General features: G+C 36.6%; 1 protein-coding gene and 1 pseudogene across 1 annotated transcript; both read left to right on the forward strand.

The window, feature by feature from the left end:
* Window positions 1-49,650: 49,650 nt before the first annotated feature.
* Window positions 49,651-50,466, forward strand: LOC149247506 (protein NRT1/ PTR FAMILY 5.6 pseudogene; annotated as a pseudogene).
* Window positions 50,425-52,048, forward strand: LOC149247507 (protein NRT1/ PTR FAMILY 5.7-like). The gene is made up of 2 exons (XM_089455889.1): window positions 50,425-50,819; window positions 51,033-52,048. The coding sequence occupies exons 1-2, from the start codon at window positions 50,602-50,604 to the stop codon at window positions 51,910-51,912; spliced, it is 1,098 nt and encodes a 365-aa protein (XP_089312015.1). The 5' UTR covers window positions 50,425-50,601; the 3' UTR covers window positions 51,913-52,048.
* Window positions 52,049-72,089: the final 20,041 nt, after the last annotated feature.

Raw genomic sequence — 72,089 nt, forward strand, 5'->3', positions numbered from 1 at the left:
GCCAGTCCATGTCAACAGTGTCATGTCAAGTTGTGTCATGAGTTCTCATATGCTACATCACTATTGTGGGCCATGTATATTGTAAAGCATATGTATTGTAAAGTGGAAATTCAATGGACACACATGAATTTGAAGAGTCATGTAAGATGAAAATTCATAGGAGTTTGAACAGTCATGAAGGGAGTCAAAGAGTCATAAGGGGAAAGAATCACCCCTTGGTTATGTATAACCCCCTCATTATATGAGCAAAGGAATTTTCACCTTGGCTCCTCCCACAAGGCATTAGATAGATCAGCTAGTTCTTTGGGGAGAAATGAGTGGCTCCATTATCCCACTACTGGGGCTAGTGATGTATAATGTAAATATGTGCCTTGGAACTTTTTTTTAATAACAAAAGCCTTTTAAGGCCAACACATTCTTCATGCGTGACTTATGAATGCTTGTAAGACTATTACGTGGACATTTCTATTTCATGTTTTCTTTCACATGTATTGTTATTTTTGTCTCATCCTTGTGGACTATTCTGTGGGATGCTATACATACATTTCCTTTTTTATCGATTATAACAACCATCACATCCGTTGTGGACCATTCCATTGGATGTTCAATAGATCTTCCGTTGTTCATTGGTTGTAACAACTCTGACATCCGATGTGGACTATTCCACTAGATGTTAGATATGTCAATCCGGTTCATGTGTGCCTCTTCCTAGGTGGTACTATTACCTCTCACTTAGAGGCTCACTTTTCTCCCCCGTTTTGTAGTAAGAGAACCTAGACACAGTTGTGTTGCACACTCACCTTTCTTTTCAAAGATACCATTGCATCACTCTCATGTGCTAATAGCTAGAGCCATGGAAGATCTTTGAGGATTTGGCAATCAAGCCTTTATACATGATGAGACTCCTACACCAAATGGGGTGGGATCTAATTGGGACTTCATATCAGGGAGATCCCATTGGTTGATGGATTTCTAGCACCGTCAAAAAACTCACTTTACTTTAGAAAATTTTGATCTGTCTACTGCTATGTTATGTAAGCTATGCTGGTAATTTTCTAGTGGAATCAATTAGCCACTAGGATATCTTAGAGGTGGAACTTCCTTCTATTGTAGGATGGTAAATTTACTATGAAATTTCTTTACTTGCACTTCTAAGTTTTGACATTTATTTTTTAATTGTAACATCAAATTTATTTTAATCAAAACTTTTCTGACTTCTAGGATTGTGTCATTCCTATTTTCAATTCCCAGTTCTTCCAATCCTTCCTTGGTTTTTGAATTCAACACTCTAATTATCCTCGTTGCCTCCCTAGTTTATCATCCAAGTCTTCATTAATATATGATATGATTGTGTTTTCTCTTCTTACTAGTTCTTCTCATTCAAAAATAATCTTGGTAGATGTCTAGAGCTATGTTATGGTTGAATTGATGTCAACCCATATCTTTTCCTTTGCTTCAGATAATGTCTATGTTGAGAATGATTCATCTTCATACTTCTCAAGTTGTTTGGTTAGCTTGAAATTTTTATGTATTTAAGAGATATATGCATTATCTTCTTTTATTTTATTCTCTTCCATCTTTTTCATTGATGTTTTCATCTTTTCTATTTACACATTTTTGAGAGATAAATCTCCCATGGCCTTTGATGACTTTTTTATTTCTTCCTTACTCACTGTCTATGTTTTTTTCCTTTTTCCTTTAACACGCTTTCCATTTTGAGTTAGGTTTCGAAGAACCCATAGTAATAACCATATTCTTTCAATGTTTCAAATCCCAACAATGATCCATCATTAGGAAAATTTCTTAAAGATTATAGTAGAAGAGCTAAATGAGAGGATAAATAGTTATGAGATGATTTGATTTAAGGATGAGATGAAGGTCAGCTAAAAATAAGAACTTAGGATTTTTATTTAAAATAATAATTATAATTATCCACAATATTTAAAGTTTTTTTTAACAATTAAGAAATTAATTAATTAATTAAAAATACTATAATAATTAAAAACTATTGATTATTAAATCTTATCCTTCAAGAAATAATTAGGTGATTAATAGATCTTCATAATGAAATACTAATTCTTAATATAAATAATTAATAATTATAATACTTAATAATAATAAGTAATAGTAATAATTAATAATAATAATCATCATTATAAATAATTATTATAATCATTATAATTAAATATTAATTATTATAATGAATATCTAAGAGTATTAATATTGTTATAACTAAATAGATTAATACTGCTTGATATTATTAGAAAAATTAATGTTCTTATTAAAAGAAATTAATTAATTAATTAGTTGAAAAATATATTATAATAATTAAAAAAAAATTGTTATTAAACCTAATTTCTAATTACTAGTTAGTTAAATGATTTATTAATATATCTTAATTACACTAATTATTATTATAAATAATTAATAATAATAATAATTCTTATTATTATTATAAATAATTATTATAATTAAATACTTATTATTGTTATAAATACTTAATAATAATGATAATTATTATTAAGAATAATAATAATAATACTAATTTTTATGTTTATTTATAAAATAAGATTAGAAGGATAGGAGAGGAAGACAGTTACCTAAGGTGTTATACCTAGGATGTATTGGTGGTCTTAATTTCTCTGATTAAGGGAAGCCAGCTTCCACTGATCTCGATACCATTGTCCCTGTTGAGATTTTGTGGATGTTTTATAATCTCAAGAGCCTCCCTAATCTTTCGCCTATGATGTTGTTCTTCCCTTGTGACAATTGAGGCGCTTTCCAAACAAACATGGTGCTTAGTTTTTGAGGAATGCTCTGCTAGGGCCGAAGTACGAGACCTTCCATTCTTAATATCAACTCCATGTTCTTTTAGTCTTTTCTGCAAAGAATGACCTATTTCACCAATGTAACTTCTTCCACAAGAACAACTAATTTTATAAACTCCCTTGAGTTGATGTCTATCAATATTATCTTTGACAAACCTCATACCTTGTTTAATTGTTCCAGGTGCTGAGAATTGTGTGACTATGTCTTTCCTTCTCAGGATTTTAGCAATCTTATCTGTCACCCCTTGAATATAAGGTAGAAACACCCTACTACACTGAGGTTGGTCTTGAGCCTTAGGCTCCTGAGATAACACCCTTCTTTCAACCCTCTCTATAGCTTTTTTAATTTCTTTTTCTTTATAGCCTATACCCTTAAATACTGAAACTAAATGCTTCTTCTCTTCATCCAGATGCTTAGAGTCATAAATTCAAAGGGCTCTAATAGCCAGAGTGTTAAGAACACCAAACTTCTAGGACAGTTGATGGTGGGAATCAGCGTGGAAGTAGCTTTTTGTGTGAGTCGAATTCCTGAATACTTTATGCCCTAAAGAGCCATCGTCTTTTCTGATGATAAGTATGTCTAAAAATGGGATGCTCTTGTTTTCCTCTTGCTCCATAGTAAATTTAATTTTGGGAGAGACGGAGTTAAGGTGCATAAAAAATTTGCCAAGCTTTGTCCTACCATGAGTCCATTTTATGTTGGTATCATCAACGAATCGCTTCCACCAGACTCGCCTCAAAGGATATGATTCAAGGGCTTTATTTTCAAGGTATTCCATGTATAAGTTGGCCATAATTGGCGAGAGGGGTGATCCCATGTCCACCCCATATATCTTCTTATAATATCCTCCTTGGAAGGTGAAAACAGTTGACCGCAATCAATTCTCAGCCAATCTTGTAGTTTCTATATCAGTAACATCCTTTATAACCTAAATAGCCTCATCAAGGGGAATCTTGGTGAATAAGGATACTACGTCAAAACTTACCAGGATGTCATCCTGGTCCACCCTCTCATTTTTAATAAGATTCACAAAGTCATGGGAGTCCTTGATGAAAGACTCAATATTTCCAACAAGAGGCCTAAGGATCTTAGCAACATACTTAGCAAGTTCATAGGTTGGGGAACCAATGGTATTAACTATTGTTCTAAGAGGAACCCATTATTTGTGGATCTTGGGCAACCCATAAATTCTTTCGATAGTTTCACAAGAAGGAGTTAGTATTTTCTTTAATTTTTCATCAAGCTCGGAATCTGAAATTGTCTTCTTGACCTCTCTCATAATCTTGGGAATGGGATTAGTGCTAAGCTTCTTATAACTACCACAACTGAGGTGTTCATTCATTTTACGAATATAGTCTTCTTTTTCCAAAATCACCGTTGCCCCTCCCTTATCTGCCTTAAGAACCACAATTTTATCGTTATTCTACAGGGACCTTTAAATATTTTAAATAAAATCCTAAGTTGTTATTTTCAGCCGACCTTCATCTCATACTTAAATCAAATCATCTCATAACTATTTATCCTCTCATTTATCTCTTCTACTACCATCATTAAGAAATTGTCCTGATGATGGATCCCAGTTAGGATTTGAAACGTTGACAGAATATAGTTATTACTCTGGGTTTTCCAAAACCTAACTCAAAGGAAATGAACCAAAGATTTCTAAAATCCAAGCTTTCCATTATCATCCTCCATTTTTTCTATTTGGATGTTCTTCTCCACAGTAATATTTAATACGTTTTCTCTCTCTTTCTCAAGATCTCCTACTTTTTTAGTCTGTGCATGCTTTTTTGTAGGAAACTTCAATTTCTTTCTAAGTGCTTGCATATCTGAATTTCTCCTTTTAATTATCTCTCTAGCAACATTGAAATCATTAACATCCCATCCTTGCTTTATCACCACATCTTCCAGCCCTTTTATTATATTATCTGATGAGCACCAGGATTGCAGCAAGAATGTTGCAACTCTTGGGGCTACCAACTTTACTTCATAAACCCAGGGTTCGTACAGACTTGGAGGTGAGAGTGTTGTATACACAGATAGATGCAATGGGTCCACTCTTTCTCACTACTGAGCTGGCGATAAACCACTAGGGTTTCTCAAACCAACATTCTATTGATTTAGAAGAAGTTTGATTACCAATGGAGAAAGTGAAATTTTACCCTAATTGAGAGAATTGAAATATTATCTACTACAGTAATGAAAGACTGAAATAAATGCTTAAAGAACACCACTCATCTAGCTACTTGTTAAGATATCTTTCTTCAAAATAATTCTAAGCTAACACATGTGGAGCCCTAACTAACCTAAGCAGGCAATCTAATCTAATCAAACACTTTACTACTGTGCATATGAATCAACATAACAACCATTTTCTTTTTGTCCCTTTTGTGAAAACATGAATGCTAATTCTTATTGATTGTATGGAAGGTGGGTTAGGTGTGAATAGAGATGGTTGTGAAGGGTTAGATGACTTGAGAGGAAAGAAGGGGTCTTCTCCTATATTTCATGATGCATTTCTCACAAATCGGCCTCAAAACTGGCCACTGCACGTTGTCCTACAGGATGTCCTAATTCACCTACATAATCCCATGCTTGTATTCCTATATGAACAGGAAGAAAGAATAAGGAGTGATTTGGACAGTCGTATAGGGCTTAGGAAAGGTGAGTGATGGAAGGAATAATGCAAGGAAGTGTCTAGGACTTCCTCAGAACTCAAACCCAAGTTTGTATGATGGTTAGATTTGCTCAACAAGCATGGCAAGTTGTTCTTGTGAAATGATAACTTGTCTTTGGACTTAGTGGATTTTGGCGATCAAGAATTGGTGAGGTTAGGCTAGGGATTCTATTATGAGATCTTCCTGCACTATTGAAACTCCTGCAATGCACACATCACTGACATTTACCCATAAATTGTGTCAAAACAAGAAAGATTTCCAGCAACATAAGAAAACAAAATTTCATCATTCATTTTCCTAGTTCTTGTCTTGCATGGAAATGCTTCCAGCCTATTATGAAACACCATGAAATACAATACAAAGTTGGAGATATTATAAATAACAACTGCAATCTATCCTTGAAAACTGAAAGATGCTAGCCTAATTAGCAGAAAACCCTAAATTTCATAAGAAATCATAATTTTGTCTTTTGAGGGATGAATGGGAGTTTTCCCTCAAACCATGGTCCCTAAAGAGAGGAGTGCATCAAGATCCACCTGTTATCATCCTTTTTGGTATTCATTTATCTCTCTAAATCTACTGCTAAAGTTATGCATAAATAGAAGCAAACTAATCAAATTCACCAATACTTGCAATGAAACAAGGCCAAAATCAATTCAACAAGTAATCTATGAAATAACTTAAGCATACAAGTACAGTAAGAGGATCCTATGCTTATAGTGTTGGGCCCTAACCTAAGATCTTCATCCCTTTGAGTCAACTTTGTGCTGTATCAAGGAAATGCTCTTTTTCATTAACATATCAAAAAAACACATAACAGTGTTTTAATACAATCCTTCAACTCAAAAGTTCTTAGTTATCTTGCATAAAAAATAAAAATCCTAATGAGTCTCTAGGCCTCTTTATTTATACAACTGAAGTTTCCAACAACTTCTTTAAATCTAGGGAGTCTTGGCTCCCAATCTCAAGATAAACTGGTTGTTAACTGTCACTGGTTCGACTACCAATGATCCTAATGACTCGATTGCCTGTAACTCCGAGCTGGTGTGATTTGATTGAGGGGCCTTCGAATGAGTGAGGACTTAATGAGGAAGATCCATCTCGTATAATCTCTCCTTCTCCTCTTCATTCAGGTTCTTGCACCTTAATTGGCCATAGTTTTCCATAATTTTCTCCCAAAAAGCTGCAACCAATGCACATTAGAGAACTAGACATACCATCTTACTTTTACTCATCTCATTAAGAAAAATATAATTAAAATATGAAAGGAATCATGAGAAGATTTTATTTTAGTACGCTTTGGAGGTGTATTAAGGTCCATATTTTTATCCAATGATGAGTCTCATCATCACCCTCTGCTGAAAATGTTTCTCATCCTTTGAGAAACTCAATCTATGTCCATGTCCTCCATTGCTCTACTTGCTTCCCTGACATCCCATGCTTCTGCTATAGTCTCTTCCTCCTGTGAATAAAATCCTGTCCTCCTCTCTATCTCTTCCCACCACTTTCTTTCTTCTTCTTGTTCCCTTCCTTCCAACAGTCCCAAAAGCAATGGTGGACTTAGCCTCAAGCCAATCCAATTGACTTTGAGTCTTTTTAGAGCTTGCTTATACATGGGGGTTCTATTTAGTGCCTCTCTCATTCTATCAAGAGAATGATATTCTCTGATTTTTAGGCTATAAGGAAAGGTGTCCCATATCCTTTGGCAAGATTGCATGTTCTTATCTCCTAGCAATTTGGACATGTATTCAAAGTATTTGACTGCCTGTTCCTGTAGAGTAAGGTACCTAGGTGCGAGCTTGGGATAATTTTCAATGAGGTTATGGGTGTTGATGACAGCCATTGGGTTAGATTGTTCAACTCTAATCATAAGGGGTTATGTCTCTTCTTTTTCCATTACCTTTTTCAACTCTGTGGCTCTTTCCTCCTCATGATGCTAAGGCCATCAATTAGAAGTCCCCTAACTTGGGATTTGGGTCCCACACATTTAAATCTATCAAGGCCATATTGTGTAGGTAAGACTTAGATATTTTTACTTTATATTCGAAGTTACTTTCATCACAAAGATCAATGAAATGTCTATAGTCTCAGAAGGGCATAGTTCCTCTTTGTGTTAGGGTCCTTATTTTGAATTGTAGCCATTGTTCCTTGAGGTACAAGGCATAAGACTTTGTTGGAATCCTGCACTGGATTGCCTCTAAGGATAACCTAGCCATAATTTCCAACTGGATTTCCCTTTCTTGTACCTATCAACTTAGCCATGTGTTCTCCACTTCTAAGTGAGATTTCACCATTGCTTCTCTATCCCTGATGCTGCTCAGTTCTCTGCCCATCTCCTACAATTTCTCCTCCATGTGGCCTACATCCTCCACCCCTTTTGACTTGGTAATTTGCATCCACCTATGTGTCCTTGCCCTCTCTTTTTCAAGTTCAAATAATATGGGAATGGGAAAATTACGTGGTATTACCCTACCTCCTTCAATGAACCTGTAGTAGGAGCTGAGGTTTGGCTGTGGACTAGGTTCTCTTAGTCCTTGGTCTTGTTTCTTTGCTTCTTGTTGAGTGATACCTTCCTGGTCCCTTTTCTATGTTTCCTTTTGGTTTGGAAAAGTTTCCTGTAGGATGGCCTTTGCTTCCTGCAATTCTATCTCTATCTCCTATAGGAGACCTTTTCCTTTTGATGAGGCTGACCTTGTGACAGGCCTCCTAACATAAGTGATTGGAGACTTGGGAGAGGCTTGTTCTGATGATCCTTCTGCTTGATTTTTCTATATAGGGGCTACCTCTTCTTGCTGCTTTGGTGAATCTTCAATGACAATTGGAGTTTTAGTGGGGGTTTGAGGTCTCCCTTATCTAATCATAGTGCTCTTTCCTATCCTAAAGTACAATGGGGTTTTCTTTGCCTCTTCCCCTTTGATTTGATAAGTGTACCTATGGAAGTAAGCGCAACTACTGCCTTTTTCTATGTGGCCTATGGAGATACCCTTGGTGATTCTTCTCTTTCGTTGTCTTCAGCTATAGACCTTTGTTCATCCTTCTATCATGTTTCCTCTTTTCCATTCACTTTCTCTCCTATTCTTTGTCTCGACCTTCCTCTTATTCTTCCTTCTCTATTTCTTCATTGTGCCCATGTGTCTCTTCTTTTGTTTCTTCCTCTGTCTCTTCCTCATTCTCCTCCTCTATTTCTTCTTCACTCTCCTCCCCTATTTCTTCTTCATTCTCACTAGCAGTGGGGATTTTGTCATATTCAATAGCTTGAATTTCTCCTTCTACCTGTATGTCTTTAAAGGTTTTCCATGTAATAGGTAGTCTTAGGTTTTGTAGAGCATCTTCAAGGATGAGCTTTATCAACCCGTGATGGGCTAGTTGTTGATGCTTTCCCACCTGCACTTTGATTCTCATGTCTATCATTAATTGTAGAAGAAAATAAGGTATACTCAATCTGTTTTTAGGAGGTGTGTTCTCTCCAAATCTCAGTTCTTGGAGGAGTCTGAAGTGGTATCCATACACCACACTGTATCTCCATTCACATGATATGTACTTAATGAGGTGGTAACTGACTTCATTCCAAGGGTATTAAATTATTTCCCTCCTAGCCCCATTTTTTTCCTCCATTGGCTTCTCTTCTTAAAAAAAAATCTTTTCTTTGCAAGGGTGTTGTTACCCTTGTCTTCTTTCCTCCATGGTAACCCTAAAGGGAGTGTGGTGATTCTGCCTATTACTTCAAGGGTAATTATTACTAATAATCCCTTTATGATAGTAGTGGCATTGGTCCTAGTGAAGGGTATGACTGAGAAGAAAAAAATTTTGGCCACATCATCATAGTATCCTCTCATCCTCTCAAAGAACCTCATCCATTGGTGCCTTGTGAAAATTTCCACTCTAGTAGGATGTTGGTGGATTCTTGTTGTGTTTGTGGGCTCTCTCTTGTTGAAACCTCTTGCCATCTTTCCTTGGTAATTGTGGATGCTTGTGTGGATACAACTCAAGAATTCTGGTGGGTCGGGGAGGTTCGAATGTTAACTTTTAGTGACATGCAATACAAGTCTCCTATAATGCAATTTCCTTAATCAAATTGAGGAATTTTTTCTTATTTTCAATGGAAAATATGGAATGTATAGCTCCTACCTCACTTTGCTACGTTCTAGTGAGGATAACCATTGATTTCACCTCCCCTAGTGCCCACCGACAGTCCTGTAGGTTGATTCATCAGTATCCTATACACTTCCTGTAGGTTTCTGGTGTTGTAGATGTTGATTGTTTCATGTAGGTGATGCATCAGGAAAGCTAAGAGAAAACTATTTGTTCGATGAATCCTCGAAGTTTCTTATGCTCTCTCTGTATGGGAATTAATGTTTTATTACCATATATGGATGATCGTATGGTGTGGTGTGTTGGCTATGTAAGTATGAGCAACTCCTTTTGGATCGCTGGTCCCACTATTAGCCCATCATTACACCTTACCTCGTAATCATATTCCACTCCATTCCTCCATAACTTAGCCATTTTGGGTTTATTACCTTTTTCTCTTGATTTGAATTTTCCCACGTGTGGATTGGTCTAACTATTTTCTTCTTGTTGACTGGCCGAAGGTGGCCAAGTTAACTGGCCACCTTTACTTATAAAATCAACTCTCACATAATCCTACAATTTTCATCATATTGTAATAACGAGAGAGCATGATTAAGATGACATACCTGTGGGTAAGATGCTTTGATATGATTCCAGCTAGAGAGTGATGCCTCTTTGATGTGTTTTTGCTGCTTATTTTTCTGAGTATTTGCCCCTTCTGATGCTTGCTTTTTTTGATGTATAGGTGCTTTTGAGTGATGTTGGTGATATTTTTGTTACTGTTGAGCTCTAGAGGAGCTTCTTCATCCTTGGAGTCCTTGTTCTAAAGATGGCTACAAACTATGTGGTTTCCTTTGTGCGATAAGCTGCTACAGGATTTCCTATAGGATACCTAGAGGATGTCCTGTAGCTCCCTCTCCCTTAAACTTTCATGATTTTTATCAACTCTAAAGCATAAGGGATGTTGAAATGAGTGGAGAATGGTGATAGGGAATGTTAGGTGAGAGATGTTGTCTCCCCTATTGTTCCTCTTCCCCTTCTCTCTCTCTTCTATTTTTTTTCTTTTTTCTTCTTGTAATTTGTAAATATATATTTTTTGAATTGATTTCTTTGATGGATGCAAGGGTGACATGGTGATGAAAAGAATGGCTATGATGTGGTGGAGTAAATGGTTTTTCATCCAGACATAGGCTTGTGTCATCCCCTTGCTCTCAGACTACCTTTCTTGGGATTTTCAAGGTCACTGTAATTCCTACAGGAAACTCCTGTAGGTTTACAGGGAATCCTGTAGAAAACACAGAGTTTGTGTAAGATGAGCTGGAGGGGTTTATAAGTGGAAGAATAGGTGAATAGTGGAAGATATGAGATGGGTGGATTAAACATGGCTCTTGTAGGTCCTTCTACCCCTCTAGTGTTGTGCTTATCATCCTCTTCCTTACCTGCAAAACAAAATTTCCATTTTTTTGTATCCTTTCTCTTTTTCTTTTCTCTCTCTATTTTTTTTTTACAACAATTAGTCTCCCTACGAGGAGTTTTCATCCTAATTGCATGCCCTAGGTGCCTCAAAAGAGGTTTTCACTCAGAGACCTTTTTATTTGTTCTCTTTAAAAAAAAAACACTCTTGGGCCTCCATAAGAGGTTTTCAACACAACATTGGCACTCAGGTGCCTCATGGAGGTTTTCACCTGAGTCTCTTTATTATATATATATATATATATATTTGTTTTTTAATTTTTTTCTCTTCACAGACTTGGTGGGGTGGAAGTTGAGACTTGCTCTACCAGCATCACTCTCTTGCTGATGCTATTGATGAATTCTTACTTTGACAAGGGCTTCTTATAGATATTTAATCTATACTCATTGACAAGCAAAGGGATAGCATCTGCATCAATGGTTCTTATCTGTACAACACCAATATCATGACACTTTTCTATTACATAAGGCCCTAACTATCTAGTCCTTAACTTATCTTTAAAATCCTTGTACTGGGAATCATACAACAAAGTCCAATCACCTTCTTAAAATTGTTTGCCGTTTATATTCTTGTGATGCCAGATTTTTCTCTAAACTTGAGTCACCTCTGTGTGCATAAGGGCTTGCATCCTAAATCCATCTAACCCATTCGACGGGAAAAATATTTCCTGTTGTGCCCTAGTGAGATCTAGATCCAATTTTGTTGCCATTCTTAGGGTGTTGTATTCAAACTCCATGGATAACATGGATTTCTTCCCATAGACTAGCTCATAAGGAGTGAATTTAGTGGTTGTATTCGAGGTGGTATTGTAGGCCCATGTGGCCTCAAATAATCTGTCTTTTTAATCCTTTCTATTGCTACTTATAATCACTTTGGTCATAATGCCTTCCAATGCTATGTTGGTCACCTCCACTTGCCCATTAGCCTGTGGGTGGTAAGGAGTGGATGTTTTGTGCTTGATCTTTTGCTAGCTTAACAAATTTTCAATCATGTGAGATCTAAATTGGCTGTCTTGATCGGTGACAAATTCTCTAGGGTGCCTAAACTTATAAAACACATTTTCCCTTAAGAATTTAGCCACCTTCTCTTCTGTTTCTTCTTTGATGGATTTGTCTTTAGCACACTTGGTTAAATAGCCAATGCACATAATGATGTATTGCTTCAGTTTGGATGGAGGGTCAATGGGCTAGATGAAATCCACACCCCACTTGTGAAATGGCTCAAAAGTCACTTGAAGTTGTAAAGGAATTTCATCCCTTGGGGTAGGTTTCCCCATCCTTCAGCCCCTATCACTGACTGGTATATCTCCTCACATATTGGTGAAGAGTCGGCTAGTAATAACCAACTTGTAGTACCTTCAATGATATTATTTTTTCTACAAAGTGACCTCCACAAGGCCCATCATGAGAGGTCAGAAGGATGTTGAAGACTTCCTGACCCCGGACACATCTTCTTAGAATTTGATATGTGCCTAGCTTGAAGATATTGCCCCCAATCCAAGTGAATGGGGTGCTCTTCCTTACGATCTTGATCTTTTCCTTGGAGGACAAGTTTGGTGGAAACTGTGCAGACACCAAATAATTTTCTATATCAACAAACCATGGAGAGAGAACTGAAATGGAGAATAAGTTTTGATCTGGTAACTGATCATTAACCATTCCTTCTTCCCTTGCAAGCAAAGTGAATATGAATAAAATATCTGTAGCAACATTCTCCTTTCCAGGCTTATCAATAATAGTTAAATCAAATTGTTGCAATAAAAGTGACCATCTAATAATTCTAACATTTACATAAGGTTTATTCATCAAGTATTTAATTACAGCATGGTCAGTATGTACAAATGTTTGGTAACCAGTAATGTAATGCCTAAATTTATTCAATGAATGCACAACAACTAGGACCTCTTTTTAAGTCATTGTGTAGTTGAGCTCTACTTTCGACAGATTCTTACTGATGAAGTAAATGGCATAAGGTAGCTTGTCATCTATCTGGCATAGAGATGCTCCTATGGCTTTGTGAGATGCATTGACATGTATATGGAAAGGAAGAGCCCAATTTGGGCCTCAGAGAATAGGTGCAGTAGTCAACTTGTCCTTTAGGGTGTCCAAGGCTTCTTTACAACTTTTTGACCATAAAAATTGGAGTCTTTGGCCAATAACCCAAATAAAGGAGAAGCTAACTTGCTAAAATCCTTTATAAATCTCCTATAGTATCCATCTAAACCTAGAAAGCTCCTGACATCCCTCTGTTTTTATGGAGTTGGGACCCTTTTGATGATGGATATCTTATTTGGGTCTACCTACAATCCTTCCTGGGATATTAAGTGACCTAGAACAATCCTTGTAGTCACCAAGAACTCACATTTTTTGGGACTAAGGGATAATTTCATTTCAATGCATTTGTTCAACACCTTGCCCATCTTAGAGAAAGCTTCCTGGAAATCACACCCATAAGGTGTAAATTCATCCATATAAATTTCTACTGCATCATGGAATAGCTCAGCAAAGATATTGAGGAATTCCCTCTAGAAAGTGGCAAGGGCATTACATAGACCAAAAGGAAGGACCCTATCAGAAAAAGTACCCGAAGGATAGGTGAAGGTGGTTTTATCCTGGTCCTATGGGCTAATATAGATCTGATTGTACTCGCTGAAACCATCTAAGAAAGAGAAAACATTTTTTGCTGTTAGGCCATCTAACACATGGTCAATAAAAGGTAGAGGGAAATGGTCCTTCTTTGTTACCTTGTTTAACTCTCTGTAATCAACAAAAATCCGCCACTTTCCATTTTTCTTTGGAAATGACACCAAAGGAAACATCCACTCACTGTCTGAGATAGGGTAGATGAATCCTGCATCCAGTAGCTTTTACAATTCTTCTTTGACTATATCTTTGAGAGTTGGATTCATTCTCTTTTGGGGTTGTCAGACTGGTTTTCAACCTTCTTTGATATAAATGTGGTGAGTACACACTGAGGGGTGCACTTCCTTCATCTCTTTATAATTCAAAGAAAAGGCATCCAAATGATTCCTTAGCATGTTACATAACTCTTCTTCTTGGTGTACAGAAAGAGAGGGGTTCATTTTTAGAGTTCTTTTAGGCCGAATTCTATTTTCTTGACAAGAGTAGGATTTTAATCAGCTTAGCATAGATCAATATGATGGTTTTTCTTGGTTTCCTTTACTATTTCCTCTAGACACAAGGTGTTGGGAATTGAATGTTGGATGATGTGTTTAATCAAATCATTTTCATCAAGATCTCCTCCTCCCATGGTAGTTTCTAGGGTATAGAGTTGGGTGGAGTAGACTTCATCTTCTTCCTCCTCTTCTAGCCATTAAGGTAAAACATGTTCTAAAGATGGCTGAGTAGAAGCATACAAGACCAACTACTTGGCTAAATTCCCATTTTTTATAGTGTTTCCATCCATGCAACTGATGTAGGCATCAACAGTGGCTAACCAAGGCCTCCTGAGTATGAGAGGATAACCATTAAACTTGGTCTTAGGTTGGAGAACTAGGAAGTTTACAAGGTCCTCCCAGGAGTAAATGGAGACCATCACATCCTCATCAATCCCCTGAGGGGCTACTGTGGATTGGTCTACAAGCTGTAAGATTTTCATGGTCTTTCTTAATGAACCCTAGAGATTCAGCTTGAGGATGGTGTCTTTAGTCATTACATTAATGGTGGCCCCAAGATCAATCTAGGTATTTGGGACAATGGTGTCATTGATGTGCACATCTACTACAGGGCTTCTAGGGTCTAAACACTTTGGGCAAATTTCCTGCCCCAGCATTAAGTCAGACACTTGTCCAATGAAATTAATGGTAGGGGTGTCCCTTTTTTTCCTCCCTAGATGTTTGAAACACTTCTCTTTAATGAGTTCGTTGTAAATAGGTACATCCTTAATGGCTTTGAGAAGTGGAATTTTGACACATAGATTTCTCAATTCACCCAAAAGTTCATTCTCTTCTGGGGTAGGCTGGACTGGATGAGTCAATCTTTCAGGATAGGGTGGAGGATTAACTCTAGGCATACATTTTTCTCTTTCCTCCTCATTCTCCCTGGGTGGAGATGGAGGTTGGTTATTCGGGAGTACTCTCCTAGACCTCATGTTGATTTCCTGACTTTCCACAGCATAAGCAGGGTAGGATGTCTCTGCACTATAGACCTAATGTGTATGTCTATTGTCTGGGTTCGGATTTGGTTGGACAGGCATATGAGGTTGTTTAGGTGGAGCAAGGTGTAAAAGTTGTGGTTGAGTAGGAGGTGAATGCAATAAAGCTAGAGCATTGTTGTATTGGGGCCTCTGCCCCTCGGGTGGTGCATTCCACTAAGGCTATGGAGGAGTATATGGCTGAAATGGTTGGTGTGTTGGTTGGGAATGGAACTAAGGTGCAAAAGACCAGGGAGAAGGTTTGGACCAAGAGGGATGAGCAGGGGGGCCCATGAGGGAATGGATGTGTTTTGTTTAGGGTTCTAATATGCATAGGATTACCCTTTCATGCCCTGCTGGTATGGTCAATGCCCATGAGGCCTCCACTGATTTATGCAGCAGAGCTATTTAGTCACCCCTTAAGTTCCCTGATACACAAATTTTAGTCCAGGTAGAGAAGGGCACTTGTCTGTGGAGCATTTTTCTTCACAAACCGAGTAGATTTATATCAAGTTTAATGGGCATTCATTCCCAGGGCACCTCCTTATGCATCTAGGGCAAAAGATAACTAATGATATCTCTGCTTCCTCCTGGTTCCTCTTGATTTGCATAGTGTCCATCTGTAGGGCAAGGGTTTACAGCATTTCACTCTTAAAATATTCCAGCATGTTTCAAATTTCACCTTTTATAGATGTTTTGGAAGAGGATGAGTTGGACACTATTTGACTAACCCTACCCTTTTTCCTAGCTGCCCTAGCATGGTTCTTAAATATAGTCTTGATACATTCATAAGGTAGTTGGTAGATGTCCCCTCCTAATGAAAGGCTTAGGATATCCAGAAGATCTTCCCTAACCCCCCTCAGAAGGACTAGCTTAAGTGACTCAGGATCAAGTGTGCACCTAGCCCTTTTGTAGGAATATTTCCTCATAATCCTCTAAGGACTCATCATGCCCCAATGTCATTGTTAAAGTTTCCTCTTTAGTGCCTTTGGACCTACAGTAGTCCCTATACTTTTTTTTGAAATATTGTTGCATATGAGCCCAGGTGATGATACTATCCCCAGGTAAACCCATGAACCAGTGCAGCACTGCATCCTTGAGAGTGGATGGGAATAATTTTAACTTCTGATCATCAATGGTGTAATCATAATTTCTGCATATGGCAATGAATTCAAACAAGAAAGTATCTAGATCTTCTGAGGTTAGGCCATGGAAGTGACGAAGAGTAGAGGGGCTTATGTTTTTCATATTAGCATCCCCATTGGTTTTTCTGATGGGAAAAACACCCTCAATTATTTCTCTATCTCCCCTTTCATTTCTACTTTCCATCATTATGTTAGTTTTTATGGGTTATTCTTCTCCTTCCCCTATAGGATCTTCAAAAATATATGGTTTTTCACCTAAGGGGTCCTCTAATTCACAACAACTGAAGAAGAGGGAAGGTTGGCTGTTTGAAGTGGTGGGGGTATTTTGTAGAAATTTTCCTAAGTTATCCCTATTCCTTCAAGGCATGAAAGGAGTGTTTTTGTTTTGTCTTGTTTTTCAAGCTTTAAGACTAATTGCATAAGTAAAAAAACAAACTGAATTGAAGCTAACTGCTGAATGAACTCACTTGCAGAATGGAAAGGAAAGCAAACCAACATACAAATAATTTTGCAAAAATGAAGCTAATAGCAGAATGAAAGAGATAAGAAATGAAAGAAATAAAGTAGAAATCACATCTACTCAGACACCTCCCCAGCAACGATGCTAAAAAGTGATGAGCACCAGTATTGTAGCAATAATGGTGCAGCTCATGATGCTACCAACTTTACTTCATCAACCCGGGGTTCGTATAAACTTGGAGGTGATAGTGTTGTATACACAAATAGATAAAATGGGTCCATTTTTCATCACTATTGAGCTTGTGATAGACCACTAGGGTTTTCTCAAACCAACCTTCTATTGATTTAGAAGAAGTTTGATTACCAATGGATAACATGGAATTTTACCCTAATTGAGAGAATTGAAATATTATCTACTACAGTAATGAAAGACTGAAATAAATGCTTAAAACACACCAATCATCTAAATATTTGTTAAGGTATCTTGCTTCAAAATAATTCTAAGCTAACACATGCGGAATCCTAACTAACCTATGCAGGCAATCTAATATAATCAAATACTTTACTGTTGTGCATATGAATGAACATAACAACCTTTTTCTTGTTGTCCTTTTTGTGAAAACATGAATGCTAATTCTTCTTTACTGTATGGTAGGTGGGTTAGGTGTGGAAAGAGATGGTTTTGAAGGGTCATATGGCTTGAGAGGCAAGTGAGTTCCTTCTCCTATCTTTCTTGATGCATTTATCTCAAATCAGCCTCAAAACAGGCCACTACAAGTTGTCCTACAGGATGTCTACGGGATGTCCTAATTCACTTACAGGATTCCTTGTATTCCTACAGGAATAGAATGAAAGCATAAGGAGTGATTTGGATGATGGTATAGGGCTTAGGGAAGGTGAGCAATGGAAGGAATAAGGCAAGGAAGTGGCTACGACTTCCTAAGAACTAAAACCCAAGTTTGTATGATGGTTGGATTTGCTCAACAAGAATGGTAAGTTGTTCTTATGAAATGATAACTCCGTTTTTGGACTTAGTGGTTTTGGAAATCATGGATGGGTGACGTTAGGCTGGGGCTGCTGATATTAGGTCTTCTTGCACTATTGAAACTCCTGCAATAACATCATTGACATTTACCCATAAATCGTGTCAAAACGAGAAATATTTTCAACAACATAAGAAAACTTAATTTCATTATTCATTTGCCTACTTCATGCATGGAAATTCTTGCAACCTACTGTGAAACACCATGAAATCTAATACAAATATGGATATATCATAAATAACACCTGCAACCTATCCTTAAAAAATTAAAGATGTTGGCTTAATTAGCAGAAAACCCCAAATTTCATAAGAAATCAGAATTCTACCTTTTTGGGGCTGAATGGGAGTTTTCCCTCAAACCATGGTCCCTAAAGGGAGGAGTGATGCAAGATCCACTTGTTATCAGCCTTTTTTGTATTCTTCTATCTCTCTAAAGCTACTGCTAAAGCTATGCACAAATAGAAGCAAACTAATCAAATTCACCAATACTTGCAATGAAACAATGCCAAAATCAATTCAATAAGTAATCTATAAAATAACCAAAGCGTACAAGTACAGTAAGAGGAACCTGTGCTTCAAGGGTTGGGCACTAACCCAAGAGCTTCAACCCTCTAATTCAACTCATTTTTGGATCAACGAAATGCTCATTTTCATTAACGCATAAAAAAAATGCATAACATTGTTTTGCAAGAATCCTTAAACTTGAAAGTGCTTAGTTATATTTCATAAAAAATCTAAATCCTAATGAGGCTCTAGGCCTCTTTATTTATACAACTGAATTTTCCAACAATTTCCTTAAATATAGGGATGCTTGGCTCCCAATCTCAAGATAAACTGGCTCTTAACTATCACTAGCTCAGCTGCCAATGAACCTCATGACTCGGTTGCCTGCAACTCTGAGCTGGTGTGATTTGATTGATGGATATTCAAATGAGTGGGGACCTAATGAGGAAGATCCATCTCCTATTATCTCTCCTTCTTATCTCATTTTAGTTCTTGCACCTTAATTAGCCATCATTTTCCATCATTTTCTCCCATAAACCTACAATCAATGCATATTAGACCACTAGACATAACATCTTACTTTTACTCATCCCATTAAGAAATATATAATTAAAACATGTAAGGAATCATGAGAAGAGTTTATTTTAGTAATATTTTTAGCTGTATTAAGGTCCATATTTTTACGCAATGATGAATCTCATCATCAACCCCTACTGAAAATGTTTCTCATCCTTTGAGAAACTCAATCTATGTCCATGTCCTTCATTTCTCTCCTGGCTTCCCTGACATCCTATACCTCTGTTGTAGTCTCTTCTTCCTATGAATAAAATCATGCCTTGCTCTCTATCTCTTCCCACTACTTTATTTCTTCTTATTCTTTCATCCCTTCAAACATTCCAAAAAGAAATGGTGGATTGAGCCTCAAGACAGTTCAATTGACTTTGAGTCTTTGTAGAGCATGCTTATACATGGGGTTTCTATTTAGTGCCTCTATCATTTTGTCAGGAGAATGAAATTCTCTTATTTTTAGGTTGTAAGGCAAGGTGTTCCATCTCCTTTGGCAAGTTTGCATGTTGTCATCTCCTAGGAATTTGAACATGTCTTCAAAGTGTGTGACTTCTTGTTCTTGTACAACAAGGTACCTAGGTGCAATCTTGGGATCATTTGCAATGAGGTTGTGGGTGCTGATGACAGCCATTGGGTTAAATTGTTCAGCTCTAATCATAAGGGGTTTTGTATTGTCTTTTTCCATTACCCTTTTCAACTTTGTAGCTCTTGCCTCCTCATGGTTCAACCATGATGCTAAGGCCGTCAATTCCAAGTCCCATAGCTTGGGATTTGAGTCCCACACATTTAAATCTGTCATGGCCAAATTGTGTAGGCAAAACTCATATATTTTTTCTGTATCTTCCAATGTACTTTGATCATAGAGATCAATGAATTTTCTATAGTATTGGAAGGGCATAGTTCCTCTTTGTGCTATGGTCTTTATTTGAAATTGTAGCCATTGTTCCTTGAGGTAAAAGGCATAATACTTTGCTGGCATCATGCATTGGATTGCCTCCAAGGATAAACTGGCCATAGTTGCCAACTGGCTTTCTATATGTTGTAGTTGTCCCCTTAGCCACATATTCTCTGCTTCTAACTAATATTTCATCATTTCTTCTCTATCCTTGATGCTTCTCAGTTCTATTCCCATCTCCTACAATTTCTCCTCCATGTGGCCTACATCCTCCATCTCTTTTGATTTGGAAATTTTCATCCACCTGTGTGTCCTTGCCCTCTCTTTTTAATTTCAAAGAAAATGGGAATGGAAAACTTATGTGGTATTACCATACCTCCTTCAATCAACCCATAGTAGGAGCAGAGGTTTTGCTCTGGACTAGGTTCTCTCAGTTCTTGGTCTTCTTTCTTTTCTTCTTATTGAGTGATACCTTGTTGGTCCCTTTTCGATGTTTCCTATAGGTTTGATAGAGTTTCCTGTAGGATGGTCTCTGCTTCCTGTAGGTCTATCTGTGTCTCCTATAGGAGACCTTTTCCCTTTGATGAGGCTGACCTTGTGGCAGGCCTCCTAACGTAAGTGATTGGAGACTTGGGAGGGGCTTGTTCTGATCATCGTTCTCCTTGATTTTTTTCTAGAGGGGCTGCCTTTTCTTTCTCCTTTATTGAATCCTCAATGAAAATTAGAGTTTGGGTGAGGGTTAGAGGTCTCCCTTGTGTAATCTTAGAGCCCTTTCTTGCCCTAAAGTACATTGGGGTTTGTCTTTGCCTCTTCCCCTTTGATTTGATAGGTGTACATAGCGCAGTAAGAGGAGTTGCTACCTCTTTTTCTATGGGCTCTGGAGATACTCTTGATGATTCTTCTCCTTCTCTGTCTTGAGCTATAGACCTCTATTCATCCTTCTGTCATGTTTCCTATTTTCCATTCTCTTTCTCATCCTCTTGTTTGTCTCCACCTTACTCTTCTTCTTCTTCCTCTATTTCTTCATTCTGCCCATTTGTCTCTTCTTTTGTTTCTTCCTCTGTCTCTTCTTCATCCTCCTCATCTATTTATTCTTAATTATCCTCTATTTCTTCTTTATTTTCCTCTATTTCTTCTTGATTTTCCTCCTCTGTTTCTTCTTCATTTTCCTCCTCTGTTGCTTCTTCATTCTCGCTAGCAATGGGGCTTTTGTCATATTCAATAGCTTGAATTTCTCCTTCTGCCTGCATGTCTTTAAAGGTTGTCCATGCAATAGGGAGTCTTAGGTTTTGTAGAGCATCTTAAAGGATGAGTTTGATCAACCCATGATGGGCTAGTTGTTGATGCTTCCCCTCCTGCACTTTGATTCTCATGTCTATCATTGATTGTAGAAGAAAATACGGTATACTCAATCTGTTTTGAGGAGGTGTGTTCTCTCCAAATCTTAGTTCTTGGAGGAGTCTGAGTTGGTATCCATACACCACACTATATCTCACTTCACATGATATGTATTTAATGATGTGGTAAGTGGCTTCATTCCAAAGGTATGGAATTCTTTCCCTCCTAACCCCATTTTTGTCCTCCATTTCCTCTTCTCCTTCCAAAAAGAATATTTTGTTTGCAAGGGTGTTGTTACCCTTGTCTTATTTACTCCATGGTAACCCTAAAGGGAGTGTAGTGATTCTTCTTATAACTTCAAGGTTAATTACTACTGATAAGCCCTTTACCATAGCAGTGGCATTGGTCGTAGTGAGGGGTATGAGTGAGAGGGAAAATTCTCTAGCCACATCATCATCGTATCCTCTCATCCTCTCAAAGAACCCCATCCATTGGTGCCTTGTGAAAAATTCCACTATAGCAGGATGCTGGTGGATTCTTGTTGTGTTTTTGGGTTCTCTCTTGTTGAAACCTCATGTCATCTTTCCCCGATAATTGTGGAGGCTTTTCTAGATACAACTCAAGAATTCTGGTAGGTGAGGGAGGCTTGAATGTTAAATTTTAGTGACATGCAATACAACTCTCCTATAATGCAATTTCCTTAATCAAATTGAGGATTTTTTTTCTTCTTTTAAATGGTAATTATGGAAGGTCTAGCTCCTACATCACTTTTCTACGTTCTAGTGAGGATAACCCATGATTTCACCTCCCTTAGTGCCCACTGATAGTCTTGTAGGTTGATTCCTCTGTATCTTGTAGGCTTCTTGTAGGTTTCCTACACTGTGGATGCTAATTGTTTCCTGTTGGTGCTGCTTCAAGAAGGCCGAGAGAAAATTCTTCGTTCGATGAATCCTCGAAGTTGCTTATGCTCTCTTTGTATGGGAATCAATATTTTATTTCCATATATGGATGATCATGTGCAATGATGTGCTAGCTGTGGAAGCATGAGCGCCTCCTTTTGGACCATTGGTCCCACTATCAGTCCATCATTCCACCTTACCTCATAATCATCTCCCACTCCTTTCCTCTGTAACTTAACCATTTTTTTCTTTATTCCCTTTTTCTCTTGATTTGACTTTTTGCACATGTGGAGTGGTCTAATTGTTTTCTTCTCATGGACTGGTTGAAGGGTTCCAAGTTAACTGGCCACCTTTACTTATAAAATCAACTCTCACACAATGCTACAATTTTGATCATATTGTACTAATGAGAGAGCATGAGTAAGACGACATAACTATTTGAAGAAGGTTGATCTATCAAATACTGATTGCTACAATTGTGATAAGATGGGACATTACAAGAGTCAATGTCCTGAAAATCCATGGAATAAAAAGAGAGAAAGAGCATGAAAATGTTGCTAATGAAGCTCCACGAATGTCTTGGGCATGGAATCCCCCCAAGGCATGTTTTGGGGTTCAAATCCCAAGTTTTGACCAAATCTTGTTGTAAAGCTCCACGAATTGTGGGTGTGGGGCACGAAAGTATGATAGAGTCATAGCGTTGTCTGCCCTAGTTTTGTAATGTAATGTCGGCTGGATAGACCTACCCATGGTCCGCAGACCATGAGATTGTATAAATAGAGCGAGGCTCTAAGTGTAAAAGAAGAAATAAGGAAGGAAAAAAGTCTAAGTGATTAAGTTGAAGTGTAAAGTGTGTCTTTGGGTCGTAGAGTAGGAGAAGGCTCTACAACTGAGTGCGCAAAGGCCTAGTAGTCCGCAGCTGAGTGCGCGGACCCTGCAGCTGAGTGTGCAAGGAGAAGGCAAGTCTATAGCCAAGGAAGGAATTAACAAAGAGAAGTTTTGTTATAAGTCTATATATCTGTTCTTGGGTTACTGCTTGTTTGATATAATTTGGAAATATATTGTTTATTTACTGCGCACACCTATATGAATGGTTTATGTTGTTAAGTATAACTTAAAGCACACAATTAGGCTAAGATAATCAACTAACATTGGAATACCAGTAAGGTCATGGGTAATAATGCAAAGTGCGGCATTCAACCCCTGGGAAGGGTTGTGCAAGGCAGTATATCAGGCTGCGAGGTACGGGAAAGTGCGTGGAGCAACCTGTGCGTAGGGTCAAACCTCAGACCACTTGAACTCATCAGACATCTCTATGGTGCAGAAACCTGGTTCTAGCACCCATCCATACTACTTCGGGTGAGACCTCAGTCTGCGCTCTGTGGACTATTGCCGAAAGGGCCAGTAGTACCGGATTTGTTTGGCTAACTTAACTCTGAACCTGGGTCAGGCCCCAATAATACAACAGAAAGAAGAATGAGACTGAAGAATCTAAAGTCAAAAGATTTATCCTATTAAGTATTTACATGCATATCCTTCTAGTTCACTATTTTAATTTTTGTCAAGTTTGGCTTTTATATTTTCATCTAATATATTTTTTAAAATTTCTTGAATTGTTTTGATCAGTTATAAGTGTACCTAAGAAAGATTGGATTAAGAGGGAGCCTTCACCATTTTACCAAAAGATAAGTATATTGTTCTTCGTTTCATTTTTCATGATTTATTTGTAATGTATACTCATAACCCTTTCTTTGAATGGTCCTTGGTAGAAACAGTTGTAGTAATACACAAATATTACGGAGGAAACTACAGGAATGGACTTCTATCATGAAAGTAGGATTGTTGCTAAAGAAACTCTTAAAGATTTGTTAAAGAACAACTCAAGGTATGTTTGATTTGATTTTGTTGCAGAAGAAGTTATGAATATTCTTCATTTTGAAATTTGCTTCATATTTCTAAATCTGTCATGTATAGGGTTTTGAATCATAACGATTCTTGTTTGGGTGGTTAATCACCAGATTGGATATACCCTTATCATTCTATCCCATGTTATTTTGTTTTGATAAAACTCTTACGTTAGGGTTCACTATAAACCCCTATCCTTTCAATGCCTAGTCTATCCTAATGATGAAACCCTAATCTTATTAAGGTTTATTGATAAAGTTTAGATCTCTTGTCAAAATTTCCACTCTCTTGACTTTTAGAGTTTTGGTAATGTTATTTTAAAACCCTAACCTTTTTAAGATTTTTATTTGATGTCTAGAAACTCAAGTTTTCTTAGGGTTTGATAAAATAGGGATTATGATAAAACCCTTGTAAAAATTCATTATAAAACCCTAGAAATTGATCTCTTGGTGTATGTGCTTCCGTATAATTGAAACCATAACATGGTAAAAAAAATTGTATATCTAATTTTGGATTTTGATGTTTGTATCTAGGGTTTGCGATAAAACCCTAGTATGAGATTGACATAAGTCTCTAGGAAATAATAATGGAACCCTATAAATGAAATGCTCGTATGATAACTTAATTTTTGTTATTCATGATTTAGTTTTTGAAATCTAGGGTTTGTAATAAAACCCTAGTAGTTAGTTTTCTAGGACATCATAATGAAACTTTGGAATTATAATATTTTTTATTATTGATATGATTTAATTTTGATGATGAAATCTAGGGTCTGTGATGAAACCCTAGTAAATGTTGCTACAAGAAGTCTAATGGATAAATTTCTTTATTGATAAAACCTAACTAGGTTTAGGTCTTGAATGTCTAAAATCTTATTTATTATGCTACTATTATAATGACATGCTTCATGCTCTTGTACATATATATTTGTGTTTGGTTGTACTTGTTGTTAAGGTTTACAAGTACATAATCTTCAAGATAATGAAGATGCTTACTTAATATTTGATGATAATTTCATGATGATGTTGAGCATGATGGAAAGAGGGAGTTGTGAGAACCTTTATTACATTAAAATTTGATATCTAAAATTCTCTGATGAATTGTTGTTAAAGAAAGAGGCTATAAAAGAGTTGATGGACCTATCCTTGGATAAACAAAAGGGCATATTTCCCTAGTTGAGAGGGAGCTTCAAGAGAAATGCACAAGTTGATGAAAATTTCACGTGGATGTTTATAGTTGAAGACATATTGATGGTTATTCATGATTGATAAAATTGTAGACAAGACTTGGATGTTTTTGGAAGAGGAGTTTGGTACTGCTAGAAAAGTTTAAGAAGTAAAGCTTCCGTCTAGATGTGTTTAATACGATGATGATATAAGTGGCACCAGAATGATTAAGGACCCTGAAGGTTTAACATAATAAAATTTTATTACTAATTGGGATTATTTTTGTGCATATCTCTCCATTAGAAGGTTGAGTGTTTGAAGCATGATTGGATTGATGGATATATCTGGTTTAGTTGATAAGGAGAGATGAAGCATCTTGGGGTGACAAGATTATTATGACGAAATGTGTTCAGCCTATGATGATGTCTAGATCCTGAAGTAGGGAGGGTGGCATTGGTCTTAGGGATTTGACGTTAGATACACACCTAGACCCCTAGGTTTTTGTTATAGAACAAGTTTGATGGTACCTATAGAGGCTAAAGCTTGGAACACACCTTAGTACCACTCAATTAGATACCCTAGTCAAGTATATAACATGTAGCAATGTGTGTGTTATGAATCTTCATAGAACCCATCATTTTGACGTCTTCCATGTACCCATGTATATATGCAATTATAAATATCTCCCTAGTTAAGAGGGAGTGTTGTGTTGGAAATAATACTGAGAGGGGGGAGGTGAATCAGTATTAGCAACTTAACAATATTTCATTTCCATAAATAGATTTATGTACGCTACTTTAGTTAATGCAACTTGTGTATGTACACAACTGTGTTTAGAGCAACCAGCGTATACCTTGTAAACTTATTATTTAGTCAGTTGATCTTTAAGCTGTGTATCAGAACCATATAAGCAGTAACAGGTACAGTAAAAACAGAGCAGACAATCACACACAAGAACACAAGATATAAGGTGGAAACCCAATGTGGGTGAAAACCACCTGCTGCAATTCGTCTCTATCTTCCTTTAACAGGAATTTTTTTTACAATATTTCTGTACTGGTGCAGTCTTATACCAGTACACAGGATTCTACCTATAGAAGCCTACAACCTTCTCTCGTTCTCGAGCTTCTCCTGGAAGGGAGCTACAACTCCCTTAGCTTTTGTACTACCTAATGTACTAGTACATAGGTGTTGACCTACAGAAGGCTACAACCTTCTCTTTTCTTCGAGGGACCACGTTTCATAAATTTTTAGACTGGATCCATCAATAGCATTAGTCAAACGTCAAAATATATCTGCATCAACCAATCTCCCTTGCACTAACCAAATCTGAATCAAACAATCACTTCTTTGAATGCTGTAAACAGAATACAGTAACAGTATTGGAACCCAACCACAACCCAGAACACTACAACAGTAAACAGAAGTAGCTAAAACATATTTTATGAGACGTACGCTACTTCAATATGTCGAACCTGCTTTCATATGATGTTATATGAATGCAAACATGCGTATATGCTATTTTGAATTGCCGAACCAGTGTGTATACACACCTTTGCTATACTGAACCTGCGTACAGATCTGTAAAAGATGATTTACCCTTTTCAATTATTCAGACATTAGTTTATACCTAGATCATCAGATTTATAGATCAAGACATGCGCCAATTATAAAAGATCAAAAACCACACAAAGATACTTCTCTTAAAGCCTTAAGATCTTGACCCTTCAATAGAGCTTATCATTCTTCAAGCGCTTCGGTTCCTCCTTGATTCAGATCAATCTATGTACCATAACCCAATTACCAGTATTCTAGATCTTTCTATTCATTAGATATTCAATGCTTGAGTGCCTTTGCCTAATGATCTCCTCCTCCTTTTATAGTCTTAGGCCTTACTCAATACCATGGTCCAAAACCAATTAGAAGCAATACCTTGGACCAAATACTTGGGGTCAACACTTCGATCAAGATACCTCGGATCAATACCACGAGTCAAAATACCACGGACCAAATACCACGGACCAAAACCAAGTTTTCCAACAATTACGCGCTTTTCTTTGCATGAAAGTGCATGTATATGCATACGCGCCTTCTAGTCGTCTAACACGCATGTATACGCGTCTTGGTTAAGGGGAACCTGCGTATATTTCTTTTTCCTTCATTCTGTGAGCCTAAACTGTGATCTGTCATCTGAGTGATTTGCCATCAAGGACAACACCTGTGTCATAGTGCTAAACCTGTGTCATAATGCCAACAATCTCCCCCTTTGGACTTGATGGCAACCCCAAGTCACTCTCCCCCTTTGTCATCAAGGGCAAAGGGTTATGTTCCCCCTGAGTACATGCTAAAATCTCTGATATGCTGAAGTGTGTTGTTCATGCTCCCCCGGATTGTAAGCAAGGTCTGAAAAAAGGTGTTCTACAAGAAGAACATGATTCTATACATCATAAATGACCTTCCCATCAACAAAGGCTCATACATACATCCATCTCCTAATCAAGTGGGGATATACCAAGATTCACTCATCCACCCAACCAAGTGGGGATACACCAAAAGTTTATACACAAGAAAATTACATCATCCATCCCAGGCATAGTGGGGAAACAAAATAGGTCCTTACATGACCTTGATAATAAAAGATATACATGACATAGAGACAAAATATCTAGAACAAGACTATGATAATCAACAGCAACTATCACCAATAGCATCTGTCAATCACCATCCAAACCAGCAACCATGATCTCCCCTTGCACCTGTTCCTCCTTAATAAGAAACAACTGTGAAATTGTACCAAGATAATGCCAACAATTAAAAGTATATGCTCCCCCTGAACTTGTGCTAGATGAACACTCCCAGACCCATATCAGACTCTTTTCATCCTGAGTCTGGCCCAATGATATTCTTCAACCAACACATATTCGGCTATATCCATAGAAACTGGCGTATGTACGCGGATACGCTTCATGAAACTCGTGTACAACCATTGTTCTCTGAAACATATAGGTTTCAAAAGAAAGATTAAGCATCAACTACTCCCAGCTTCTGCCTGAGATATTCAAATGTCTCTCTGGGTAGCGGTTTGGTGAATATATCAACAATCTGTTCTTTGGAGGGAACATACTCCAATTTGACCTTTTGTTCAAGCACTTGTTCATGGAGAAAATTATATTTGATAGGCATGTGCTTGGTTTTGGAATGCATGATAGGATTCTTTGAAATACTAATTGCACTTATATTATCACATAAAATGGAGATGGGTGGAGTACAAGTGATCTAAATGTCTTGTAATGCTTGCATCATCCAAAGGAGTTGTGTGCAGTAAGATGCAGTAGCCACATATTCTGCTTTAGTTGTAGATAATGAAATTGAACTTTTTTTCTTGTTGAACCAAGACATTAATCTAGAACCCCTAAAGAATGCACCACCGCTAGTGCTTTTTCTGTCATCCACACTTCCTGCCCAATCTGCATCTATATATGCATGAAGTGTAAGATTTGTATCTCTAGGATACCATAAACCAAAGTTTTGTGTTCCTTGAAGATATTTGAAAATCCTTTTGACTGCCTGAAGGTGTGCTTCCTTTGGATTTGCTTGGAATCTTCCAACTATTCCCACTGCATGCATGATGTCTAGTCGGACCTGTTAGATAGAGAAAACTACCAATCATGGATCTATAGGTTGGTTGATGTACTACTGCTGATTCATCATTTGCGCTGAGGCTACATCCTGTTACCATAGGGGTACATACTGGTTTAGAATCCTCCATGCCATATTTCTTCAAGATCTGCTTGAGGTACTTGTTTTGTGATAGAAAAATACCATCTTTATTTTGTTGAACTTGTATACCAAGAAAATATGTGAACTCAGAAAGCAGGGACATTTCAAATTCTTTCTACATTACCAAAGAAAAGTTTTGACTCGTGGCTTCTTCATTGCTACCAAAAATGACATCATTAACATACACAAGAAGTATTAGCAATTTATCATTGTCAATTTTTATATATAGATTGCTATCAGCTGATCCTTTTGAAAAACCTTGTTGATGAAGGTATTTGTCAAGATGATAATACGAGGCCCTTGGAGCTTGTTTTAGACAATAGAGAGCCTTTTTGAGTCTGCATACAAGTTTTGGATCATTTCAAAGGATGAATCCATCTGGTTGCTCAATATAAACTTCTTCTTCTAGGTCTCCATTAAGAAAGGCAGATTTCACATCCATTTGATATACTTTGAACTTCTGAAAGCTAGGAAGAGCAAGGAACATTCTTATGGCTTCAAGTCTAGAAATAGGTGCAAAAGTTTCTTCAAATTCTATACCATCTTGTTGAGCATACCCTTCACAAACAAGTCTGGACTTGTTTCTAATAATTTCTCCATTTTCATTTAGCTTGTTTTTGAATATCCATTTGGTTCCTATGACATTCTTATCATGAGGTCTAGGAACTAATTCCCAAGTATTATTCTTTTCAATTTGCTCAAGCTCTTCATTCAAAGCCTTGACCCAACATTCATCTTTGCATGCTTCATGTACATTTTTTAGTTCGATGGAGGAAAGCAATGCTAGATAGCTTGAAGCTTCTATAATAGTTCTTCTTGTCTGCACACCTGCCTCTTTCTGTCCCAAAATCTGAGTCTTTGGATGATTTTTCTGAACTAGATGGAGTCTTTTCTTCTGCCATTATCTACTCTTCTGGTGCTTCATTGGTTTCTTCTTCTTCAGCATTAGTCTGATTTTATGTGGAAGGATAATCCTCATCTTCTTCCCACTCTTCAGTTTTTACCTGCTTTGGATTTTTTCCTACTTCATCAACCACAACATCAATACTTTCAACAATTTTTCCAAGTCTATTATTATAACACTTGTAACCTTTACTCCAGGAAGAGTAACCAAGGAGAATGCCTTCACCTGCTCTAGGTTCAAACTTGCCGAGTTTTTCATCAGTCTTTTTGATGTAACATTTGCTTCCAAAAATTTGAAGTATTTTATAGTAGGAGTCTTACCATACCAAAGTTCATGAGGAGTTTGAGTGTTGTTTACCTGAACGTTTGTTTTGTTGAGAATAGTGATGGCAGAAAATGCAACTTCACCCCATAAGGTTGCAGGAGTTCTAGACTCATCTAGCATAGCACGAGCCATTTGTTGAATAGTTCTATTCATCCTTTCTAACACTCCAGTTTGCTGAGGATTTCTTGTGGTAGAGAATTCCCTTCTTACTCCATGTTCTTCATAGAATTTGAAGAATTCATCTAAGGTAAATTCCCCTCCTCGATCAGACCTGAGGCATTTGATTTTTCGATCTGATTCATTTTCAACCAAGGCTTTGAAGGATTTGAACTTTTCAAAAGCTTCATCTTTGTGCTTTAGAAGTCCTATCCAACACTTTCTTAAAAAATCATCAATGAATAATATAAAATATTCTTCTCCACAAGGTGACTTTTTCCTTGATGGTCCACATAAGTCAGTATGAACAAGTTCAAGAGGCTTACTAGTTGATCCTTCCTTTTTAGGGAAATGTGTTCTGGTTTGCTTACCAAATTGACATGATTTGCATATTGTATATTCGGGAATGTGAATATCTGGAAGATCATGAACCGCCTAGTATCTACATGCTTTTCGTATTTGAGGGAAACTTAGATGCCCCAATCTTCTGTGCCATACCCAATGTTCATCATTTTTGTGTAGGTAGCACTTTTGTTGTCCCCCCTTGAGAATGTATAGGTTTTTTGGAGTTCTTACACCTTTGATCGTTGTTTCTCCTATATCAAGCTCACGAACAACACATCCATTTGATCGAAATACTACCTCATTTCCTTGATCACACATTTGATTGATGCTCAATAGATTATGCTTTAAACGATCAACATACATAACATTCCTAGCTTTAACCTTTTCCTCTAAGAGAACAGAGCCTTTACCTTTTATGACTGCCGGAGTGTCATTTCCAAATGAGACCTTCCTTTCCTTTTCTAAGGCATTATATGACTGATGTTTTTCTTTATCACCTATCATGTGTTTCGAGAATCCACTGTCGATGTACCATTGATTTTCTTGTCCTTCTGCATATAAGGCTATACCACATCTTTCGGTTTGTGGTTCTTTCTTCTTCCATGTTTTGGGACCCAATGAAGCTTGCTCCTTCTGAGATGTTTGCCGAAATTTACTCCTGCATTTAGAGTCTTCATGACCAAAGTTGTTATAGATGGAGCATTCTATTTCATTTTCAAGAGCAGAAAAGTTATTGTAGGTCCTTTTCATGATCCCAGTCACATTCCTTTGATTTCGTGCTTCTCTAGTCATGATGGTCTTGTAAGCAACACATTGAGCAGCTTTGTGTCCAAACTTATGACATGAAAAACATTGCCCATTAAAGAAATTCCTACAATTATCGAATCTACTGACCTGATGATTGTAGTTTCTATTGACATTCATTCTTGAAGCAAATTGAGAATGATCTACATGTGGTTGGTTATAGCTTTTGTTCATCCTTGAAGTAGATTGAACTTGATTTACTCGGTGATCTACTTTAAGCCTCTGTTGATGATTGTCAACCTGTTCATTTCTCCTTGCTGCATCAAGATAGATTTTGGATGTTGATGGCTTCTGTGCTTGAGATGGTTCTTCAGTATATCCAAGACTTGTATTTATCAGAGGAGAATGTTGCACTTTGATAATTTCATCTAAAGTTTCTGATCCTTTAGCAAACTTAAGATTGAGAGCTTTTTCTTTCTCAATTTCTTTTCTTAGACCCACAATTTCACATTCCAACTTTTCATTTTGTTTTCCCCTTTCAACAAGTTGGAATGTAACATTATCTATAATCATATTCTTTTCTTCTAAACAGATTTTAAGTTTAGAAATTTCTTCATAGAGACCATCTTCATCTAAAGCATCCAAGAAATCATCATCTTCAAAAGCCATCAGAAGTCTATAATCATTACTATTTTCATCTTCATCACTATTTGATAAATCATCACTATCTTCATGCGTATAGTAGCTCTTCTTATTTACAATTTGTTTTCTATTCCATTTTTCTGACTCCTTACCTTTATCAAGCTTATCTTTGTGAGGACATTTGGCAGCATAATGACCGACACTTCCACAAGCAAAACATTTGAAAGGTAGTTTACCTCTGAATCTTCTAGAACCCCGTTGAAGGTTCTTGACAAAGTTTGATTCTTCCTCTCCTTCTGATGTATGTCCTGACTCATTGAGTTCTCCTTTTCCTAAAGCTTTGAATGTGGCTTCACTCATATCTAATGGACCCCCTTTTCTCATTTCGAAAGTAATTAGGATTTCGTGCATCTATGACATAGTAATACTATGAAGATCCTGCTTTTCTTCTATGGAAGAAACTTTTGGTTCAAACTTAGAAGACAAGGATCTTAGAACCTTTTCAACTAAAGTAACTTATTTTATCTCTTCACCAAGTTTTTCATGCGATTAACAATCTCATCTATATGTAAGAAATAATTAGCTATACTTTCATCATTATGCATTCTGAGAGTCTCATATTGAATTCTGAGAGATTGTAGGTTTGCACATTTTACCTGATCATCTCCTTCATAGCTTAGAATGATCTTGCCCCATATTTCTTTGGTGGTTTTGATCTGCATAACCTTGACGAATTCTGATTGTGACAGACTTCCCAATAGAGTATTGATAGCCTTTGCATTTGTTTCATACTACTTTTTACCTACCGTATCTATAGGAGTTGCTGATGGAAATGTGTATCCTCCTTCCACAATATCCCAGACTTCTATTCCAAGAGGTTGAAGATAGGATATGGTTCTTACCTTCTAATAGATGAAGTTGCTCCCGTCAAAGATTGGTGGCCTGATGGATGCCTCTCTTTCGTAGTTGCTCATGATGATAGATCTTCCTTCAAGTGATCAAGCTTCTTCTGAAGGACCTACTCTAATTCCAATTGTTGGAAATAATACTGACGAGGGGGGGGGGTGAATCAGTATTAGCAGCTTAGCAATATTTCATTTCCATAAACAGATTTATGTACGTTACTTCAGTTAATGCAACTTGCATATGTATGCAGCTGTGTTTAGAGCAACCAGCATATACCTTGTAAACTTATTATTTAGTCAGTTGATCTTTAATCTGTGTATCAGAACCATATAAGAAGTAACAGGTACAGTAAAAAAAGAGCATCGAATCACACACAAGAACACAAGATATAAGGTGGAAACCCAATGTGGGTGAAAACCACCTGCTGCAATTTGTCTCTATCTTCCTTTAATAAGAAACTTCTTTTTACAATATTTCTGTACTGTTGCAGTCTTATACCAGTACACAGGCTTCTAGCTACAGAAGGCTACAACCTTCTCTCATTCTCCAGCTTCTCCTGGAAGGGAGCTACAACCCCCTTAGCTTTTGTACAGCTGATGTACTAGTACGTAGGTGCTAACCTACAGAAGGTTAAAACCTTCTCTTTTCTTCCAGGGACCACGTTTCATAAATTTTCAGACTAGATCCATCAATGGCATCAATCAAACATCAAAATATATCTACATCAATCAATCTCCCTTGCACTAGCCAAATCTGAATCAAACAATCACTTCTCTGAATGTTGTGACCAGAATACAGTAAGAGTACCAGAACCCAAAACACTGCAATAGTAAACAGAAGTAGCTAAAACATATTTTATGAGATTTTTGCTACTTCAATATGTCGAACTTGCATGCATACACTGTTATATGAATGCATACATGCATATACGCTATTTTGATTTGCCAAACCAGCGTGTATCTGTGCCTTTGCTATATTGAACCTGCGTATACATATGTAAAAGATGATTTACCCTTTTCAATTATTCAGACATCTGTTTATACCCAGATCATCAGATTTACAGATCAAGACATGCGCCAATTATAAAAGATCAAAAACCACACAAAGATACTTCTCTTCAAGCCTTAAGATCTTGACCCTTCAATAGAGCTTATCATTCTTCAAGCGCTCAGGTTCCTCCTTGATTTAGATCCAGCTATGTACCATAACCCAATTACCAGTATTCTAGATCTTGCTCTTCATTAGATATTCAATGCTTGAGTGCCTTTTCCTAATAATCTCCTCCTCCTTTTATAGTCTTAGGCCTTACTCAATACCATGGTCCAAAACCACTTAGAAGCAATACCTTGGACCAAACACCTGGGGTCAACACTTCGGTCAAGATACCATGGGTCAAAATACCATGGGTCAAAATACCACAGAACAAATACCATGGACCAAAACCAAGTTTTCCAAGATGTACACGCTTTTCTTTGCGTGAAAGTGTGTGTAAATGCATATGCGCCTTCTCGTCGTCTAACCTGCGTGTATACCGGCTTCGTTAAGGGGAACCTACGTATATCACTTTTTCATTCATTCTATGAGCCTGAACTATGATCTATCATATAAGTGAGTTGCCATCAAGGACAACACTTGTGTCATAGCGCTAAACCTATGTCATAATGCCAACATGCTGAAGAATGTAACTAGTGTCAATTTTCATAATTGTATTTGAGTCATGATGAAATGTATTTGTCGAAATAAAGAAAGAGGAATTTAAAATAAGTTGACTTATTAAAGCATGGGTTTCATGCTTGGGTCAATGGTTAATAGGTAAAATTCTCCATTGTAGGATTCCAAGGTTTATGCCAAGAGTCCTTATGCATATCATCATGTAATAGACACTTGTTGGGCTTTGTTCATCAAGAAATAAATTCATTTTGATGCAAATTGAGTCATTTAAGCCTCCTCCATGAATCGGCCTAAAAGAATACAAGTCGACTTCATTAAGGGAATTTGACCACCCAAAAGTAATATATAAAGGCAACTACTTGACCTAATTTGGTCACTCACTCAAGTTCGATCTTGATTTCGAAGAAGAGAAAGAAGTGAAAAATAAGAAGAAGAAGGAGTGAAGAAGCCTAGAAGAATAAGAAACCATGAGCAAAGAAGGAAGGATCTCATTTTCCCTCTCTTGTCTCTCACATGTGAAAAATTTTGAATTTGTAGGAAGGCTGAAGTTGTAGGACTATAGTAGGGCTGAAATTCTGAAGCTTTGGGCTGAAATTCTGACTTAAAGTTGGGTTGAAGAAATTTGACAAAAATTGACTTCTAATGTCTAGTTCATCATCTTGAAAGGTTGACTTGGTGGAGGAGGAAGGTCTTTTGGTATAGTTTAAGGCCTTCGATTGTCTCAATTTTTATTTGAATCTACTAGTGGAAGAGTTTGACTAGGTTTTCACCTTATTAAGGGTTTTAGTCCTGGCTGCATTTCTATATCTAGTTTCCTTGGTATTCATGTTTTATTTTGATGAATAATTGATAAGAAGAATATAAATAAGGATATAAAGAAAGAAAATACGCACATAAGTATATCGCAAGTAATTTTTAAGGCAAGAAATATTTCTTCCTTTCCACATTTCTAACACCAATGAAAGATTATAAGAGTAGGTTGATGGGGTTGGAGAAAAACATACTAGACGTCGAGTTCCATGGAAGAAATAGTGCTTCCAAGTTGAAGTGATTTAGTAGATAAGAATTCAATCTAAAGAGTTGACGTAAATTTAGTGAGAGGTAGAGAAAGTGAGTTCAGAGGAAGATTTCCAATTCCAAATAGGCAACAACAAGTGGCAAATTTATTCCATAGTGAATTTGTGCAAGTATTTTGTAGTAGCTTCAACAGAGTAATTTGATTTAATGGAGAGGGATGTCAATTCAATTTCTAGAGGTTGAGAGTGTCTTCTAGAGGTCTAAAGAATCACTTCTAGTAGTAGAGGCAAGAAGGACAACTTGATCTATGGTTCATCTGAGGCACACGTGTGAGGATCTGTGTAGAGGCAACACAAGGGTTGGAAAACCCGATTTTAGAGGGAGCCAGAGGCCGAGATTGCTTGTGGAGAGAGAGAGTTTTCTCTCTAATAATTACTTTTTTTAGATATTTGCTGATTAAATATCTAGTTCGGCATCCATAGACTGTACTCATATTTTCACTGTTGCTCAGTAATAAAACCCTCATTTGTTACACTACTTTTCCCACATTTTTTTTTTCTGGGGACATTTGTCCAAAACTAATGGTGTCATATTTCTATGTGTTTGTTTTGTATTTCTCAGTTTCCATCATTTTATTTTTTTCAACATTCTTATTGTTATTAAATTGTAGTGTGATTAGTTTGTTATTTTGTCATAACAAAATAAACTACATAATTAAACCAGTTAGAAGAATTAATTCAAGTTGTTGCATTTCAATGAAATTTTCACATGGTATCAAAGCGAATTTTACAGATCAATGGATCATAGATGAAGAGGGATAAATTCGCAGTTCAAAGGGAACAACAAAAAAATTTCTCCATATTTGCGAAGAGCTAGCTAGGAAGTTTGAACTGTTGAGAAGAGGTGTTGATTTTCCAGTGCAAGTGGCAAGAAAAATTCACAACGCTCAAAAGGAGTTCCAGTAGGTAGTGGTGAAGCTGGGAAGTAGTTCTGATGAAGAAAATCACTAAATTAATAGGGCATATATGGGTGCAATTGTTTTTGCAGCAATTTTGCAGTAGAAAAATCAACATCGAGTGTAAGAGAAATTTCACACATTGAGGGATTATTCTTAGAGGGATTCGAGTTCAGTATTAAAGGAAATATAAAATTTCTTGTTCCAGAGGTAGCACCAACAAGAAGGACTCTGCATTCCAGAACGGAGTGTGAATTGGAGAGAAAATAACCAAGCAAGAAAGGGGGATATTCTTGTTTATTTTCCGAGTTGTGAGTTTTACTAAAAATGGCCTTAACAGGACTTTGATATTAGGATAGGCTAGATGGAACTTCTAATTATTGTATTTGGAAAGCCAATATGTCTTTCTTGCTAGATGATCATGGCTTATGGACATATGCAGAGAGAGTTGTAGTTATACCAACATACACGTAGCAGCTAGATTATTAAAATAGGGAGATGAACAAGGTGAAGAGGTTGATTCTCCATTGATTTTGAGATCATATAGTCTCACACATACTGACCAAGAATACAACCAAAGAGATGTGGGATCCTATCATAGCACTATACCATAATCCTTCCAAGAATTAGAAGATGTTCTTGAAGGAGAAATTGAGGACCTCTAGGATGTAGAAGGGAGAAAGAGTTACCCCTATGTCACTATTATTGAAGACATCCAGAATGAGATTTCCATAGTTTTAGAGACACCACACAAATTTAAACTTGTGCATGTAGCGACTAATGGTTTCACTGAGGAGTGGGCTACTTTTGTCTAGGGCATCACTCGATCAAATCAACTACTCGGTTGGGATCAATTATGGGAAGATTTCATGCAAGAGGAGATGTGACCTTCTCTACTGAAGAGTAGTCTCAGTGGCATCAATAGAGGACTGAAGGGTGTGAAGGAGAAGGAGAATGTAGCCCTTACATCAAAGGGATAGGAAAACAAAGGTGGAAGTGAGGGACAAGGTACATAGGGAGGAGAGAAGATGAAAAATGATGTGTCGAAGATTAAGTGCTTTAGGTGTGGTAATTTCAGTCACTACAATACTCGATGCCCTTAGAGGAAGAAGGAAAAGAACGAGAAGCAGGAGCAGGTGACAACTACGGCACAAATTTGTCATTTGTCCTTGAGGTTGGAGGAAGACTTCGCTTTGTATGTAGTTATACCTCTAAGAGAGAGGTGGGGTGATAATGAGATATGGTTACTAAAGTTACAGAGGTTTGGGTAGGGTCCATTGAGGGTAGCATCGGACGATTGCTTCCTCTTGGATCATTGCCCTTGATACAAGGGTCCACAATATTCAGTAGCATATGGATCAGTGCTAACTAGCGCAGTCAGTACATGAGGGATGGTTGTAGAAGTAGTTCTAGTCAGATGCTGAGGAGCATAGTACAATTTCAATGTAAATAAACTTAGTGGATAGTGCAAAAGACTGGTAAGCAATTAGTGACTCAGGATACAATTGAAGTCCATAGATACAATTGATTGAAATAATTGTTCTTAATTGCAGTAGTTGCAACATCAACAACATGAGATTCGTTGCAACGTATCGTAGAGTTGGAAAAAGTACATGTGGTATAGGATAGTGTCAGCAGCAACACATATGCATAATGGTTCAACTTAGAGTAGTGTATGAATCAGAGTTGCGCAGTGGCTTGGTGGGTATCACAGTTGTCAAACATCAGTAGCATGTATGGGAGGAGATGTTATGAGATCATTTAGAACACCTTCCTTGCTAAGAGGGAGTGTTAGCTTTTGATGGTTGGGTAGTATCACACATGTTCTAGTCTCGAATTTGTTCAGAGAGTCTTAGAAACAGAAGAACTCCAAAACCTGGAATACGTTTTAGGAGAAAATCCCTAGAGATGGCCTGATTAAATGAATTAGTCAATAATTAAATATTTCCTAAATCTAACATAGGAAAAGTGATTAATTAATAGGAATTAATTGAGAAAGGTGATATTTCTCTAGAAACTCACATGGATTGACTTAGAGATGATCTTAGTCATTGATGAGGTTTTAATCATGGTCATTGGTGAGCCAACAAGAGATTATAGGATGAGGTTGATGGGGTTGAAGTAAAACACACTAGAGGTCGAGTTCCTTGGGAAAAATTGAGCTTCATAGTTGCAGTGTTTCAACAAATAAGAATTCAAGCTGAAGAGGTGATGTAGAGTTAGTGAGGGGCAGAGAAAATGAGTCTAGAGGAAGATTTCTAGTCCCAAGGAGGCAAAAACAAGTGTCAGAAGTAGTCCAAAGTGAAGTTGCGCACAATAGCTCAGACAAAGTAGTTCAATTTAGTTAAGAAGGAGGTCGACTAAGCTTCCATAGGCTGGGAAACTATTCCAGTGGTCTTGAGAGTCACTTCCTGCAGTGGAGACAAATAAGACAACTTGATATGTGGTTGATCTAAGCCACACATGTGAAGTTTTGCATAGAGGCAATGCAGAAGGGGGCAATAGTTGGACGACCAGTTTTCAGAGCGATCCAAAGACCAAGATTTCTTGTGGAGAGAGAGAATTTTCTCTCTAATTATTTATGTCACATATTTTCGGATTGGATAGTTAGTTGGGCATCCATAGATTCTACTTATAATTTCATTATTGCATAATAATAAAACCCTCATATGTTTTATTGGTTTTCCCACATTGGGTTTTTCGAGGGACATTGGTCCAAAAATAACAGTGCCATATTTTTTATGTGTGTGCTCTATATTTATCAGTTTCCAACATTTTATTTTCTACAACATTTTTAACGTGATGAAATTGCAATGTGATTAATTTGTTATTTCGTTGTAACAAAATAAAATGCATAATTTAGTGAGTTAGAAGAATTAATTCTAGTTGCTCCATTTCAAGGCAAATTTTACAAGAAAAGCCTAGGTATATCGTATTTTAGATTGGGATGGCTTAATTTGTGTTGATGAGGAACCATCTTTCCTTTTATATACGTATATGATTTCATATCCTTATGTTTGGCAAGGTCAAATGCCTAATGTAATGATGTAGATACCTCAAAACTAGAAGGAAGTGTTATTTAAATGCATATGCATGAACATAAGTCTAGAAAGTTATGCCCTTTGACAAACTACTAAAAATCAAATAATTATCAACATGTAGTTCAATGCTAGTTTACACACCAACCCAAGAAATCTCACTGTTCTTGTGGGTCACTAAGCAGTCCTTATGTAGGTGTATCTTCCTTCACTAGTTGTATGCGCACTTCATTCTGTTTATCTTATAAAGTATTTAACAAGTAGAAGATTGTTGGATATGTAGGTAGTTATATATTATGGCATCACTATGGCATAAGTTGCTAACTCCTCTAAAAATTGTTCTTTTATTTTTTTAACCTGTGTGATTTTTATAATAAAAAGTCCTACATAGCAATATGTTATTTCCCCCCATCAATTCTAACTTCTATAAGAAGAAGAATCTAGATAAAACTAACCCTTACAATGGTTTAGAGAATGATATTTCTAGCCTAAGGAATGACGGTAATATCCTTTTAATAGGCGACTTTAATGCTCGAACTTCAAACAACCAAGCTATTATTCTAAGCAATCATTCCAACCCTAGTCCTCTTTGGTTAGACGAAGACCCTACTCTAGCTAGTAGGTAGAAAAGGAGCTCTGAAGATCTCGGGGAAAATTTGTTTGGGTCGGAGCTAGTCAAGCTCTGTAGTGCTCAGGATCTCATAATTTGCAACGGTCTAAAGAAGTGGCCCAATTCCAGTAAGATGACCTGCATCCATGGACTTGGTAGCAGCGTGGTAGACTACGTTATTTCTGATCTCCCATTATATAACGAAATAATAAATTTTGACATCTTAAACGACCACGAACCTGACTCTGATCATAGGCCTTTACTTATAACTCTCAATTTTGTCATGCACAGAGTTCCCATAGAAAATAATACTTACAGCCAAAAGAACTTAATATTTGATAGAAATAAAAATGATCTCTTTCTAAATGAATTAAAAACTAATTTGCTTCCTTTATCTGGTATAGACAACATAGAAGACCTCTATCATAATTCTACTACAACCCTCTCATATTCTATTAACAAGTTCTCAATTGAAGTTTCAAATAATAAAAGAAATAGCAAAACCAATCCATGGTATGAAAAAGATTGTAAAAGTGCGAGGAGAGCAATTAAGGAAGCTATTGATGAATCTCTTAAAATGGACAAGATAAAAATATACAAAGCCCTAACTAAAAAGAAGAAGAGGCAGTACATTCGTCAAAGACAACAAAATCTCTTACACCTATCTAAGGTAACTCCTAAGAAATTTTGGAGGCAGATTCTAGCTAGGAAGACTACGGATAATAATAAAATTGCTCTTCACGATTGGAATTCCTATCTTAAAAGGCTTTATGAATCTCCAAATGTCATGGATAATTTGGAAACCCTTCTCACAACGAAAGAAGTTTTCTCTTTAGAAGACATTAAGTTTGGGGTTAATTGCCTCGCTAATGGGAAAGCTAAGGACATTGAAGTTTGCCAAGCGGAAATCTTAAAAATTGGAGGTCCTGTCCTCATCCCCCACATCCACAAGCTTTTCAATCAAGCAGTCAAGAAAGGGTTCCCTAAACCTTGGGCTGAGAGCCTCATTATCCCTATTTTTAAAAGTGGGGATACAAATAACCCCTCTAATTATCGAAAAATTATGATCAACCCTGTCTTAGCCAAGTTATATGGTAGTATTTTGGAAAAGAAGTTAAGCATATGGCTTGAAAGTGAAGGTAAGCGGGCTAAAGGCCAAGCAGGTTTCAGAAGGCATCACTCAACAACAGACCACCTTGTTACGCTTAGGATCATTGCGGAGGAATGTCGTAATGATAAATCCAATTTATTTTGTTGCTTTGTGGACTTTAGAAAGGCTTTCGATACGGTTCCTAGATACAACCTTTGGAATAGATTAGAAGAGCTAAAGGTTCCTCTCGAGTTGAGAGCTGCCGCTATAAGGTTATTCGAGAATGTAATTGCCAAGCTAAAGAGCAATTAGGGGTGGTCGAAAGATATTAAGTGTAACATTGGAGTTAAACAAGGTTTCCCCTTCTCCCGTACCCTATTTGGCATTTACATCGATAAGCTCGAAGGCTATTTAGAGGAAGCAGGATGTGATGGCACGATCTTAGCTGGGATAGTCGTCATCCTTCTTCTTTATGCTGACGATATTGTTCTTTTGGCAAGGTGCCCATCTGATCTTGATAAGCAACTCAGGCTTCTTAAGGATTTCTGCTCTACCATGGGTATGACTGTTAACACTGACAAAACAAAAGTTATGATTATCAAATCCAAGAAGGACACTTACGCTAATTTTATGTATGACAATAATAACTTGGAGGAAGTGTATTCTTACAAGTACCTAGGAATTGATATTCATCACAAGCTCAACTGGAACCATAGCATTGAGAAAAGGATTAATGGGGGGTGGAAAGCTTATTTTGGTCTTGAAAATAATTGTAAAATAGCAAACCTCATAATGTGGGATAAAAAGAAGTTCCTCTTTGAAACTTTAGTCACTCCTGTTATCTTATATTGCTGTGAGGTTTGGGGTTGCAGCATCTCTAGAGAATCATGGAGAAAGATTGAGCAAATCCAGAAGTGTTTTATAACTTATAACCTGAAAATTAAAAGTAATACACCCTATCCTATTCTCCTTATAGAAGCAGGTCTTTCCCCTATTGAGAGCCTAGCTATGCTTAGGTTTTTGTTGTACAAGCACAAATTCAATAACATAGACGATCATAGACTTCCTAAGCTAGCTTTAAATTCTAGCCAAAACCACCTAAGGCTCAATCGAGGGTGGCATAAAGACACAAGGGCCTGGTTAAACTATTGGGAGATCAATGAAAATGATGCATTGCAAAACATAAATAACATTAAAGATATTTTCACTTCTAAGTTCAAAGAAAAAATGTGGTGTGAGAAAGATTTAGCAGCTAAAAGAAAATTAAGTTATTATAAGAAGGTCATCAACCCCACCCTAGAAGATCAAAAGTATCTCTCTATTTTAACTAGCTCAAAGAAGAAAATTAATATAGCAAAGATTAGAACGAATTCTCATGAGCTCCATAGTGAAACAGGTCATTGGGCAGTTCCTAAAACGCCATGGATGGAAAGGATCTGCCATATATGTGAGAATAGGAACATCGAGGATGAAAACCACTTCCTCTTAGAGTGCCCCACGTACAACCACATTAGATCTCAGTTTCACAATCTTTGTTACAATACTGACCTTCCTAGCCTTTTACAATGTCAAAATTATAGTGAGCTCGGGAGGCTTCTCTCCAAGCTTTTTGAGCATAGGAATAAAACCTTAAATCAAAATAAATAATTTGTTTCTTAAAACCTTAAATCAAAATAAATAATTTGTTTCTTTAAGTCCGATAGACCATTGTTTGGTCTCAGCGGACGTTAAACATCATCATCATCATCATCATCATAATTTAAAATTTTGATGTATTATAATCTAATCATGATGAAGAATTAAGCTTGTAATATACCCTTAGTTAATAAAATGAATTAATTCTAGTTACAAAGTATTTTTGAGTTGTCTCATTTTCTTAGTTAATACTTTTCAAAGTGTATCTCCATATAATATTTTCATTTAATAATACATAATAATATTTTCTCCTCACATGTTTATCAAACCCTACATTAACCTTATTTTACATAAAGACAAATACATTTGAAAGTGATACTATGTTTTTGACTGTTAGAAATATCCTTGCAAGAGAATGAAAATAACTGAAATAATCTCTCGAATAGATTTTAACATAGCATAATTCAATTATATATATATATGAAGAAATTGAATATCATATATTAAGTGTGGTAGGGAAGCAAATGCACAACTTTCTTGATATAAAATATTTTCTCCGTAACATATTAAATGCATATTAGAATCGTTTAAATATATGATATAAATGGGTTTATGACACTGTTGTTCTTTTACATTTTATCAAGGTAAACTTCACACTTGAGAGATGTTGTAATTGTTGATTTATGAGGGGTCTACATTAGGAGTGATTATGTTGGGTAAACTTTACACATGAGAAATGCTGGCATGGAAGTTAGCAGTTTGACCGTATTCCAAGCAACTCTTTAAAGTTGTAAGTGAGCGTCATATTTTTCTTTAGAAACGCAACCACCGTTTGACAATTTCCCACGGATATTTGAAGTTGTATGTACGTGTTACAACTTTATTTAAAAGCACAACCACCGATAGATAATTTTCCACGCAATTTTTTAAAGTTGAATGTAAGTGTTATCGTTTTATTTATAAACACAACCAACATTATTGTTGGATGACAATTTTTCAAGGTTGTTTTGTTAGATGATACCAACTCCGTTGACCCCACGCATTTCTAAGGTTCCCGACAATTTATTATAGATAGCTCATTTAATTTAAAACTAGAAATTCGCTTTGGTATGGAAACCGTAAATTTAAACTAAAATCCTTACAATCTATGCGTAGGGCAATAGAGCAACTTTTTTAACTTTGTGGTCGTTAAAAAGTAGTATAGTTGTAAATTTGATTTTAATTTTGTATATTTGATTTTATAGATATAAAAAAAAAATGTTTTAAACTCCTCATTAAACAATAGGCTTCTCTCTAATCTTTTTGAGTATAGAAATAAAATTTTAAATCAAATTAAATAATTTGTTTCTATAGACCAGAGTTTGGTCTTACTGGACGTTAACCATCATTATCATCATCATCATTAATAATATACTAGACTTTTATATATAATTCTGAGTAATAAATTAGAAAATCTAACAAACTTAAATTAATCATTAAAATTAAGTGATTAAACAAGCAAACAATAATATTCTTATCATTAAACTATCAACCATCAACTATTAATTGCTCTAACCATTCACGCTCTCTCTTATCAAACTTACAGTTTAAAGCTTTGATGATAGACTCACTTAATTAGTCCAAAACATTGGTTATAAAACACTACAAGTTCTTCCATAAATTTCGAAATTAAAGAAATGTGTAATTAATAAAGATCATTTGGATGAAAAATTAAGCTTAAATTTAATTGTTATTATTCCTGATATAACTACACCTACTTAGACTATTAATATTAATATAACCTATAGACATTGGATATAGAGGGTATCCATTTAATTTTTCAAATATCATTGATACTTTTTCCTTATATTAATATGAGGAAAAATAATTAAATTCAATCGTGTATACATTGATATTTTTTCATTGGTACATTTCCATTAGCTATAGAGATGAAAAGTGGCTAGGAGTCTTGTAGTTATTTAAATCTTTGCCACCATCCATTCGCATCCCTTTCTCAATTACTTTTAGGTTTGAGAGATTTATTTGGTTGAAGAGTAGAGTGGACATCTTTTCGCATCTCTCTCTCAATTACTTGTAGGTTTGACTGATTTACTTGCTTGAAGAGTAGGGTGGACATCTTTTCACATCCCTTTCTCAAAATTACTTTTAGGTTTGACTGACTTGCTTGAAGAGTAGAGTCGACATCTTTTAGGGTAGTTGCATGTTGTAACGAAAAATGGTTAGACATCTTTTTTTCAAGGGTAGTTGCATATTGTAACGAAAAATGGTTAGACATCTTTTCAGGTAGTTGCCTGCATGTTTTGACCTACGCTCACGTAGACTGTATTATAATAGACGCTACAGGTCGGTATTACACTAATTTTTCTAATTATCTATTACTCTGTTATCATTGTTATAGAGGTAGGTTTGATTATTAATTAGTTTATTGTTATCATTGTTATAGAGGTAGGTTTGATTATTAATTAGTTTATTATTTGATTAGAAATTAAATAGGATTATTTAAAATTAGTTTAGATTTATTTTAATTTTAGATCTATCAAGTGTCAAAAGTGATCAAATCACTTTTCACTCCAAAAGAGGTTTGCATATTAATAGATTTGATCATTTGGCCCCTTGGTAGATCCCGAGTTAAGATAGATCTAAAATAATTTAATTTCTCCCTCTAAATAAACTATATTCCATATTTTTTTTTTTTTATTTTTTTTTTTTTTTATTTTTTTTTCGAAGGTGGTAAAACCTATCAACTCAGGTGTCAAACCAACAGTGAGGACAGCCATCTCTGGCTGCTATCCGCGAATGCTGGGTTTGACTCATCACTGTTAAATAGGAAAACCACGCCACCTGACATAACCCTGCTGGTGGTCCGTAATCGGGAGCAGGCTCTCACTCCTGCCAGATGCCTCTGGGTCTTGGGCCGTTAACCTGTTTCCTTACGTCCGAGGAAGACGAGCTCTTAGCCAAGCAGAAGCAGTTTTACGGCATACTCCAGGCCGAAACTATATTCCATATTAATACCATAGCTCAATAAGATTAGTTATTTTTATTTTATTATTTTATTTTGAAAAGATTAAAATATTTATTATTTTCTTTTTTTAATTTAATCAAATTATTAAACATTACATTACAATATCTTTACCATATTAAACTAAAAATACTTAAAAACTTAATTAACACTATAAAAAATAAATTTATTTTAAAAATATTTTATTAACTATTCTTTTATTTTTCAATAATTTATTTTTAGTAATACAACGTACCATTGCTATGGCAAATCACATGCAGTTCCAATATTAATTTATTTGTCCCGATGTGTCGAAGACATCTTCTGGATACCAAAATGATGCTCGAAATTTTAATTTAGTGGGTAACGTGGGTTGGAAATGATAACAGTTGCTTGGATTTCGTGCACAACTATTTATTTAGCGTAGCTCTAAATTTCTAATCAGATCATAAATATTAATGTCGGGCGCTTATAAATCGTCAAAATGTAGCGATATTATATTCGGTTCTTTGGTTATATTTATTTATTTATTTTATTTAATTAAGCTTTCAATGTTGGTGACTTTGCTTATACTTATCTATTTATTTTATTTATTTATTTATTTTATTTAATTAAGTTTTTAAGGCGGGTGACGGCTTAAATTGCTATATATATATATATATATATATATATATATATATATTTATTAATTATAGGATACAAGTTATTCAATTTTTTATTGACTAAATTTTTTTAAAATTTATGTAACGTTTAATATTATGAAATTAAATTTATTATTTTTAAATAAAATTTATTTCTATTTATTTATAATTAATTGAGATGTCTCTTTTCTTATTGTGTAATGATTGCAAGAATTGACTTTTATGTACTTTATTATTAATTACTATATACAATAAATATAAATAATTTGAAAAATAACATTATATATTAATTACAATGTACCATAACCATTTATAAATGGTTTGTAATTAAATTTAAAATTTCATTTTCTTCATTAGTGTAAAGTATTGAATAGACAATTTTTATGGGTTTTATTTTTTAATTCAAAAAATATAAATTTGAAAAAAATATGTCAAAATAACATGTGTACAATTTGTACAACTCTCATTATATCAATCTATAGTCTAATGACATGCCATGTGTACTATAATTTTAGCATAATATAAAAAAATTGCCATTATTCAATATTAAATAAATAATTATTAACGTGTTATCATTCTCTTCAATGACAATTATATATATATATATATATATATATATATATATATATATATATATCATAAAATATTTTATTATATTAAAAAAATTAATTATAAAAAGGTTAAGCAAATATTCATATAGCTTATTTTATAATTTTATTATTGTTAAGAGTATGTACAACACATCATGATATTAAAATATTTTATTAAACTAAGCAACAAATAAGGCTAGCTATGTGGCCTTGTATATTTATCGAGTCAAATGGAACAACAATATTTCTCATTATAGTAAATATATTAATTAGATTTAAACTAAATTGAAAACTAATTACTATGTAACACTTATTTAAATATTAATATTTAGAAAAAATGAAGGTTATATGTTTTATTAATTTGGACTCATTAATTTTTTATAAAATCATTATTAGGGGCAAGTAGGACCTATCTATGCCCTGTAAATAGTGATTGTATTACCTCAAATTTGGTCTCCCATTCAAACTAACTTTGCTAAGCTTAACCTCAGTTAATCATGGTCCAATAAAAGTAATTACAAGATTAACTAGTTTATTTAGACCTCCACAAGAAATCAAAATTACTTTTGTTTATTTTTGAATAGGTTTATCAAAATTTTAATTTAATTATCAATAATTATTAAGTGGTTGGTAAAGATTTAGCCTACGTAAATTATTCTAAAATATTTGTAATAGTATATAATAGTATACAGAAAGCAAATGTTGAAATTTATCTCCAAATTAGTTATGTCATTTATGTCATTTTGCCTCCTTTTTAATTGAACCCATTAATTAAATAAAATGTCACATGAAGTGAGTCATGTTTTTTTTTTAATTTTTTCTTTAGCGTTTGTTTTTTTCCCTAATGATGGGTGGTGAGTCCACACAAAACATTGGATAATAGAAAATCCATATACAATTAAAATTTAAACACTGAAAACTATAATGTCAGATTGGTCCATGGTATTGTAGAAAAGTCTATTTACAAATTGGGATTCTTAATGATGAAGTGGAGGTTTATGATTTTTTTTTATTAATTTTAATTGCACCGAGAGGGGTTTTTCATTCCAATATGGAAGAGATGTTGTAAAATCCTATTCGTAAAAACTTTTGATGTGACATTAAAATACAAATAGAAATAATAAAACATAAAATTTATAATTATTAATAAAACATTTTAACTTGAGCAAATTAGATAAAAATAAAACTAAACAAATATATAAAATTTAAAATAAAATAGAATTAATACTTGCATTTATGATTATAATTAATAATTAAACTAGCTTATATCCATTTTAATTTTGGATCCACCAAGCACCAACACACATTAAATATGTTGAGGTACAAACAATTTTTGGGAGAAGAGGTTTGATCCATAAAAAAAAAGAGATTTATCTATTTTAAAGCTTTAATTGCGTCCCAAGGTGTTCTCTAGCCAAGTATAGAAGAGATGATGTAATGTCTTATCTTATCTTGTAAAATGTTTGATATAATCAAATTACATAAAAATAAAAATAAAAATTACACTTCTCTATCTTATCATGTCATATAAACATTTATGTAAATATTAACTATTTAAACTCCTTTTTATAATATAGTTTTTCTTAGGATATTAATCTATATTATTAAAAGCATAAAATAAAGTTCCAATAAAATTTCCTTTTCAAAAAAAGAAAAGTAAGCAAGTTGGAAACAAAAACCAAGTGCAAATAACAAGTATTACCAAGAGAATGCCAAATACCAATAGTGGCGTATGTGACTATAGAGCTAAAAGAATATCAAATACCAATAATGGTGTAGCTAACTATAGAGCTAATGAGCACGGAAACCGTGCATTTAAACGCAGGAACTGACTATATGGTCTTCCACTTCAGTTCAACGAAGGGAATGTTTTTGTAATAGCTTACCAATTGCGTCCGATGACTAATCTAGGGTTCCACCGAGAGCTCCAGAGTAGTGGCGGGCAATGAACATGGATTTGCAATTGAGAATTTGATTAGTTCCTTTGCCGTGTCGTTGAACAGAACGGTAAAGTTTTAATATCGAGTTAAAATTTGTCTCGTTATTTAAGATCTATGGAGATAAAATTTTAATATTGAATTAAAATTTGTATGGCTATTTAAGATCTGCGGTTGAGGGTTTGCTATTAGTTGATGGTTGGCAATGCATCTTAATGTTAGTCTATTATAGTTTATCAGATAGGAAAGTAATAGCAAGATTTATTTATATGTTTGTCACGGCAAATATTTGGTTTATTGATTTTCTATCTTATCTGTCACATGAAAATATCTGCTGTTGAACCTGCTGCATTCAATCTTACAGAGAGGTTGGGTAGATTCTGATAATCAATCTTTTCAACACAGAAAGAGGATATTATGTATGACGTAGCACGGTATCCAGTTACAGTTACAGATATAATATTTTGATATAAATAGACACTAGCCTGAACTCATCAAAACATCATAAACTGACACGGAGGTTGTTCACTGGCATTGAATATGGCTATGAGATCCCGTCTCTGGGAGGATTGGCTGGAGTTTTGGAAGACAAGCGAGCCACTGGAGACCTGCAGAAACGATGGGCAGGAAGAATGGGTCAAAGATGGATCAGTGGATGTGAGGGGAATGCCCGTCCTCAGGCGAAAAACGGGTGGATGGAAGGCTTCTCTCTTCATCTTCGGTAACTCATCATAGATATTGCTATCATTTGTCTACCACATTGCTGTTTTAAAGAGGATTCCGTTTCTAATTTCAATATTGATTTGTAATTGTGCAGCAAATGAATTCAGCGAGCGGCTTGCATTCTTTGCGATTGCAACAAACCTGATCATCTATCTAACAACTGTGCTGCATGAAGGGCTAGCAACTTCTGCCAAAAATGTCAGCTACTGGACGGGTGTCACATGCGTTATGCCTCTTATAGGGGGCTTTATAGCAGATGTTTACTGTGGACGCTATTGGATGGTGCTCATCTCCTCGATAATATATATCTCGGTGAGACAAAACACTAAAAATCTATTGGCATAGTAATTGTTGCAAGCTATGTTACAGTTTTCCAGGTTAGCGATCTTTTTTTTTATGTTATTTATGATGTATAAAGTATTGTTTCAGGGCTTAGTTTTGCTGACGCTGTCAGCATCTCTGTCAGCTCTAAAGCCACCTGATCATTGTGACGGAATATGCGGGAAACCGACCACTACCCAAACAGGTGTTTTTTATTTGGCATTGTATTTGATATCCTTGGGGACTAGTGGCCACAAACCCTCTCTACAGCCATTTGGTGCAGACCAGTTCGATGAGGAAGATAAAACATAAGCTCTTAAGAAGAGTTCCTTCTTTAATTTCTGGTATTTTGGGGTCTTAACTGGCCTCCTCTTAGCAGTCACTGTTGTTGCTTACGTTGAGGAGAAGGTAAGTTGGGGATTCGGATTTGGGATCATCACAGTGTTCATGACTATAACCACTGTTATATTTTTGTGTGGGACACCATTCTACAGACACAAGCTTCCTGGAGGCAGCCCTATCATTTCTATCGTTCAAGTTGTAGTCGGCGCTATTAAAAAAAGAAATATGAGCATGCCTTCAGATGTGAACTTGCTTTACGAGAATCTTGATGTGGAGCCCAGAAAATCAGGGCAGAGGCTTCTATCGCACACAGATAATTTACAGTAAGTCAAAGATTTTAATGCGATTAGTTACATCAACTTTACCTGAATTTATTTTGAGAAAATGCTGGTCTGACCCATTTGTTTCTCAATGTGAGCTGCATGTGTGTTTAAATAAAAAAGAGAAATAAACATATCGAATTCTTCTCTCTTTGCTGTCATTTTTCCTGCCTGTGATAAATTTTGATATCTGATTTTTTATTGGCAACGTATTAGGTTTCTGGACAAAGCTGCCGTAATTGTGCAAGACTCTTCAGAACGGAATACTGATACACAGGAAAGTGAGAAGCCAAATCCTTGGAAGGTCTGCACAGTAACTCAAGTAGAGGAAACGAAGCTTATATTTAAGATGGTGCCAGTTTGGGTCTCTTGCTTAACCTTTGCAATGACTACACTATCACAGAGTACATCGTTCTTTATAAAGCAAGGAAGCACCATGGATAGAAGCATGGGTTCCCATTTCCAAGTCCCAGCGGTTTCTCTTGCAGCATTCTCTTCCATTTCTGGGCTTGTTTTCGTGACTATATACGACCGTTTTGTTGCACCACTAGCCAAAAGATTAACAGGCCGTGAAGGGGGATTAACTGTTCTCCAAAGGATTGGAATTGGCTTGTTCTTCTCAGTTCTCTGCATGACGACTGCAGCTTTAACGGAAAAGAAGAGAACTCATGTAGCAGAAATTCATGGCTTACTTGACAGGCCCAATATTCCAATCCCTATCAGTGTTTTCTGGTTAACTCCACAATTTGTTCTGGCGGGAATAGCAGATATGTTTACTCTAGTAGCTGCACAGGAGTACTTCTATACTGAAGCCCCTGATAGCATGAGAAGCTTGGGAATCGCCTTCTATCTGAGTGCTGTGGGAGTCTCGAGTTTTCTGAACAGTCTTCTCATAACCATTGTCGAGAGAGTAACCGAAGCAGGAGGGCATCAAGGATGGTTGGTGAATAATTTAAACAGGTGTAAATTGGATTATTTTTATTGGTTGTTGGCTGCTCTTGGTACCATTAATTTATGCTTCTATGTTTATATGGCCCATATTTACACTTACAAGCAGCTGAAACAAATTGCACAGGGTGCAAAAGGTTGTCTGTAAATATATGGATATGCATTTGCCTCTCCTATCTTTGAGGTGGAAGGAGTTTATTAAACAGACAAGAAGCAACCACTCTGGTTAATATGGTAATTTTTTCAAAAGCCTTGCACTTATAAGTAGCTATCTTTTCTTTCTACCGTCCCGGTCATTATCAGCTATCCACATGGTTAATCAAACAACTTGTGTCCATAGTTCTGATGCAGGGGCAGCCTTGATTGGCTTTATCTAGTCACTTAGTTTCATCCATTATATGTTCAAGGGAGATAAATATTAATAACCAACTTATCTTTCCATGTTATTTCTTAAATTAAAATAAAATGATTTCAATATTAAATAAAATTAATATAATACTCAATAAATGAACCATCATTTTCTATCAATAACAACGTTTTCGCTGTGTTCCGATCACTGTTAACTTCTCCTCTGCTTCATCAAACAATCTATATCGACTGGTGATGTTTGCGTCCACTGTCCGCGTCAGCTCCAATAGTAATTTTACTGTTTAATCTTTTTCTCTTGTAAATTTTTAAACCTGAATGTTTATAGATGGAATTAATATCAATTCTAGTGGCCAAGATGAAAAGTAATAAACTAATTATTAACTTCATATTTGTTTAAAAATTGTTTTTTGTCAATAATTTTTTTAGTTCGATTTTTATTATGGTTCTTATCAATGTTAATTTTCCCTCTGCTTTATCAAACTAGCTGGTTGTCTTGGGTGGACTGTGCTACTTCAATAATATTTTGATGTGGAAAGGAAATTGTCTTTGATAGGGAAAGGAAATTATCTTGATTTCTGTTTTATATGAGAATTATATTAATGTAAGTAAAAATTCGTTATTATATGTATCTCAATGAATAAGTTTAGAACGCATGTATAATTCCAAATTGTGTTAGCTTGAAAGTCTTTGGTGTTCCGGTATGAATGATGATATGGAAAGGAAATGATCATGATTTATGTTTTATATAAGAGTTAGATTGATCTAAATTAATTTTGATAATTGTATGTATCTGAATTAATGGTGACATGAGTTTAAAAGGGCATGTATACTCCTAAATTTTGCTATATTTAAATGTTCCTCGTATTGAAGTATTAATGATGATAGAAGCCTAATAAAGTCTATATACTCTCAAATTCTATTATATTGAAAAGTTTATGGTGCTCGAGTAATTTCTAATTGAAAAATGATCATATGTAAGAATTAGTTAAAATTGAATAATTAAATTTAGTGAAAAAAGATGAAAGCTAGTAATTGGTAATTATGTGCTTAGCTAAAATTGAATAATTAAATTTGACATTATTATCACGATTAGCTAAACCAAATAAAGTTTCCCTTAACATTTAATATTTTTTACATTTATATTCTACAATAAGTCACATTCTAGCTTCAATTTCCATTCATATGTTTAGAGGGTGGATGCTCTTCTTCACCATTTTTCAATAAATTATCTACAAATGTAGATGGCTAGTAAAAAATGGTTGATGTTAACAAACAATCCTCATCATGATTGTTTCAATAGTTATAACAGATCACCCAAAATGCCCTTCTTCCATAGATCTATTCCCATCGACACCAATATATTTTTTGGGATGTAGATCTAGAAACCACTCTAGCTCCTTGGAGCTTGCAGTCATCAATGGTAGGATTTCTCGTGATTGAGAGTGGGATTCCCTTATTGAACTATGTTGATTGATTCCATGAGTTCTCAACATCAATTCATTCATTCACACTTTTTAGATTGTGCTTAGTACCTAAGGAACCATTTTCATCATTGGTGGTCTACCTCGCGTTTGTTAATGGGATTTCTCAATGTCCTATAATTAAAGAGTCTCCCAACATGCTTGAAATCAACTAATTCATTCACATGCAGTAGAGTAGCACCACCACAATGAGTCAAGGACCTTAGGGCTTCTACTACCTCACTCAAGCACATTGCCTCCCCCAAATTGCATTGGAGAATGTATTATGTACTTTTAGTGCCACATTTGGGTACTATTCTTGGTGTTCATAGCTCTAATGACATCTACTGTGACAGAGATCCACATTGTATCATGACTATGTTGGCATTATGATTCAAGTGTTGTCCTTGATGGCAACTCACTCAGTGGATGGTACAGGTGCTCAGAGGTTAGTACAGGTGATGGCAACTTAATCAGAAGACAGATCTCAGTACAGCATGCCAAGGAAGCTCATACACGCTGTTTCGTTAAGCCCAAGTCGCGTGTACACGCGAGTTCGATTCAGAAAAAGCGCGTGTATGTGGAAAGGTTCCTTTGGTTCATGGTGGTTAGTCCTTGGAAGTTGTGCCTATGATTTCGGACCATTATGTCTCGACGGGCGTGTCGATCCCTAGTTTTAAAGTTGATGGTATTGTGTTACTATGGTTTTGGCTCTTGGTATTGAGAAAGGCCTAAGGCTATATAAGGAGAAGAAGATCATTAGGCAAAATCATATTTCGACAAGGCATGAATATCTAAGAAAGAAAGAGATCTGATATGCAGGTTCTGAGTTGCATGATCTAAGCCAAGGAGAGATCACATCGGTTAATGGAAGACTAGATCTAAGGATAGATCGGGATCTAATGGTTTGAAATGCACTATCATGATATGGTTGATTATGCGTATTTCTAGATCTGCATATTGTCGCAATGTTACGTTCTGAGTCTAACTAATGCCTGGTACAGCTGCAAATTGAGAAAGTTTATTTTTAGATCTATACGCAGGTTGGCTTCGGTAAAAGAGCGTGTATACGCGGGTTCTGCTCATTAAAGTAGCGTATATCTTTTGAAGCTTGATTTGGGTTTACAGTGGGGTCTGACTGTTATTGCAGAGTTCTGTAGTCTGCTCTGTGTTCTGGTAACTGGTGATTGACAGGGTTCAGTGGTTCAGTGATTCAAAGTTTGGTTGTTTTATGCTTCAATGATCTGTTGTGGAAATTGAATGAATTGTGGTCTTCAGATTGTAATGTTGTGCTTCAGGAATATCCAAGTCTGAAAATGTATGAAAAGTGATACCTGGAAGAAGGAAGATTGTAGGTCAGCACCTACGTACTGGTATCTTGGCTAGTACAAGAGCAAAGGGGGTTGGAGCTCCCTTCCAAGGAAGTTTGGAGAACGAGAGAAGGTTGAAGCCTTCTGCAGGTTGTAGCCTGCGTACTGGTATAAGGCTGCACCAGTACAAAAGATTGTAAACTGAAGTTTCATATTAAGAAAGATAGAGACAACTTGCAGCAGGTGGTTTTCACCCACATTGGGTTTCCACCTTATATCTTGGTGTTCATGTGTGTGGCTTTTTATCTGTTCTGTTATACTGCACATGTTTACTGTTAATATGATGAATAATGTCCTGATGCACTTAATTGAAGAATAAGCTAACTAAATTGTGAGTTTTCTGCTTATACGCTGTTTTACTTCGTCACAGTAGCGTGTACACGCTGGTTCACTTAACTGAAGTAGCGTATATGTTTCTGGGCATTTGAAAAGTTTGATTAATCTGATAATACTGATTCACCCCCCCTCTCAGTATTATTTCCAACAATTGGTATCAGAGCAGGTCCTTCAGAGAAGCTTGATCGCTTGAAGGAAGATCATTCATCATGAGCAACTACGAGAAAGAAGCATCAATCAAGCCACCGGTTTTTGATGGAACAAATTTCAATTATTGGAAGGTAAGAGTTACTGCATATCTTCAATCTCTTGGTACAGAAGTTTGGGACATTGTAGAAACAGGCTATGCTTTTCCTTCAGCTACTCCTACAGATCCAGCTGAGAAAAAGGCATATGAAACAAATGCAAAAGCAGTCAGTACTCTATTAGGAAGTATATCTCAAACAGAATTCATGAAGGTCATGCACTTCAAATCAGCAAAAGAAATATGGGACAAAATGATCACTAGCTATGAAGGAGATGAACAGGTAAAGCAAGCTAAACTTCAAACACTCAGGATTCAATATGAGACTCTCAAGATGTATAATGATGAAAGTGTGGCTAATTATTTTCTTCGGGTAGATGAGATTGTTAATTGTATGAAAAATTTGGGTGAAGAAATAAGAGAAACTATAGTAGTTCAAAAGATTCTAAGATCTTTATCCCCCAAGTTTGAATCTAAAGTATCTGCAATAGAAGAAAAAGAAAATCTCCGTGTTCTCACTATGTCTCAGCTACATGGAATTCTAACCGCTTATGAAATGAGAAAGGGAGGTCCATCTGACAGAAGGGAAGCTGCTTTTAAGGCATCAGGAAAAGAAGATTACTATGAAGCAAGCCATGTTCCAGAAGAAGAGGAAGAGGAATCAAATTTTGTCAGAAATCTTCAAAGGGGTTCTGGAAGGTTCAGAGGTAAGCTACCTTTCAAATGCTTTGCTTGTGGGAAAGTAGGTCATTATGCTGCAAAATGTCCTTATAAGGATAAAGGAAAAGAACCTGCTAGATGGAACAAGAAACAAAGTGCAAATAGGAAAAGCTACTACACCCATGAAGATAGTGATGGCTTATCAAACAGTGATGAAGATGAACAAGGTAATAAATATAAGCTGTTAATGGCATTTGAAGATGATGATTATGAGGATGCTATAGATGTGGATAATCTCTATAATGAAATCACTAGACTCAAGAGAGGCATAGAAGAAAAGAATGTGATCATTGATACTTTGCAATTTCAAATTGATGAAAAGGAAAAACATCTTGAAAAACTAGAAGGTGAAATTGTTGGTCTCAGAAAAGAAATTGAGAAAACAAAAGCTATTAATCTTAAATTTGTCAAAGGATCTGAAACTTTGGATGAGATTATCAGTGTGCAGCGGTCTCCTCTAAACAAGACAGGTTTGGGCTATAATGGAGAAACCTCTCAAGCATCCACCTCAAAAAGTTATCTTGATGCAGCAAGAGGAAATGAGCGGAAGAACAATGAAGATAATCAGGTAAAGCAGGGACGAGTTACAAACAGAAACTATCAGGGACAATCCTCCTTAAGGATGAACAAAAGCTACAACCAACCACAGGTAAAATCTTCTCAGTTTGGCTCAAGAATAGATGAAAATAGAAATTACAATCAGTTGGCTGGTAGATTCAATAACCGCAGAAGCTTCTTCAATGGACAATGCTTTTCTTGCCACAACTTTGGTCACAGAGCAGCTCAATGTGTTGCATATAAAACAATCATGACTAGGGAAGCTCAAAAACAAAGAAGTATGACAGGGATTACAAAAAGGACCTATAACAACTTTTCGGTGCTTGAAAATGAAGTTGAATGTTCTATTTGCAATAATTTTGGTCATAAAGACTCTGAATGCAGGAGCAGGTTTCAGAAGAAAAAGGAACAAGCCACAAGCACCAAAACATGGAGAATAAAGGAACCTCAAACAGAAAGATGTGGGATAGCATTTTATGCAGAAGGACAGGAAAATCTATGGTACATTGACAGTGGATGTTCGAAACATATGACAGGTGATAAAGAAAAACTTGAATCTTATTCTACTTTAGAAAAGGGAAAGAAAGTTTCTTTTGGAAATGATACTCCTGCAACTATAAAAGGAAAAGGTATTGCTCCTTTGAAAGAAAAGGTCAAGGCTGGAAATGTTTTGTATGTTGATGGATTGAAGCATAATCTTCTAAGTGTCAGCCAGATGTGTGATCAAAAAACAGAGGTTATTTTCAGATCGAATGGATGTCTTGTTCGTGATCTTGATACAGGTAAAACAGTTCTCAAAGGCAAAAGAACTCCAAATAATCTGTACATATTTGAAGAAGGACAACAACAATGCTATCTTAGCAAGGATGAAGAGCACTGGTTATGGCATCGAAGGTTGGGACATCTAAGCTTCTCACAAATAAGGAAAGCATGCAAATATCAGGCAGTTCGCGATCTTCCAGATATCAAAATTCCAGACAACACCATATGCAAATCTTGTCAGTTTGGAAAGCAGACCAGAACTAACTTTCCAGAGAAGGAAGGATCAGCTAGCTTGCCTCTTGAGCTAGTCCATACAGATGTATGTGGTCCATTTAGGAAAAGGACACCTCGAGGAGAAGAATATCTGATATTATTCATTGATGATTTCTCAAGGTTTGTTTGGTTAGGGCTTATGAAGCACAAAGATGAAGCATTCGAAAAATTCAAATCCTTCAAAGCATTGGCTGAAAATGAATCAGGACACAAAATCAAGTGCCTCAGATCTGACAGAGGTGGGGAGTTCACATCAAATGAATTTTTTGATTTCTGCGATGAACATGGGATAAGAAGAGAATTCTCTACAGCTAGAACTCCTCAGCAAAATGGGGTTGTGGAAAGAATGAACAGAACTATCCAACAAATGGCTCGTGCTATGCTCGATGAATCAGGTACTCCTGCAACCTTCTGGGGAGAAGCCGCACATGCTGCTGTTATCATTCTTAACAAAACAAATGTCCGAGTAAACAGCACTCAAACACCTCATGAGCTTTGGAGTGGTAAAACTCCTTCCGTGAAGCATTTCAAAATCTTTGGGAGCAAATGTTATATTAAGAATACTGATGAGCAACTTGGCAAACTTGAACCTAGAGCAGATGAGGGCATTCTTCTTGGTTATTCTCCACATAGCAAAGCATACAAGTGCTACAATAAAAGACTTGGCAGAATTGTTGACAGTATTGATATAGTGGTTGATGAGAAGGGATATATTCCTAGGCAAGTTCATCATGAAGAAGATGAAGGTTACTCTCAAAGGCGAAATGATGAAGAAGAAGAACCTCAAGAAGAAGAAGAATCTCAAGAAGAACCAGAGGAGCAGACAAGAATAGAAGAGAAGACTCCATCCAGATATGTCCAAAAGAATCATCCAGAAACTCAGATTGTGGGGCAGAAAGAAGCAGGAGTACAAACAAGAAGGACACTTGCAGAAGCTTCAAGCTACTTGGCTCTACTCTCCTCCATTGAACCACAAAATGTGAAAGAAGCATGCAAAGATGAATGTTGGGTCAAAGCAATGGATGAAGAACTTGAGCAAATCGAAAGGAACAACACTTGGGAATTAGTTCCTAGACCAAAAGATAAGAATGTAATAGGAACAAAATGGGTCTTCAAGAATAAGTTAAATGAAAATGGAGAAGTAATTAGAAACAAGGCCAGACTTGTTTGTAAAGGGTATGCACAGCAAGAAGGAATAGATTTTGAAGAGACCTTTGCTCCTGTGGCAAGACTAGAGGCCATCCGAATGTTCCTTGCTCTCTCAAGCTTTCAAAACTTCAAGGTATTTCAAATGGACGTGAAATCAGCCTTCCTGAATGGAGACTTAGAAGAAGAAGTATATATTGAGCAGCCAGATGGGTTCATTCTTGGGAATGATCCAAACCTTGTATGCAGATTGAAAAAGGCTCTCTATGGGCTCAAACAAGCTCCAAGGGCTTGGTACTATCGGTTGGACAAATATCTTCACCAACAAGGCTTTTCAAAAGGATCAGCAGATAGCAATCTCTATATAAAAGTTGAAAATAACAAATTGCTAATTCTTGTTGTTTATGTAGATGATATTATTTTTGGCAGCAATGAAGAGACTATGAGTCAAAACTTTGCCTTGGTTATGCAGAAAGAATTCGAAATGTCACTTCTTGGAGAATTGACATATTTTCTTGGATTGCAAATCCAACAAAATGAAGGAGGTATCTTCTTGTCTCAAACCAAATACCTCAAGCAGATCTTGAAGAAGTATGGCATGGAAGAGTCAAAACCAGTATGTACACCCATGGTTACAGGATGCAGCCTCAGTGCAAATGATGAATCAGCAGCAGTCCACCAACCCACTTATAGATCCATGATTGGGAGTTTGCTTTATTTGACAGGTACTCGACCAGATATTACACATGCAGTAGGAATGGTTGGAAGATTTCAAGCCAACCCAAAGGAAACTCATCTTCAGGCAGTCAAAAGAATCTTCAAATATCTTCAAGGGACCCAAAACTATGGCTTATGGTATCCTAGAAATACAGATCTCACTCTTCATGCTTACACAGATGCAGATTGGGCTGGAAGTGTGGATGATAGGAAAAGCACAAGTGGAGGTGCTTTCTTCATGGGTTCCAGATTAGTATCTTGGTTCAGCAAGAAACAAAGTTCGATTGCCTTATCTACAGCTGAAGCAGAATATGTGGCTGCAGCATCTTGTTGCACACAACTTCTTTGGATGATGCAGACCTTGCAGGACTTTCAAATCACTTGCACTCCACCTGTCTCTATCTTATGTGATAATACAAGTGCAATCAGCATTTCAAAGAATCCAGTCATGCACTCAAAGACCAAGCACATACCAATCAAGTACCATTTTCTTCGGGAACAAGTGCTTGAGCAGAAGGTCAAGTTGGAGTATGTTCCTTCTAAGGAGCAAGTTGCTGATATTCTCACAAAACCACTGCCCAGGGAAACTTTTGAATATCTCAGACAAAAGCTGGGAGTAGTTGATGCTTCATCCTGTTGTTGAAATTTGTTTGTTCTACAGAAAAGTTGGTATACGCAGGTTACAGAAGGAATATGAGCGTATACACGCGGATTCATGGTGGGTAAGTCGCGTGTATGCTGGACGCTTGTTGCAGAAAGAATATCCGCGTACATACGCTGTTTTATACAGGATAAAACGCGTATATGAAGTTCTGAACAGCAAGGGAAAACTCTGAAGTTCTGAACAGCAATAGGAATGTCAGAATTATTCAGGCACAGTTTCAGGGAGTGCAACAGGCACAGGTTCAGGGGGAGCAGCTCAAAAGTCTCATAAAGCATTGTTGGCATTCAGATGTTTTGGTTGTTGGTTTCAGGAGAAGGAGCTCAGAAAGAAATTCTAGTTGCTGATCTAACAAGATGTTTATCAGATGCTGCTGATGTCTTTCCTAAGTCTTGGTCTAGATCTGTTGTCTCTATGTCATGTATCTCTCTTGTCTCTTTTATGGTGTCAAGGTCATGTAACGGCCGTTGTTGGTTTCCCCACTATGCCTGGGATGAATGCTGTAATATAATTGGTTGTTTCTGATATGTTATGGTTGTATGTATTGAGTCCTTTGGTGATAGAAAGGTCCCATATGGTGTATAAGTCTTGGTTCTTGTTGAAGAACATCTTTTGCAGATCTAGCCTACTGTCAGGGGGAGCACGAGTCAGCACAGCCAAGCAGAAGTATCAGCATGTCCTCAGGGGGAGCATAGCCCTTTGCCCTTGATGTTAAAGGGGGAGAATAACTTGGTGTGGTGGTTGCCATCAAGTTCAAAGGGGGAGATTGTTGGCATTATGATTCAAGTGTTGTCCTTGATGGCAACTCACTCAGTGGATGGTACAGGTGCTCAGAGGTTAGTACAGGTGATGGCAACTTAATCAGAAGACAGATCTCAGTACAGCATGCCAAGGAAGCTCATACACGCTGTTTCGTTAAGCCCAAGTCGCGTGTACACGCGAGTTCGATTCAGAAAAAGCGCGTGTATGTGGAAAGGTTCCTTTGGTTCATGGTGGTTAGTCCTTGGAAGTTGTGCCTATGATTTCGGACCATTATGTCTCGACGGGCGTGTCGATCCCTAGTTTTAAAGTTGATGGTATTGTGTTACTATGGTTTTGGCTCTTGGTATTGAGAAAGGCCTAAGGCTATATAAGGAGAAGAAGATCATTAGGCAAAATCATATTTCGACAAGGCATGAATATCTAAGAAAGAAAGAGATCTGATATGCAGGTTCTGAGTTGCATGATCTAAGCCAAGGAGAGATCACATCGGTTAATGGAAGACTAGATCTAAGGATAGATCGGGATCTAATGGTTTGAAATGCACTATCATGATATGGTTGATTATGCGTATTTCTAGATCTGCATATTGTCGCAATGTTACGTTCTGAGTCTAACTAATGCCTGGTACAGCTGCAAATTGAGAAAGTTTATTTTTAGATCTGTACGCAGGTTGGCTTCGGTAAAAGAGCGTGTATACGCGGTTCTGCTCATTAAAGTAGCGTATATCTTTTGAAGCTTGATTTGGGTTTACAGTGGGGTCTGACTGTTATTGCAGAGTTCTATAGTCTGCTCTGTGTTCTGGTAACTGGTGATTGACAGGGTTCAGTGGTTCAGTGATTCAAAGTTTGGTTGTTTTATGCTTCAATGATCTGTTGTGGAAATTGAATGAATTGTGGTCTTCAGATTGTAATGTTGTGCTTCAGGAATATCCAAGTCTGAAAATGTATGAAAAGTGATACCTGAAGAAGGAAGATTGTAGGTCAGCACCTACGTACTGGTATCTTGGCTAGTACAAGAGCAAAGGGGGTTGGAGCTCCCTTCCAAGGAAGTTTGGAGAACGAGAGAAGGTTGAAGCCTTCTGCAGGTTGTAGCCTGCGTACTGGTATAAGGCTGCACCAGTACAAAAGATTGTAAACTGAAGTTTCATATTAAGAAAGATAGAGACAACTTGCAGCAGGTGGTTTTCACCCACATTGGGTTTCCACCTTATATCTTGGTGTTCATGTGTGTGGCTTTTTATCTGTTCTGTTATACTGCACATGTTTACTGTTAATATGATGAATAATGTCCTGATGCACTTAATTGAAGAATAAGCTAACTAAATTGTGAGTTTTCTGCTTATACGCTGTTTTACTTCGTCACAGTAGCGTGTACACGCTGGTTCACTTAACTGAAGTAGCGTATATGTTTCTGGGCATTTGAAAAGTTTGATTAATCTGATAATACTGATTCACCCCCCCTCTCAGTATTATTTCCAACAATTGGTATCAGAGCAGGTCCTTCAGAGAAGCTTGATCGCTTGAAGGAAGATCATTCATCATGAGCAACTACGAGAAAGAAGCATCAATCAAGCCACCGGTTTTTGATGGAACAAATTTCAATTATTGGAAGGTAAGAGTTACTGCATATCTTCAATCTCTTGGTACAGAAGTTTGGGACATTGTAGAAACAGGCTATGCTTTTCCTTCAGCTACTCCTACAGATCCAGCTGAGAAAAAGGCATATGAAACAAATGCAAAAGCAGTCAGTACTCTATTAGGAAGTATATCTCAAACAGAATTCATGAAGGTCATGCACTTCAAATCAGCAAAAGAAATATGGGACAAAATGATCACTAGCTATGAAGGAGATGAACAGGTAAAGCAAGCTAAACTTCAAACACTCAGGATTCAATATGAGACTCTCAAGATGTATAATGATGAAAGTGTGGCTAATTATTTTCTTCGGGTAGATGAGATTGTTAATTGTATGAAAAATTTGGGTGAAGAAATAAGAGAAACTATAGTAGTTCAAAAGATTCTAAGATCTTTATCCCCCAAGTTTGAATCTAAAGTATCTGCAATAGAAGAAAAAGAAAATCTCCGTGTTCTCACTATGTCTCAGCTACATGGAATTCTAACCGCTTATGAAATGAGAAAGGGAGGTCCATCTGACAGAAGGGAAGCTGCTTTTAAGGCATCAGGAAAAGAAGATTACTATGAAGCAAGCCATGTTCCAGAAGAAGAGGAAGAGGAATCAAATTTTGTCAGAAATCTTCAAAGGGGTTCTGGAAGGTTCAGAGGTAAGCTACCTTTCAAATGCTTTGCTTGTGGAAAGTAGGTCATTATGCTGCAAAATGTCCTTATAAGGATAAAGGAAAAGAACCTGCTAGATGGAACAAGAAACAAAGTGCAAATAGGAAAAGCTACTACACCCATGAAGATAGTGATGGCTTATCAAACAGTGATGAAGATGAACAAGGTAATAAATATAAGCTGTTAATGGCATTTGAAGATGATGATTATGAGGATGCTATAGATGTGGATAATCTCTATAATGAAATCACTAGACTCAAGAGAGGCATAGAAGAAAAGAATGTGATCATTGATACTTTGCAATTTCAAATTGATGAAAAGGAAAAACATCTTGAAAAACTAGAAGGTGAAATTGTTGGTCTCAGAAAAGAAATTGAGAAAACAAAAGCTATTAATCTTAAATTTGTCAAAGGATCTGAAACTTTGGATGAGATTATCAGTGTGCAGCGGTCTCCTCTAAACAAGACAGGTTTGGGCTATAATGGAGAAACCTCTCAAGCATCCACCTCAAAAAGTTATCTTGATGCAGCAAGAGGAAATGAGCGGAAGAACAATGAAGATAATCAGGTAAAGCAGGGACGAGTTACAAACAGAAACTATCAGGACAATCCTCCTTAAGGATGAACAAAAGCTACAACCAACCACAGGTAAAATCTTCTCAGTTTGGCTCAAGAATAGATGAAAATAGAAATTACAATCAGTTGGCTGGTAGATTCAATAACCGCAGAAGCTTCTTCAATGGACAATGCTTTTCTTGCCACAACTTTGGTCACAGAGCAGCTCAATGTGTTGCATATAAAACAATCATGACTAGGGAAGCTCAAAAACAAAGAAGTATGACAGGGATTACAAAAAGGACCTATAACAACTTTTCGGTGCTTGAAAATGAAGTTGAATGTTCTATTTGCAATAATTTTGGTCATAAAGACTCTGAATGCAGGAGCAGGTTTCAGAAGAAAAAGGAACAAGCCACAAGCACCAAAACATGGAGAATAAAGGAACCTCAAACAGAAAGATGTGGGATAGCATTTTATGCAGAAGGACAGGAAAATCTATGGTACATTGACAGTGGATGTTCGAAACATATGACAGGTGATAAAGAAAAACTTGAATCTTATTCTACTTTAGAAAAGGGAAAGAAAGTTTCTTTTGGAAATGATACTCCTGCAACTATAAAAGGAAAAGGTATTGCTCCTTTGAAAGAAAAGGTCAAGGCTGGAAATGTTTTGTATGTTGATGGATTGAAGCATAATATTCTAAGTGTCAGCCAGATGTGTGATCAAAAAACAGAGGTTATTTTCAGATCGAATGGATGTCTTGTTCGTGATCTTGATACAGGTAAAACAGTTCTCAAAGGCAAAAGAACTCCAAATAATCTGTACATATTTGAAGAAGGACAACAACAATGCTATCTTAGCAAGGATGAAGAGCACTGGTTATGGCATCGAAGGTTGGGACATCTAAGCTTCTCACAAATAAGGAAAGCATGCAAATATCAGGCAGTTCGCGATCTTCCAGATATCAAAATTCCAGACAACACCATATGCAAATCTTGTCAGTTTGGAAAGCAGACCAGAACTAACTTTCCAGAGAAGGAAGGATCAGCTAGCTTGCCTCTTGAGCTAGTCCATACAGATGTATGTGGTCCATTTAGGAAAAGGACACCTCGAGGAGAAGATATCTGATATTATTCATTGATGATTTCTCAAGGTTTGTTTGGTTAGGGCTTATGAAGCACAAAGATGAAGCATTCGAAAAATTCAAATCCTTCAAAGCATTGGCTGAAAATGAATCAGGACACAAAATCAAGTGCCTCAGATCTGACAGAGGTGGGGAGTTCACATCAAATGAATTTTTTGATTTCTGCGATGAACATGGGATAAGAAGAGAATTCTCTACAGCTAGAACTCCTCAGCAAAATGGGGTTGTGGAAAGAATGAACAGAACTATCCAACAAATGGCTCGTGCTATGCTCGATGAATCAGGCACTCCTGCAACCTTCTGGGGAGAAGCCGCACATGCTGCTGTTATCATTCTTAACAAAACAAATGTCCGAGTAAACAGCACTCAAACACCTCATGAGCTTTGGAGTGGTAAAACTCCTTCCGTGAAGCATTTCAAAATCTTTGGGAGCAAATGCTATATTAAGAATACTGATGAGCAACTTGGCAAACTTGAACCTAGAGCAGATGAGGGCATTCTTCTTGGTTATTCTCCACATAGCAAAGCATACAAGTGCTACAATAAAAGACTTGGCAGAATTGTTGACAGTATTGATATAGTGGTTGATGAGAAGGGATATATTCCTAGGCAAGTTCATCATGAAGAAGATGAAGGTTACTCTCAAAGGCGAAATGATGAAGAAGAAGAACCTCAAGAGGAAGAAGAATCTCAAGAAGAACCAGAGGAGCAGACAAGAATAGAAGAGAAGACTCCATCCAGATATGTCCAAAAGAATCATCCAGAAACTCAAATTATGGGGCAGAAAGAAGCAGGAGTACAAACAAGAAGGACACTTGCAGAAGCTTCAAGCTACTTGGCTCTACTCTCCTCCATTGAACCACAAAATGTGAAAGAAGCATGCAAAGATGAATGTTGGGTCAAAGCAATGGATGAAGAACTTGAGCAAATCGAAAGGAACAACACTTGGGAATTAGTTCCTAGACCAAAAGATAAGAATGTAATAGGAACAAATTGGGTCTTCAAGAATAAGTTAAATGAAAATGGAGAAGTAATTAGAAACAAAGCCAGACTTGTTTGTAAAGGGTATGCACAGCAAGAAGGAATAGACTTTGAAGAGACCTTTGCTCCTGTGGCAAGACTAGAGGCCATCCGAATGTTCCTTGCTCTCTCAAGCTTTCAAAATTTCAAGGTATTTCAAATGGACGTGAAATCAGCCTTCCTGAATGGAGACTTAGAAGAAGAAGTATATATTGAGCAGCCAGATGGGTTCATTCTTGGGAATGATCCAAACCTTGTATGCAGATTGAAAAAGGCTCTCTATGGGCTCAAACAAGCTCCAAGGGCTTGGTACTATCGGTTGGACAAATATCTTCACCAACAAGGCTTTTCAAAAGGATCAGCAGATAGCAATCTCTATATAAAAGTTGAAAATAATAAATTGCTAATTCTTGTTGTTTATGTAGATGATATTATTTTTGGCAGCAATGAAGAGACTATGAGTCAAAACTTTGCCTTGGTTATGCAGAAAGAATTCGAAATGTCACTTCTTGGAGAATTGACATATTTTCTTGGATTGCAAATCCAACAAAATGAAGGAGGTATCTTCTTGTCTCAAACCAAATACCTCAAGCAGATCTTGAAGAAGTATGGCATGGAAGAGTCAAAACCAGTATGTACACCCATGGTTACAGATGCAGCCTCAGTGCAAATGATGAATCAGCAGCAGTCCACCAACCCACTTATAGATCCATGATTGGGAGTTTGCTTTATTTGACAGGTACTCGACCAGATATTACACATGCAGTAGGAATGGTTGGAAGATTTCAAGCCAACCCAAAGGAAACTCATCTTCAGGCAGTCAAAAGAATCTTCAAATATCTTCAAGGGACCCAAAACTATGGCTTATGGTATCCTAGAAATACAGATCTCACTCTTCATGCTTACACAGATGCAGATTGGGCTGGAAGTGTGGATGATAGGAAAAGCACAAGTGGAGGTGCTTTCTTCATGGGTTCCAGATTAGTATCTTGGTTCAGCAAGAAACAAAGTTCGATTGCCTTATCTACAGCTGAAGCAGAATATGTGGCTGCAGCATCTTGTTGCACACAACTTCTTTGGATGATGCAGACCTTGCAGGACTTTCAAATCACTTGCACTCCACCTGTATCTATCATATGATAATACAAGTGCAATCAGCATTCCAAAGAATCCAGTCATGCACTCAAAGACCAAGCACATACCAATCAAGTACCATTTTCTTCGGGAACAAGTGCTTGAGCAGAAGGTCAAGTTGGAGTATGTTCCTTCTAAGGAACAAGTTGCTGATATTCTCACAAAACCACTGCCCAGGGAAACTTTTGAATATCTCAGACAAAAGCTGGGAGTAAGTTAATGCTTCATCCTGTGTTGAAATTTGTTTGTTCTACAGAAAAGTTGGTATAACGCAGGTTACGGAAGGAATATGAGCGTATACACGCAGATACATGGTGGGTAAGTCGCGTATGCTGGACGCTTGTTGCAGAAAGAATATCCGCGTACATAGCTGTTTATACAGGATAAAACGCGTATATGAAGTTCTGAACAGCAAGGGAAACTCTGAAGTTCTGAACAGCAATAGGAATGTCAGAATTATTCAGGCACAGTTTCAGGGAATGCAACAGGCACAGGTTCAGGGGGAGCAGCTCAAAAGTCTCATAAAGCATTGTTGGCATTCAGATGTTTTTGGTTGTTGGATTCAGGAGAAGGAGCTCAGAAAGAAATTCTAGTTGCTGATCTAACAAGATGTTTATCAGATGCTGCTGATGTCTTTCCTAAGTCTTGGTCTAGATCTGTTGTCTCTATGTCATGTATCTCTCTTGTCTCTTTTATGGTGTCAAGGTCATGTAACGGCCGTTGTTGGTTTCCCCACTATGCCTGGATGAATGCTGTAATATAATTGGTTGTTTCTGATATGTTATGGTTGTATGTATTGAGTCCTTTGGTGATAGAAGGTCCCATATGGTGTATAAGTCTTGGTTCTTGTTTGAAGAACATCTTTTGCAGATCTAGCCTACTGTCAGGGGAGCACGAGTCAGCACAGCCAAGCAGAAGTATCAGCATGTCCTCAGGGGAGCATAGCCCTTTGCCCTTGATGTTAAAGGGGGAGAATAACTTGGTGTGGTGGTTTGCCATCAAGTTCAAAGGGGAGATTGTTGGCATTATGATTCAAAGTGTTGTCCTTGATGGCAACTCACTCAGTGGATGGTACAGGTGCTCAGAGGTTAGTACAGGTGATGGAAACTTAATCAGAAGACAGATCTCAGTACAAGCATGCCAAGGAAGCTCATACACGCTGTTTCGTTAAGCCCAAGTCGCGTGTACACGCGAGTTCGATTCAGAAAAAGCGCGTGTATGTGAAAGGTTCCTTTTGGTTCATGGTGGTTAGTCCTTGGAAGTTGTGCCTATGATTTCGGACCATTATGTCTCGACGGGCGTGTCGATCCCTAGTTTTAAAGTTGATGGTATGTTGGTTATTATGGATTTTTTTGGCTCTTGGTATTGAAAAGGCCTAAGGCTATATAAGGAAAGAAGATCATTAGGCAAAATCATCTTTCGACAAGGCATGAATATCTAAAAAGAAAGAGATCTGATATGCAGGTTCTGAGTTGCATGATCTAAGCCAAGGAGAATCACATCGGTAATGGAAGACTAGATCTAAGGATAGATCGGGATCTAATGGTTTGAAATGCACTATCATGATATGGTTGATTATGCGTATTTCTAGATCTGCATATGTCGCAATGTTACGTTCTGAGTCTAACTAATGTCTGGTACAGCTGCAAATTGAGAAAGTTTATTTTTAGATCTGTACGCAGGTTGGCTTCGTAAAAGAGCGTGTATACGCGGGTTCTGCTCATTAAAGTAGCGTATATCTTTTGAAGCTTGATTGGGTTTTACAGTGGGGTCTGACTGTTATTGCAGAGTTCTGTAGTCTGCTCTGTGTTCTGGTAACTGGTGATTGACAGGGTTCAGTGGTTCAGTGATTCAAAGTTTGGTTGTTTATGCTTCAATGATCTGTTGTGGAAATTGAATGAATTGTGGTCTTCAGATTGTAATGTTGTGCTTCAGGAATATCCAAGTCTGAAAAAGTATGAAAAGTGATACCTGGAAGAAAGAAGAATGTAGGTCAGCACCTACGTACTGGAATCTTGGCTAGTACAAGAGCAAAGGGGTTGGAGCTCCCTTCCAAGGAAGTTTGGAGAACGAGAGAAGGTTGAAGCCTTCTGCAGGTTGTAGCCTGCGTACTGGTATAAGGCTGCACCAGTACAAAAGATTGTAAACTGAAGTTTCATATTAAGAAAGATAGAGACAACTTGCAGCAGGTGGTTTTTCACCCACATGGGTTTCCACCTTATATCTTGGTGTTCATGTGTGTGGCTTTTTATCTGTTCTGTTATACTGCACATGTTTACTGTTAATATGATGAATAATGTCCTGATGCACTTAATTGAAGAATAAGCTAACTAAATTGTGAGTTTTCTGCTTATACGCTGTTTTACTTCGTCACAGTAGCGTGTACACGCTGGTTCACTTAACTGAAGTAGCGTATATGTTTCTGGGCATTTGAAAGTTTGATTAATCTGATAATACTGATTCAACCCCCCCTCTCAGTATTATTTCCAACAATTGGTATCAGAGCAGGTCCTTCAGAGAAGCTTGATCGCTTGAAGGAAGATCATTCATCATGAGCAACTACGAGAAAGAAGCATCAATCAAGCCACCGTTTTTGATGGAACAAATTTCAATTATTGGAAGGTAAGAGTTACTGCATATCTTCAATCTCTTGGTACAGAAGTTTGGGGACATTGTAGAAACAGGCTATGCTTTTCCTTCAGCTACTCCTACAGATCCAGCTGAGAAAAAGGCATATGAAACAAATGCAAAAGCAGTCAGTACTCTATTTAGGAAGTATATCTCAAACAGAATTCATGAAGGTCATGCACTTCAAATCAGCAAAAGAAATATGGGACAAAATGATCACTAGCTATGAAGGAGATGAACAGGTAAAGCAAGCAAAACTTCAAACACTCAGGATTCAATATGAGACTCTCAAGATGTATAATGATGAAAGTGTGGCTAATTATTTTCTTCGGGTAGATGAGATTGTTAATTGTATGAAAAATTTGGAGAGAAATAAGAGAAACTATAGTAGTTCAAAAGATTCTAAGATCTTTATCCCCCAAGTTTGAATCTAAAGTATCTGCAATAGAAGAAAAAGAAAATCTCCGTGTTCTCACTATGTCTCACTACATGGAATTCTAACCGCTTATGAAATGAGAAAGGGAGGTCCATCTGACAGAAGGGAAGCTGCTTTTTAAGGCATCAGGAAAAGAAGATTACTATGAAGCAAGCCATGTTCCAGAAGAAAGGAAAGGAATCAAATTTTGTCAGAAATCTTCAAAGGGGTTCTGGAAGGTTCAGAGGTAAGCTACCTTTCAAATGCTTTGCTTGTGGGAAAGTAGGTCATTATGCTGCAAAATGTCCTTATAAGGATAAGGAAAAGAACCTGCTAGATGGAACAAGAAACAAAGTGCAAATAGGAAAAGCTACTACACCCATGAAGATAGTGATGGCTTATCAAACAGTGATGAAGATGAACAAGGTAATAAATATAAGCTGTTAATGGCATTTGAAGATGATGATTATGAGGATGCTATAGATGTGGATAATCTCTATAATGAAATCACTAGACTCAAGAGAGGCATAGAAGAAAAGAATGTGATCATTGATACTTTGCAATTTCAAATTGATGAAAAGGAAAAACATCTTGAAAAACTAGAAGGTGAAAATGTTGGTCTCAGAAAAGAAATTGAGAAAACAAAAGCTATTAATCTTAAATTTGTCAAAGGATCTGAAACTTTGGATGAGATTATCAGTGTGCAGCGGTCTCCTCTAAACAAGACAGGTTTGGGCTATAATGGAGAAACCTCTCAAGCATCCACCTCAAAAAGTTATCTTGATGCAGCAAGAGAAAAGAGCGGAGAACAATGAAGATAATCAGGTAAAGCAGGGACGAGTTACAAACAGAAACTATCAGGGCCAATCCTCCTTAAGGATGAACAAAAGCTACAACCAACCACAGGTAAAATCTTCTCAGTTTGGCTCAAGAATAGATGAAAATAATAAATTACAATCAGTTGGCTGGTAGATTCAATAACCGCAGAAGCTTCTTCAATGGACAATGCTTTTCTTGCCACAACTTTGGTCACAGAGCAGCTCAATGTGTTGCATATAAAACAATCATGACTAGGGAAGCTCAAAAACAAAGAAGTATGACAGGGATTACAAAAAGGACCTATAACAACTTTTCGGTTCTTGAAAATGAAGTTGAATGTTCTATTTGCAATAATTTTGGTCATAAAGACTCTGAATGCAGGAGCAGGTTCAGAAGAAAAAGGAACAAGCCACAAGCACCAAAACATGGAGAAATAAAGGAACCTCAAACAGAAAGATGTGGGATATCATTTTATGCAGAAGGACAGGAAAATCTATGTACATTGACAGTGGATGTTCGAAACATATGACAGGTGATAAAGAAAAACTTGAATCTTATTCTACTTTAGAAAAGGGAAAGAAGTTTCTTTTGGAAATGATACTCCTGCAACTATAAAAGGAAAAGGTATTGCTCCTTTGAAAGAAAAGGTCAAGGCTGGAAATGTTTTGTATGTTGATGGATTGAAGCATAATATTCTAAGTGTCAGCCAGATGTGTGATCAAAAAAACAGAGGTTATTTTCAGATCGAATGGATGTCTTGTTCGTGATCTTGATACAGGTAAAACAGTTCTCAAAGGCAAAAGAACTCCAAATAATCTGTACATATTTGAAGAAGGACAACAACAATGCTATCTTAGCAAGGATGAAGAGCACTGGTTATGCATCGAAGGTTGGGACATCTAAGCTTCTCACAAATAAGGAAAGCATGCAAATATC

Source organism: Pinus tabuliformis, chromosome 7, assembly GCF_031772625.1.
Source record: "Pinus tabuliformis cultivar Carrire ecotype Pingquan chromosome 7, CPIR1, whole genome shotgun sequence".
Lineage (NCBI taxonomy): Eukaryota > Viridiplantae > Streptophyta > Pinopsida > Pinales > Pinaceae > Pinus > Pinus tabuliformis.

Bases quoted from the DNA above. Each gene is read 5' to 3' on its own strand.
- LOC149247507 (XM_089455889.1), top strand. From the start codon at position 50,602: ATGACTATAACCACTGTTATATTTTTGTGTGGGACACCATTCTACAGA. The intron at 50,820-51,032 runs GTAAGTCAAAGA...GCAACGTATTAG, and splicing joins TCGCACACAGATAATTTACA to GTTTCTGGACAAAGCTGCCG.